Genomic DNA, 72,089 nt, shown 5'->3' on the forward strand with positions numbered 1-72,089 from the left:
TCATACCTACTTCTTATAAGGTTGGTACTTCTTCTAACTGGATTCCTTATAGAGCCATTATAGAATATGGTTGTTGCATTATCTCTCTTACACCTCTGATATTAAGAGTGATTTTGCCATGTTCTCAAGCGCAATTTCTATAATTTTCTAGGTCCAATAATCAGACTCCTGATTTACTTCGTTGTTGTAACTCTTTAGTTTCCTCTTACTTTTGATCAACCTTTATGTAGGCTTAAGCTATCTTCCGATCTGCGGCTCATGGCAGTAGTTATTACTTTAGCCCTTCATGGACGCTATGGAATATCTATGATACAATCTTATAACAATTCAATCTTTTGTCTATGACCTGGGCTCAATTCTTTCTTTTAACCTATACTGAAATCTTATACGGCTGTATGATTATCAACATATATGCCGCATGGATAATACTCTGAAATCTTAGGTACATTAATTATGTAATTATCTCTGGATCATTGATCGAATAATTCCTTTCATTCCTTCTCAACTTTCTTTAAATGCAAGCAATTGCTTTTCCTGGTCGTTCTGTCTCCTTGTTGCGTGCATACTTAGCTTATTTTAGTGCCCACACATATTGGAATTCCATACAACCCATATGATCTTGAATATCACCTTTTGATTTTGATATATATATTTTTTTCTTCTTCCCATTCATTAGCCACGATAGGTGCCACCACCTGATGGAGTGCATACAATGTTGTTGTGAGACTGTTGTTACATGACCATTTCCTCTTTAGGTGATTGTGCTTGGTTAAAGCCTTCTTCCATATTTTCTCTGCTAGTCTTTCATTGTAGTACTTAGGGAGGACCCTCTGATTCTTGCAAGGCTGCGAGCTTATTACATCGTATACTCGACGGAATTTTTGATGTTCGTACTCACATATAAAATTCCTTAGTTACTTACCTCCATACTTATATGCTTGTACGGTTGCTCCCGAACTGAAGTTTTGACTGTCTTCCCTTAACACTCATACGGTATCTTTAACTACCCCAACTCCTATCCGAATATTTCTCAAGGTCACGATGTCATATCTGCAAGACTGAATTCTCCATGTTGGGGTTCACTCCGTTTATCTTGCACGATCTATTGATTTTTCTGTATTCTCTTGTCTAGCCATAACTAGGCTCTTCCTGAATCAACTACTAACTACTCATTGGCTCATTCTCATATCAATATTTTGCGTAATCTTTCATGGGTCATTTCCTTTATCTTAACTTACGTCCTGCACTGGCTCCTTATCTATCAATAACATCTCAGGCAGGAACCCTTACCTCATCTCCTTGACATCGTGTTTGCATAATGTTCTGGAATCGTAGCGTATCTGCAGGACTTGAATAAGTGCAATCTTATCCCTTTCTCATTCTTATCATATTCTTCCTTTACCATTTCCATAGTTACTAGAACCACTTAATTCTGACCTAATGCCACATCACACCATATTCCCTCCTTTAGGGGGAGCACTAAGATTTAGTGCTACGATGATCTACATATAGATATTTTACCCTCTCATCTTTTGCATCTTTTCACATCATCGATGATCCTTACTCGCCTCGCGGTAATCCTTCAGTACCAAGGATAACGAAATTCCTCACTCGCGAGGGTGACACTTAGTGTAACTGGCACATACAGTCCCTTAAGCTTAACTTTACTCACCTTGCTTGCTTTAGGGAAGCATCTTCTTGTCTGTTGTCCACTCTATTTTTGCCGGAACGAAATATGAAATTCTCATGATGCTGACTATTATCCAATCACCCAGTCCCTAATTCATGTTTAGTTTATCTTGTTCACTAGCCCATACTGATTTTTATTATTCTGGAGTCTAACTTTTCCTTCCGGTAGTCTCGTTAGAGTTATGAACTTATTTCTTGAAATGAGGATATGACTTTATGGCCTATACTCTTTTGTTGTCTCAAGGCATGTCACCTCTCATCTTTTCCTTCAATTGACTATAGACTCTGTAATACTGTTATCTTTTTTATCCACCGTTGTCATCCATGTATCATATCTTACTCATAATGCTTCATTAACTCTTTTCTTGTTTCCCGCTAACATTTATGTCTATCACTTTATTCTGAAAACTTGAACAAGTCATTCTTTTGCTTTTAGCTCCCCTTGCTCCATCCAGTGGCTCTTGGGGTTACTTAACGTTCTCGCTCTACTAGGGACGCGAGCCACACTAAGGTAATATTTATCCCTTCCAAGCTTTCCGTACCACATCTAATTGTAATATTCTAGAGTGCACCATCTGGGTGCCTCACAAGGAGATCTATTAGCACCTTTGTAATATCCTTCAGAAATGCCAACTAACACAAACAATCCATTTACCATTTTGGGTTACTCTAACCCCAGTCGGATCCTAATATCCTGTCCTTTTCTTAAACTACACATGTTAGCCCCTAATAAGGTATAATTGAGATGGGTGTGGCCAATTCTACATACGTCTGTTACTGTTGAAGGTAAGTCACAATGCTTATACTTTTCTGCCGGAGTTGAAAATACCGGTAATCTTCATTAACTGGTACCTCGTATGCTTCTCATCTTACTCCTTTTACTTGTTGAAGCTTCTATCTATCTTCTGAACCTCTCATTGCCTTTCACCATAGATGTGGATAGATATTCTTGCCTTAAGGCTCCTTATCAAGAAGCTTACACGTAAGGTACACACATGTTCTGCTGAAGACCTCACATTTATCCATCATAGGAATGATACAAACTTGAGTTTCTCTAACTCAACTCTTCCACAGTATATCTCTACCAACCATCTTTCTGGATGTAGGTATCGTCGTATTATGAATAATATAGAGTTTAGGAAATTTAGTTCTTACAATGGAGCTCTACCACACGATCTAGAGTAAGAAGAAAGAGTGGCAGTCTTAAATGCCCTGTAGCCCCCTGCTTATAAGTGTGGTGCACGACACAACCATAAACAAGACTCTACAAGACACGGCTTGTAGACTCCCTATGACAGAACTACTCTGATGCCACTTTTGTCACGCCCCGAACCTGGGGGCGAGACTGGCACTCGATGCCTCACCTATCCTCGCGTACCAACTTGCGACTAAGGGACTCTGAACATATAATGTCAAACTTTGGCCATGAGCCACATTGCAAGACAATTGTGAATACTGACTAAATATTAATAAAAAAGCTGGGCCGACAAGGCCGTCATAACTATTACAGCTGACAATCCAACCAAATATACATACAAGGCCTACAAGCCTAACATGCTGCACTAACTGACAGGATATGTCTACAAGCCTCTACTGGTGGATATACTGTGATCAGAACAGCTTCCCGACCTACTCATAACATATATACATTTATACACAATATGTACATAAAGCTCTAGACCCGGCAACTCCGAAAGGCATGGAGCTTACCGATCAAGCTGAACTCGGGCAACACTTAATGAGGAGGTATACCCGTCTGTCTGTCTGAACCTGCACGCATGAAATGCAGCGCCCCCAGAAAAGGGACGTCAGTACGAAATAATGTACCGAGTATGTAAGGCACTATACTGAAAGCTGAAACTGAACTGATAATATAATAACTGAAAGCAACTGGAAGTCAATGATAATCTGAAGATATGCTTACCTGCTGATACTGACTCAACTCTCTCAATATAGTAAGTAAAATAGTTGTCCGGCCTTATAAGGCTCGGTATATATATAACTGCTCTGCCGTAGTAGGCTCGCTCATAGGCACTCGGCCATGCTAGGCTCTGTATCTCGACCAACTAGGCTCGCTCATAGGCGCTCGGCCACAGTAGGCTCGGTATATAATTTACCATCTGATTAGAGGTTGCCCAATAGGGGCCTGCCCATCGATTATAGCTCGATGGTAAAGAAAATACTGTCATACTGTATATATAGGCTCTCTGCTCTCTTGACTGGAAGAAGACAATACTTAATTAGATATGAAGTCCCGATATAGACAATACTGTAACTTACAAGACTAGAAAAATATACGTAAATTTCGGGACATGATTTGTTTCTTTATACCTCGTTATCAAACTTGTGTAATTACGAGATCATGCAAAATGAAGGAAGAGCTTAGCCTTAACATACATGGAGTAGGGAAAACTCCGTATGATATTCTTGGAAGAGGGTGCACCGTACTCCTTTAGAATCACAAAAACTCACGTTGCTTAAAATGCTATGAAATATTTGTTGAATTGTTTTATCCGTGAATTGCTTGAATTGCTTGAAATTGCTTAGAATCGCATGAATTGGTTGAATTGCAAAATCTACCGTACTTTAGAGAGTCTGCCATGAATTGCTTGAAAGATATGTATCTCTTAATTGCTAAAAGATATATGGATCTTTGAATTTACAAGGATTATGTTATGACTAAGGACTAAGCCACATATTAATAAATTTGCCACCTATCCACTCAATTGTAAGACTCACAATTTGGACATGGCCTTGCTGCCACGTGACATCTTTGGTCTTTATCCAAAAGACCTTAATTAATCACTAATTAATAATTAACTTTATTAATTCCTCCATTAACCAATAATTAACCAATTACCCACATACTTAAGAATTATCCCAAATTACTTAAAATATTGCTTATTTTTAGCATACCTTATACACCTCACTATCATGGCCATGCGGTACCTTGTATGGTACTAGTCCATAAATATCGGGTATTTTAGCTTGAGCCATATTTTATCCCAAAATATCAAACTTCAACAAATTTCATTTTCTTCGATTTCCTTACCCTCTCACCTTCACCAATTTACTCATCACTTGTTTAAAAGTAGCATAATGCTTATAATCACGAAATAATTTTATTACCGAACTTGCGTCGATTAACTTACGACGAAACTTTATCGTACGAAAATGCGGGATGTAACAGAGATCTACTGGTCCATATTTTGGAGGCAGGGTACAACATGATAGAGGTTTTGTGGGTCAACCAGTTCATTTTGCACTCCAGGCTTCGCACGGTGTCCCGAGTGCCCATGGGTCAGAGTACCCGTACCGCACAGTTTCCACAGCCACGTCAGCAGAGAGGTTGTTTCGAGTATGGAGATACCAGCCACAAGGTGAGAGATTGTCCCAGACTCCTGACAAATATATCACAGCGGGGCATTCGGGTGAGTAGAGGGCACCCAAGAGGGGGAGACCCGGCCCGTTGATATAATTGCTATGAGTTGGTTGAGGCCGCTACACCAAATAGAGTCGTTACAAGTACGATTTCGATTTGTCATAAAAGGATAATTCTTATTAATTTGATTCGGTTCTGGATATCGAGGCAAGTCCTCCTATTATGCTCCACTTATGAGTGAGTTTCGTAATTTTGTGACTCACTTATATGTTTATCCCTGTTGGGAGATTTGAAGATGTTAGCCCTTGTCTATCATTTTTATTTTTGTACACCATTGAGGGCTATAAGTCCAAAAGTGACTCTATTACTCACTATTGTGGGTTTTGAGGTGATTTTGGAATAATTAGTCTCAATTTTATGAAGTTTATGCCCTATTGGTATGGGGATTCATTATGTATTGTAAAACTTGTTTACGGAATTTATTGAAAAGAAGAAAGAAAGGAAATTGAAAAAAAATTCAGTTGGCACAATGTGCAAAATACTTGTGATTCGGAGTTGAGGACGAGATCCTCGCATTTTTATATGAGGTAAAATATTTAAACTGGGCTACGAGCCGCTATGGAAGTTATATAAGGACGAGATCCTTGTGGTGAATAATTTATGAGTGTAAAATTCTCCCTTTGTGAAATTAAAAGTCAACTATATTATTAATGGAGAGTCATGCCTGTTAGGCTTATTTGATAATTCTTTTATATATTTCTATACATATTTAGCAATATTCGTGCTGTAAACATTGTGTTTTAGCCTATAAGGTGAGTGCCCAGGTGGTGTTAAATACGACTCGTTGATTCAGATAAGTAATTATGAGGTCGTCATGCCTCGCGTGTTGCCCTCAGTGTTGTGAAAAATTAGACATGAGAATTTGGTTAATATAAGATTAATTAAGGCTGCTGAAATTAATTATAAACAACTATTATGACCAGAGATGTGATTATGGACATACTTATGATGTGTGCGTAGGCACGATTTGCTACAGCCGGTTGAGACTAATACCGTGTGTTGATGTGAGGAATTTGAAATTTGATTGGAGTGTAAGGAATTGGCTTTAAAGCTTAGAAGTGTGAATAAAAGAAATAATCTTCACTGAGATGATGTTGTCGGGCCCCTGTTAAATTTACGATAACGTAGAATCACCCGTGAGTATGTGTGAAATAATGCACTCAGTAATCTAATGTCATCGGAATAATTCTTGGCACGTTCGAGGACGAACGTATGTTTAAGAGAGGGAGAATGTAACGACCCGACTTGTCGTTTTAAGAGTTAACGCCCCGTTCAGTGACTTAAGGTCTCGAGCAGCTTCGTAATATGTATTATGACCCGCGGGTGTGGTCGAGTTTAATTTTCGGAAGATTCAGAATTTAATTAAAAGAACAGTTCTCATTTTTGTAGCTTAAATAAAAAGAGTTGACCGGAGATTTGACTTATGTGTAAGCAACCTCGGATTCGAATTCTGATGATTCCAATAGCTCCGTATGGTAATTTTGGACGTAGGAGGGTATCCGAAAAATTAATTGAAAGTCCGTAATAGAATTTGGCTTGAAATGGCGAAAATAGAATTTTTAAAAAGTTTGACCGGAAGTTGACTTTATTGATATCGGGGTCGAAATTCGATTCCGAAAATTTGAATAGATCCATTATGTCATTTATGACTTGTGTGCAAAATTTGAAGTCATTCCGGATTGATTTGATACGCTTCGGCGCAAATTATAGAATTTGGAAATTTCATAACTCATAATTCGATTCGAGGCGCGATTGGTTGTTTCGGCATTGTTTGATGTGATTTGAAGCGTCGACTAAGTTTATATCATATTTTTGGACTTGCTGGTATGATTTGACGGGGTCCCGAGGGGTTTGGGTGTATTTTTGGATCATTGGTTGAGAGACCAGTAAAGTTAAGAAATTTGGGAGTTTGACCATGGTCAATATCGGGTCAAGACAACCTCTTTTCAGTGTTTTGAGTCCGCGAGCAGGTCCGTAACATGTTTTATGATTAAAATTCATATATGGTTTGTGTCCGGGAGGTTCCGGATGAGTTTCAGGGTGGTTACGGATCATTTCAGAGAAGTTTGAGTTTGCTGGTTTCTGGTGAGGTACTGTTCATTCGCAATTGCGAACCATTTATCGCAATTGCGAAAATACTGTTCACTCGCAATTACGAACCATTTATCGCAATTACGAAAACACTGTTCACTCGCAATTGCGAACCATTTATCGCAATTGTGAAAACACTATTCATTCGCAATTGCGAACCATTTATCGTAATTGCAAAAATACTGTTTACTCGCAATTGCGAATAATTTTTCCGTAAATGGGAACCTGGGCAGCAACTTAAGGATTGAAAATCTGTCATTTCTTCATTTTCGATTGGGATTTTTGGAGCTCGGTTTTCGAGCGATTTTGAGGCTTTCTTCACGACTTCGACTTGGGTAAGTGTTCTACATCCGAAAGTGATTATATTTCATGAATCTATGGTTATATTCATCATTTATTTCGGATTTAGATGGAAGAAATAGAAATTTTTGTAAAACTTTTCAAAAACTAAAATTTAAGATTTGAAGGTCCATTTGTTATCAGAATTTGATAATTTTTGTATGGTTAGACTCATCTCGGAACGGGTGTTCGTATTTCGTAAGTTTTTCCGAAATTCAAAACGTGGGCTCCACTATTGATTTTTGAAATGAATTTCGGATTTTAATCCGAAAAATTAGTAAATTCATATGAAATTAATTCCTACGATTTGTATTGAGTATATCGAATTAATTGTGACTAGATACGAGACTTTCGGAGGCCAATCCACAAGGCAAAGGCACAGCGGAGTAAAGAATTTTACGGTTTGAGGTAAGTATCTTGCTTAACCTTGAGTGAGGGAAATACCCATTAGGCATTGAGTCTTATGTGCAAATTGTATAATTGAAAACTATATACGCGACATGACGAGTACGTACTTGGTTTATATGTGCAAATTACATTGGTTAAAATTCTTAGACGCCCATATGTATTAAATTGAAAATTATTGGCACTTATTAAATTCTCTATTTGTCATGCCTAGATCCTTGTTTATTAAAATTATTTTTATATGATGATTTGGTGTGAATGCCACCTTGAATTTATGTGAAATATTATTTTGTTGAGTTGTTCACTCCCGGATATTTTTATTAAGATTTTGTGCACATTATGGTCGAGCCATGAGCTCCTTATTGTGGAAAGTAATGTATTGTTGATTTATGTGACAAGTTGTAATATTTGAGCACTTGATATGCAATCTGTGATATGTTGTAATATGTGAGCACTTGATGTGCAATCTGTGATATGTTGTAATATTTGAGCACTTGAAGTGCAATCTATGACATGTTGTAATATTTGAGCACTTGAGGTGCAATTTATGAGATGTTGTGATATTGGCACGTGATATTGTTGGGATGTTTATTCGGGTCTCTCTCTCTCTCTCTCTCTCTCTCTCTCTCTCTCTCTCTCTCTCTCTCTCTCTCTCTCTCTATATATATATATATATATATATATATATATATATATATATATATATATATATATATATATATATATAGAGAGAGAGAGAGTTGCGCATGTGACGAGACAAGGTGAGAATATTGTTATACGCGTGCGGCGAGACAAGACGGGCACTTTACTTTATTATTGCGCACGTGGCGAGACAAGGTGGACTATGTCGGGAATTGAATTGTGATGACTTGTGATGGCCTGGGGGGCATTGTTGTTCTTGCATATTTACTTTGGGACTACGAGGCGGTAACTCCGGAGATCCCCATGTCTTGCATATTTACTTTTGGGACTACGAGGCGGTACCTCGGGAGATCCCCTGTTGAGCATTTACTTTTGGGACTACGAGACGGTATCTCGGGAATGCCCTTTTTTTTACATCTCTCTATGGTTGCACTTATCTTTGGTTATTTTGTATTTTCGTGATAGGTCAATCCTTGTGATCTGTCATAATGTATTATTTAATTTTACTATGTGTTTATATTCTTTGTTGTATTGTGTTAGCTTGGGCTTCTTAGTACGAGACTCTGAAGATTTATATTCCTAGTTTTTACCGATTTTTGATGACTGAGTTGTTTTAAATAAAAGAAGTTACTATTATGTTTTAAACTAATAAGTTTTACATCCGAAGCAATAGATTATCTGGTGTTTTATTTAAATTGAAATGTCATTTTTCTTTACTCAAACTATTTCTAAAATAAGCTCATTTCTTTGTTGAATTCCTACTTGCTTTAAAAAAAATTATACCCTTACTTTATTGAAAATAAATTAATCGTGTGGATCTTATGTATTAAAATATTTGGCACGAGAGTTGTTCGTGCGGTTGTGATTAGAGATATGGACACGAGGTGCCGTGAGAATATGAAAAGGGGTCGAGAACCGTATTTTATGATTATGATATGAGATATTTATTTGAAAGAGTTTTATATTCGAAGGATACTTATTTGAAGAAATATATTTGGAGGGTATTTATTTGAAGAGATTATATGTGAAAGACTTGTTTAATTGGTTGTTCTTATGTTTCTTATTCGTTTGAGTAATAATTATGGTGTTCTTGATGCCTTACTGTTTATAGCACTAGTGGATTATTATTGTTATCACTGCTATTTGTTTTGGATTATTTTTGTATGGCACAGGTTATTTGACTAGTGAGTGTCTTGACTGTACCTCGTCACTACTCCACTGAGGTTAGTCTTGATACTTACTGGGTACCGACTGTGGTGTACTCATACTATACTTCTGTACATTTTTGTGCAGAGCCAGGTAAATGTGGAGTCAGTTGACCGATCGCTAGCAGTACGGATCTTGCTGTGGAGACTCAAGGTAAACCCGTTGATGCGTTCACAGTCTTCGGAGTCACCTTTTGATATTGTACTTGCACTATTTTACCTCTATTTCAAAACAGTTGTATTTATAGGCTTTCTACTCTCTTTAGTAGAGCTTATGACTTGTACTACCGGTTTTGGGAAGTGTATATTTTATAGAGAATTTCATTTCAAAAATTGTTAGATGTTATTTAATTATTGTTGTTATTCAGTAAATGTTAGGCTTACCTAGTCCCTAAGACTATGTGCCATCACGATACCCAACGGAGGAAAAATTGGATCGTGACAAAAATAAAAAAACATTAATGTCCGAAACTTGAAAAAGAGGGTTAAAGTTAGGTTTCTAAAACTATAAAATCAAACACAAAACCGTTTAAGTATATTAGATTTGTAACAAAATACAATGTAAAATATACAAAAATTCTTTTGAATACCAATGCATTTTTAGTTTCGGGTAACATACTCAAAATATTTTAAGAAAACAAAATTAGTTCAACCCTTGTTTTTCACGTCATGGAATTCAAATCGAAAACTAAAAGAAATTCTTCAATTTTGTAAACTAATTATTTTAAATTTAATACTTTGAAAATATCTGACTATATATAATTGAACTAACTTTCTTCAATTCTAACGTATTTGTTCCACGTTTAGCTAGAAGAAAATTTAGAATATTTAGTTTTAGGATTTACTTGTTCTTATTCATTCATAATTCTACTTCTTCCATTATTAAGCCCATGTTCTATTATAACTCTTCATCCTAACGTGTCTATTTTCAGTTGTGTCCTTCCATTATAAGTTCTTGTCAAAATTAATATAAATAGTTAAGGATATAAAAGTCGATTAATATTTTAAGAATATTTTAGTCACTCAACATTTAGCACGAAACATTCGTGTTTTTATAATAAATAAATATATATATATATATATATATATATATATATATATATATATATATAGGGATAAAGAGGAGGAAATTATGAGTAAGGCGACGGTGGAAAAATCTCTGAGCTTGTAAGTTGTTATGATATGTTTCAAAAACTTTTTCATTAGCTAAAATACATTGCATCAAAATATATTTGTACATATTCTTTCATTAAAGCTAATCTAACGTTATAAATTAAGTGTACATGTTACAATAGAACTCTTTAGATTTACAATCCATCTACAATATAAATCAAAAAAGAACTACCAAACATTATTATTGAACTAATTTGGGTGTGAGAATAATATTAATTATTAATAATACAATATATTATGGGGCCGACAAAGTTGCAAAATTCATGCATATGGAGGAGGTATTAGACTTGTGATGTCTACTTCATCTACAAACATATTTTTCAGTGGTCGAACAACATCAAGACTACAATATTAACCAAAAAACAATCTAACACTAACCCAAAATATTACAAAAGAAAGACACATAAAAGTCTCAATAGCATCACTAAAGACCCTCTTCCTACAATATTAACAAAACAAAGTTTTAACACTATCTCAAAATACAAAAGAAACGCATAGATTCATTTATGTCAATACCTCGCAGCAATAGCAGAAATAGCTATAGTCTCCATATGGGTTCCGGTAAACATAAGGAAAATGGATAGTGCCATGGCAACCCAAGTCCTCTAGGAATAGTGATAGTCTCTCAACGAGATACTAAAGGCCAGTGCGCAGAATAGATAAAATGATCTCATGATAAGGGAAAATGAGTCTACCCGTACACAAAGAAATGCCCAATAGATATAATCATCGTCCAGTAAAAGAACAACAAAGATAAATGAAACTGGGCTAACTAGGTTACAATCCTTGGCATACTTCCTATTTTCTAGATCTGGAAGCTCCCCACTCTCAGAAAAGAAAACCGCCACCATAAAAGCAAAGACCGTCATGAGACTAAAGGCAATGATACTGTACTCGAGATAATGTTGCTTAAAAACAACACCATCAATAAGCAATGGAGAGTAATGGGGTTAGGAGTTAGCCTTTCAAGAGTGAATGGAGGTTTTGAGTGAGGAAGAAGAAATGTGTGTACCTACTATCCGTTGGGCCTCTAGCTGCCATGTTCATTGTTGTTTTCCTGCGCTTCAGAGGGCCAAGTGTATGGCTATATGGCTTTTTTTCTAAGTACCCCTCTTAGCGTTTTCTAGTATCTTATGTACCTCAACCCGGTAAGCACAGATTTTTGTTGTTTTCACCTTTATATGGGCTGGCCGTGAGCCTTTTCGTGAGAGATTATGGCTGCTCAGCAAGCACGTGGTTCACTATTGGTCTTTGTGTAACATGCTCGGGGGAGCAAAAATTTATCTTTTTGTCTTTTATGTGAAAACAATATGTAGAGGTTTGGGGGTTAATTTTAAGATTTATTTAGTAAGCTTTTTAGCTCTTTATCAATATTCTTATAACTTGAAAATTTATTTATAATAGAAATTTGGAATGTTAAACTTTTTATTAGAGTATGTAATTTTAAACCAATTTTAAATGTTACCTTTATTTGTAAGTTAACTTCGTTGTACAACAATAGTTTGTTCAATAACTGGGGGTAGATAAAATTTCTCTTTAACCTAGATTTTAAACACTAACGATAATTTTATTTACCAAAATATTTCTGTGAAATAAATTAATATTACAATACATCATTAGTTGATCATTGTTAATGTTAGTCCTTTTAACTCTATCGTAGAGCTCTAGTTATGTAAATTTCAACAATAATAATGTCTTAGTTTCAAACTAGACATATAAACGGTTTCTACTCATATAAACAAGTATTCAGATCTCATGTTAGAACATTCATGTCAGTTCAGTACTCAGGTACTCATGTCAGTCTAATACTCAGATATTCATGCCAGTTTAGTACTCAGATATTGATGTTAGTTCACTACTCAAATACTCATGTCAGTCCAGTGCTCAGATATTCATGCCAGCTTAGTACTCAGATATTGATGTCAGTTCAGTACTCAGATACTCAAGTCAATCCAGTACTCAGATATTCATGCCAGCTTGGTACTCAGATATTGATGTCAGTTTAGTGATCAGATATTCACGTGAGTTCAGTACTCGAATATTCGTGCCAGTTCAGTATTCATATATCCACGTTAGTTCAGAATTCACGTATCCATAACATACCAATATTCATGTATATGTTTCATGTTATGCGTATTATGATGCCCTATGAAGCTAGTGTCATGCTCTATTGCTAGCAGGTGTTTTGGAGAAATATTGAAGGTAACTAACCTTCTCATTCAGACCTTATATTATAATCCCCATGTCTTTTAGTATTCAGTCAGTTCAGTAGCCATTCAGTTTAGTACCTATTAAGTTCAGTATCTCAGCAATTCAATAATCGTGTATTCACTCAGTTTAGTATGCATGTGTTCATGACAATTCAGTGTTCATATATTTCCGTCAATCTTGTTTAACGTCCAGAGTTAGTCGTAGTTACAGTCTGGACAATCATTCGAGGATGAATGATCCCAAGGGGGAGATAATGTAACACTCCGTAAATCTGAATTAGTTATGGATGCATTAAATGAGTATTAATATGACCTTTTAGACATGTAAAGTACTATCAGGATGAGTATGGATGGAAACAATTATTTTAGAATCAAAACTAAGATTAAGGTGTATAAAATTAAATAGAATCGACTAAGTTTATGGGAGGTCCGTCTTATAGCCTTAGTCAGTGCAAGGCCATGAAAACTCACGGCCATAGACAGTTTAGGCCATAAAAAATCAATGGCCCAGATAGTGCAAGGCACTGTCCAGGGCATCAACCTCAGCGCCCCAGACAGTGCAAGGCACTGTCCAGGGCATCAACCTCAACGCCCCAGATAGTGCAAGACATTATCCAGGGCATCAACCTCAGTGTCCCAGACAGTGCAAGGTATTGTAGTTTGGCGCCTCTAATGGCGCCTTGCACAGTTATTTTGGCACCCCAGACGATGCCTCGCGTCGAAGATATTTATCCAAGCTACTTTTATTTTTCTCCTCAATTTTGGGACGTGTTCACTTATTTAAAAATCCTACCTCGTTCCCTACGACCCCAAACACGTAAGTTTGCTCAAGAAAGAGAAGCTCTCAAGAACCCAACTTCCCCAAAGTCCCTCCATCATCCAAGGTAAGTTCTAACGATGATTCTAAGCTAATTTCAATTCTCCAACACCTTATTAATATGGGTAAATCCTTCAAATCATTAGATATTCAACCGAGACACTATTGTTGAAAAAAGAAACCCCCAGAACTCGAATTCAAGAGGATTGAACTTCAAAAAGGTAATTTTTCTACTCCCTAATCATTTATAGTTGTGAATTGATGAGTTTTTGGGAGAATATTAGATGGGTTTGATAAAGAGAACCATAAAAATTATGCTAGGGTTTTGAATTGTTGACTTATGATTGTTGTAAATATTTTGGTGATGAGAAATGGTGTTAGTTATATTTATTTGGGATTGTAGAATCACCTAAAAGTAGTAGAATGAGAATTAGGTGAGGAAAATACCATTAATGAGTTATGAGGCTTTACGCTCGAAAGGTATTTGATAAAATTCCAAAGTTACCAAAACATGAGAATTAGTGCTAACAGTAGCTCCGCTTGATATATATTGACATAGATTATCATTGAAAGAGGTGACGAACATTGTGATACGCTTAAAAAGGTCAGAGTCAAGGTATGTGAGGCTAACTCTCTATTTTTGGGAATGTTAATGATTCTCCCTACACTACGTTTCTTTTACAACGTTATTAATTGCCTCGGAAATATATAGTAACTTCTATTCTCTAGCTTCGTAACTCGTTCATGACTTTCATTCTGAATGATGTGAGATCAGTGCGTAATCAATATAGACTTGGGTTTGATGCCCATGAGTCTCGGTCTAGATTACTCAGCATATCATAAACAGTTAAAGTTCCAGTGTTCATAATCAGTTCAAGAATATATGTCTAAGTCGAGTTCTATTCAGTATTCAAGTATCATGTAACTCAGTATAATTCGGCATTTCAGCATCACGTATTGCAGTATGATTCTCAGTTTCTTATTCTAAATTTCTGAATATTGAACACCTGTATTTGGGCCTGAGGCCACAGTTATGTATACGTATACTTGGGCCCGAGGCCGCAGTTTGTGCATATATATATATATATATATATATTCATATATATTGGGCCTGAGGCCGCAGTTTATTTATTCAGATAAACAGGTTGTTCATCATTCAGAAGAGGGAGTATTCATATCCTTACTTCCTTTGTTCAGTTCAGTTATTAGTTATCAGTTATCAATTATCAATTCTCACTTATCAGCTCAGTTTTAGTTCCAGCATTTACAGTTCTTTCTTTAAGTTGTTTTACATACCAGTACAACTCAAATGTACTGACCTCCCTTTTGCCCGGGCCTGCATCTCACGATGCAGGTAATGATTTACAGGTTAACGATTCAGAGCGCTAGGATTCTCGTACCAGCTATTGGGTGAACCCCAGTTCTTTCGGAGCATTATCAGTATTTTACAGTCTTTTAGTATTTACATACAGTCAATATTTTCAGTACTTCATTAGAGGCTTCATAGACTAGAGTAACAGTTAGAAAGAGTCACATGCTTTTCATGTTAAGCAATGTTGACTACAGATATGTTTCAGACTTGTATTAGTATTTTCGCACTTTATTTATATCATTTACACTTTCAGTATATCAGCATGTGTTAGTTTATCTTCCGCATTCAATATGTTATGATATCACATGTTGAATCAATCATCCAGTTGGTTTGTTCGGTCACATGTAGTCAGGCACCGGGTGCCGTGTTACGTCCAGGCCCAGGTTCGGGGCGTGACAAATCCTGGATGTCTTGGTAGTTTCAACAATATACTAGTTTCTACTCACGTGCGTTGCACGTGTATCCCATGTCAATCAATATAAATATATTAAACATAACATGAATATTATTAAACTTTCTGTTAGGTTTAAATAAAATTTAAAGAAAAAAGTACAAGCTCAAACGATGAAATGTTATCTCATTTTAGTGGCATGGGTGTTGAACCAAAATGAAGGAATATCTTCAAAACCTGCATTAAAAAAACTTGCTCAAAGTTTTCATACATTAATATGTCATAAAAAGAGGTCCGAATTTTAAGATCCAATAATGTCCCGATAATTATTGGAAAATTTTCATATAAGAAAAATTGGGCTCCCTATTTTTTAATTTTATAGCCCATATTTCAATTTATAACCAACTAGCCCAAAAATAATAGGTTAAGATTTAATATCCAACTCCAATAGGTTCTCGAAATTACTATTTACATTTTAAAAAAGATTGTTCAAGCTTTTAAGTTAATATTCGAATCAGTAACTGTGACTCAAATATTAGTTCAACAAACCAAATCCATTTGGGTGGTGAAAATTAGATTTTTAACAAGCATAAATATGTGGGTTTAAATTTCGAACTTAATTTTGTGAGGAATTTGGAGTGAGTGTTATTTAGACTTGTTAGAAATAGTATAAGGGGGTTGTATACAAAATTTGAAGTCATATAATGGAGATTTGGACCGGTTTTGAACAAGAATTGCAATTGAAAATTGTGGAAGAAGTTCGTCTACAGACGCATGTATAAAGGTGTATAAAAGTGTATAATATTGTATAAGATGTGTTTATACACTCAAATACACTATTATACAAGATTATGCATAATTATACAAAAAACTAACTTCGTCTTCTTCCTTGCGTCTTTTCTGAAATTTAACTCAAATCTTACTCAAATCTACTCCAAATCACTTCAAATTTAAATTTTGATCTCCTTGTGATATTTTCAATCAATTGGAACAACACTCAATCCAAACAACTAACAAACTCGAAAAATCCTATTTTCAAAAATAAAGCTTTGAATGGTTGTGATGACCCAAAATATCATCTTTAAATTTAATAAGTAATTATGTATTCTAAGACCTTGAAAAGTACTATTTATTATTCCTCGACTTGCGTGCGCATTCCGTACAATTTTCCGGAAAGCTTTTATGTGAAAAATGGATTAAAATGTGAAATAGAGCTTTAAAACTCAACTGAGTTGACTTTGGTCAATATTTTGAGCAAACGGACTCGGATCAGTGCTTTGATAATTTTGGTAGGTCCGTATCGTGATTTGGGACTTGGGCGTATGTCCGGAATCGAATTCCAAGGTTGTAGCCCGAGATATGGAATTTTGATGAAAGATTAAAAGCTTAATGATTTCTAAGAAATTACTGATATTGGATTTATTGACTTCGGGTCCGTATTTTAGTTTCGGAGCCCGGTATAGGTCCACTATAATATTTATGACTTGTCTGCCAAATTTGGTGAGAATCGGAGTTGATTTGACGTGATTCGGACGTCCGGTTGTAAAAATATAAGTTTTAAAGTTTTCTTGAAAACTTCCTTTCATTTGGTGTCTGATTCGTAGTTCTAGGTATTATTTTGGCGATTTGATCGCGCGAGCAAGTTTGTATGATATTTTAGGACTTGTGTGCACGTTTGGTTTGGAGCCCCGAGGGCTCGGGTGAGTTTCGTATAGTGTACAGGATGTTTTGGACTTTGAAAATCTGGTATTTTGCTGCAGCAAGTGTTTTGGCACGTCCTTCTTCGCGTTCGCGAAGGTACTCTCGCGAACGCAAAGAGTAAACTGGGCAGCTGAAGTTTTCTTCTTCACGAACGCGAAGGCTTGGTCGCGAACGCGAAGCGATGAGGGCATTACCTTTCGCGAACGCGTAGTGTTAGGCACACCTGGGGGAGGGTTGATCCTTCCTTCATCGTGAACGCGAGCAATGCCTCGCGAACGCAAAGGCCAGGGGAGGAAAGCCTTCGCGAACGTGAAGGAGGACTCGCGAACGCGAAAATCACGGGCTTCTACACATCGCGAATGCGATAGGCCCTTCGCGAATGCGAAGAAGGCCTGACCCCTGTGACTTAAAACAGAACCAAAACGGGATTTTTCCCATTTTTCACAAACCCTCAATTATAACTCGGCTTAGGGGCGATTTTAAAGGAGTTTTTTGCGATTTTGAACTGGGTAAGTGTTCTTTATTATATAGTGATTGTATTTCATAAATCTAAGCCTATATTCATCATTTATTTCGGATTTAGATGGAAAAAATTAGAATTTTTGTAAAACTTTCCAAAAAAAAAAATTAAGATTTGAAGGTCCATTTGATATCGGAATTGGACAAATTTTATATGGTTGAACTCGTATTGGAACGGGTATTCGGATTTCGTGAGTTTTTCCGGGATTTGAGATGTGGGTCCCACTGCCGAATATTTTAATGAATTTCGTATTTTTATTCGGAAAATTTATAAATTCATATGAAATTAATTCCTATGATTCGTATTGAATATATCGAATTGTTTGTGAATAGATTTGAAGCTTTCGGAGGCAAATTTAAAAGGAAAAATTGTGGTTGAATAATTGATTGAAATTTACAAAGCGAGGTAAGTGTCGGGGTTAACCTTGACTTGAGGGAATAGAACCCTTAAATTATTTGTTATGTGAATTGCATGTGAACAACGTATAGGCGAGGTGACGAGTGTCTATATGTCGTCAAATTAATTGTTTGCCTGCTTACTTGAAAAATCATAAATTATTTTTAATCATAAATTAATTATTATAATAATTATTTTTCTCTTATTCTTTGTCACATATTAATTCTTGAATTCCCACATTAATTGTTACATGCTATTTGAATTATGTGTTTTAATTGTTATTTGACATTTAGCATATTAAATATTAAACTGCCTATTTTCTCCCTGATTTCTATAATAATTTGCTATTTGTCAATGTTTGTTTCATAATTAAATCATAATTATTGTATGCTTGTTGTCTTATAGTTTTATATTAATTGTTGCATTTATGGGAAAAATTTCTTCTATAGGAATTGGTAAATGAATATGTTGGAGGAACTAGTTGCACGCCGCAACAGAATTGATTGAAATGAATATATATTGGAGGATCGGGTTGCACGCCGCAACAGACTTATTAAAAAGTCAATATTGGAGGATCGGGTTGCACGCCGCAACAGACTTATTAAAAAGTCAATATTGGAGGATCGGATTGCACAGTCAACATTGGAGGATCGGGTTGCACGCCGCAACAGACTTATTAAAAAGTCAATATTGGAGGATCGGATTGCACGCCGTAACAGACTTATTTAAAAGTCTATATATATATATAATTGATTGAAATAAATACATGACAGACTTGATTAAAAGGAATATATTGGGAGAGCGGGTTGCACGCTGTAACATAATTGAATGTGAATACATTGTAAGAGCGGGTTGCACGCTGCAACAGCATTGGTTGAAATAATAATGGATTATGATTGCTGAGTTGGCTTCAATTATTATAAATGAGTTACCTGATTTATTTCTATTATTTGTTGTTGTTATCAATATTGCGTACAGGTTAATGTAAGTGAACTGCCTTAGCCTCGTCACTACTTCATCGAGGTTAGGCTCAGCACTTACCAGTACATGGGGTCGGTTGTACTGATACTACACTTTGCACTTCTTGTGCAGATTTTGGAGTTGGTCCCAGCGGCGTACCATAGACTTCCTCGGATTTCAGCTACCAGAGGAGACTTGAGGTATAACTGCATGGCGTCCGCAGTTCTGAAATCCCCGTCTATTTTATTTTAGCTGTGTGTTTATTTCCAGATAGCTTTATTTATTCAGACCTTTATTTGTATTTATTCTAGAAGCTCGTGCACTTGTGACACCAATTCTGGGATGGCATTTAGACACCGTTATTTTTTTGGATTATTTCACTATATTTCAAACTTTGCTTCCGCTTTTGTTTCTTTGATTATTAATAATGCATGGATTGTTTAAAAATTGATTAATATTATTCTAACGTTGGTTTGCCTAGCAAGTGAAATATTAGGCGCCATCACGGTCCGAAGGTGGGAATTTCGAGTCGTGACAATGGCCTTTAATGGTTGACTTTTACTCTTCAATTTTCTTACATTGCAACCAGGTGACACAGAAGCAGAAAATACACGGCCCCTTGAAGCAATGTAGAAGATGTGAGAAGAAGAGAGAGTGAAAGCAATGATTGTGAGAATAGAGATTTAACTCCATAACTTTTGGAAGCTATGATTGTAAGAACACGAATTTTGAATTTGCTAGTGCTTTCAAAATATGTACAATATAGGCCAGGCCAGGTAAAACTTAAAAATATGGGCCATTTTTTGTTATGGTGTGAAGTCACGTGTATTTTCTTGTAATTCTTTCATAATTTTTATTCTAAGCAATATGTGTGTTAAATCCATATTTCAACGGAGTACCCCGACCAATTCCACATGTTGTTAAGGAAATAAAAAATTACTTCTTTTAGTTGGTTTGATAAACAACCATACATAAACTATAAAAGAATAAAAATTAAGAGACCAATAATTATTTTTCTTATTACAATTTTATTTTATTTTAAAATTAAAATACATGAAGAGATATGGAGTTTATGAAAGATAAATCGCAGATGAAAGAGATCTGGCTCTATAAATATATAATGCAAGTAAATTAAATTGAGTAGTACACTTTATATCCCTTTTTTAATTAAAAAAATAAGTACACATATAATCAATAATTAAATAGTAAATTAAAATAGCAGCAAATAATAATGAAGAACAATAATAATATGTAGCATAACTGCTACAACATTCCAAGTGACAGAATCACCGAAAGATCATAAAGGGCCAAATGTGTTTTTACATGACAACCCAAAAAAGTATTCCATAGACTCTGATAACCAATCATTAGGTTCCGAAGAGTAAGAAAATATAATTAGATAAAGATAAATAAAAAGTCTGAGTTCAAACATACAATGGTGAAAATTGACATTTAATAACAGTTATAGTTGGAATATGTTTTTACAACTATAATGCTTTTAATTATAGGGAGGAACATAACTTTATAATTTGGAAACGTAACTTTATTTCTATGATGAGTGAACCATATGAGTTCTTCGGGATGAGAATCTTTATAACTATAAGGAGGAACATCAAGGTCTAATTAGAAGAGTATTAGCAGTAGGATGTTTTACCCGAAAGCACATCAAAAGCTCAATAAATTAAGCCTCTCCGTGAAATTATATATAATATCATTGTTGTAGAAGCACTACCAGTGCAAAGTGAAGTATTGCATGACCATATATACCAATTTTTCGTTGTCGTAAAATGTTTGACACTACAGACAAATACAAATAGATTATCAGAACAATTAAATATGACTAATTTGCTCTTCACATTAGAAAAAAGTCATAGCTACGCAAATAAAAATCTTTTACATGATACCGATACGAAGCAAACATACTATATAGCATTCCAGTGTATACAGGTCCAGGCATCCAGCAATTCCCTGGAGAATAAAATATCATTCGAAAAGTGATACTACGTACATGACTTCAGATTTGTAAAAAAAATTACAGTAATAAAATAACAAAAAATAATCCTCATACCTGGATCACTTTTCAAGAAGTAACAGTATTGTAGGTAACCAAGAGGACATTCTCGTGCTACTTCACCACCATAAAAATATTTAAAATTTATGCGGGTGCGGGTTTAAAAAGGATACGTGGGTTTAAGAACTTTTATTGTAGATATTATGACGCTTTGGTTGGTTTGTCATAATAAGAACTTTTATTGTAGATATTAATATTCCTCTTGAAAGAGTAACATATAATTGTCTGTGCTAGAAAACATGTTACGGCAGATACAATTTTAAAATAAATATCGAATGGCCTTCCACCGTACATGTTTATTGTCAAGTTTAGGTTAATGTGCATATAACAAACACAAAAATTCTTTCACATCTATTATGTCTAATTTGTAATGGGTTAGATTCTAACTATCTAAATGCTTAAAGAGTTCTTGTTCAATTAGAAACAATTGTAGATTTTAATTTGTATAAATTTCATTATATGCCTTCTTCCTCTTCCACTCAGCCATAATTCGTAAGTCTTTAAAAGCCAACAAGTCAAAACACATACTTTAGTAAATTTTTAATTCGTTTTGACAGCTAAATCTCTTTAGTTTTCTTTTACGTTATTTTGGTTTACTTTGAGGCTTCATGATGCATTAGTATTTTTTTTTTTCAAATTGCTAGCTGATTTTAATCAGAGATTTGAAGATATTCTTATTAATTTAAAAGTAATCTTCCATTGTATGCATGTCGATTTTAGAAAGAAAAAAATACACTCATCATGTTACTGAGAAACTTAGATCCATCAAATGATATATGTAATGATACAAGGACGGTATATTGAGGTTTTGACAATAACGTCATACATGCAAAAATCATGATAGGTCAATGTTCTTCGAAGCATGTGTTCATCCCTAGAATTCAATTTTTGCCTTTGAAAATAAAGAGTATTCTTTAAATTTGTACAAAAGTAATTTTCTTTACGTTTGTGTTTTACAATGATAATAAACAAAGCACAATGGCAAACAATTTCAAATGTATCTGCCATAACATGTTTCTCTCTTTGACAATTATATATTGCATTTTGAAGAGGAAAATTAATGTCCATAATAAAAGTTCTTATCATGACGGAGCAACCAAAGTGTTAGAAGATTTTTTATTTTTTTTTAAATGAGGCCTTAGTTTTAAATAGAATGATTACATAATTAAATTTAATCATGAAACTTAAGTAAGATGTGTTAGATAGGATTCGTAGTTACCAAATCTCCTCGTAATTAAATCTCAATAGTAAGGATAATTCAAAAACAAACAAAAAGCAAAAAAGCTAAGTGAAAATAAGAAGTGATATTATCTGGGGCAATGCATCCACTAAAACACATGCCACCGAAAATTGATGTAAAGTCAAAGGACATACAAAAGACCTCATAATTTTGGAGCTTTCAGAAGCATCCAAACTACGATAGTGATTTCAATTATCACAAACTACACTATTATCTCCGGTTTCAAAATAAAAAATTTAGTTGTCTTTGAAATTATAAATATTAAGAAAATAATTAAATGACTATTCACTAATATTAGCAAAATAATTAATAACTCTTTGTTCAGTATTTATTTTTGTAGTAGCTGAAACTTTACACTTCAAAACGAAAGCTATCCAAATTTTCGGTGATGAAGACCGTATAATAAGGCTTCTTATATAAATGTGTTTGCCTATATAATTCGGGAAAAAAAATTAAATAAGGTAAAATTGTATAATTGAAATAGAAAAAAAGTAACACTCCTAACTCGAAAATAATAAAAAAAGAACTCGAACTAAAGGAATATAAAGTTCTCGAAATAAGAAACACTCCTAAACCTTAAAGTTGTACAAGTTAAAAGACTCCTAAAAACCGGAAAAAATTGTAATTTTTACGTTTGCCTTTTGTGTAGTTTAAATAGGAAAAGAATTTCAACCTTAAGTGATTTACAATTAAGGGCATAAAAGTCGATTAATATTCTAGGGATATTTTAGTCGTTCAACATTTAACATAAATTATTCATACTTTTATAATAATATATACTAGCTTCTATACTCATGCGCAACAATATATATATATATATATATATATATATATATAAAATCGAGGGAATTGATCCGGTGTGACGTGGCTGGCCTCGATCAATAGGGATTGTCTTTATCTTTTTCCACAATTTTTTGGACTTTTCTCTAATATTTTCTCATTTACCTAAGACAAAAGCCACGGTTAAATTATTAAAGAAACCCAAACGTTTCCTCTTCTTTTCACCGATAGTCGTAGCCCTACAATTTCTAACAAACTCTTTCTATTAGAATTTCTAACAAACTCTTTCTATTAGAATTTCTAACAAACTCTTCCTGGCGATAATTCCAAACGCTGCTCCCTCCTCTCTCTACTATGGAAAAAAAAGGTTGTTTCTCTTTTCTTTCATGTATTTCTTTCTTCTGAGTTCGGATGAACCTTTTCTTTTGAGTCGAATCACTGGAAATCCATCTACCCCACTGTCAGAATTGCACCACACATCATGTGAATCTGAATTCAATTAGTTCCCATCGAAGTTGGTAACTTAAGAAGAAAGAAGAATTGTAACACTTAGTTCCAAGGTTTAAAGTTTAAGTTGAAAGGTTGACCGGATATTGATTATTGTGTAAACGACCTCGAAATAGAATTTTGATGGTTTCAACAGTTCCGTATGGTGATTTTGGACCTAGGGGTGTACCCGAAATTTTATTTGGAAGTCCGTAATTAAATTAGGCTTGAAATGGCTAAAATAGAAATTTAAGTTTGGAAATTTGACCGGGGAGTTGACTTTTTAATATCGGGGTCGGAATTTAGTTCTAAAAGTTTTCATAACTCTGTTATGTCATTTATGACTTGTGTAAAAATTTTGAGGTCAATCGGACTTGATTTGATAGGTTTCGGCGTTGAATGTAGAAGTTGAAAGTTCTTAGTTTCATTAGGCTTGAATTGGAGTGTGATTCGTGGTTTTAGCCTTGTTTGATGTGATTTGAGGTTTCGACTAAGTTCGTATGATATTTTAGGACTTGTTGGTGTATTTGGTTGAGGTCCCGAGGGTCTCGGGTGGGTTTCAGATGGCTAACGGATCGAAATTTGGACTTAAACAGCTGCTGGAAATTTTAGCCTTCTGGTGCAATCGCACCTGCAGAATTTAACTCGCAGGTTCGGGTTGAGCCGAGGTCGCGACTAGGCATGGGTCGAGGTCGGAGAAGCGAGCAGATGGTCCGAAGAAGTGACCAGGCATGGGTCGAGGTCGAGGTCGCAGAAGCGAGCAGATGGTCCGAAGAAGCGACCACACATGGGTCGAGGTCGAGGTCGACCGCAGAAATGGCTAAGTTAGTCGCGGGTGCGACAGAACATATAAATTTGGGGGTTGGCCATTTTTACCCATTTTTGGATTTTAAGAGCTCAGGTGAAGCGATTTTCAGGAGAGTTTTTAAGGAAAAATATCGGGGTAAGTGATTCTAACTCGGATTTGATCAATATAAACGAATATATCATTGTTTTCATCATTTAATTAGTGTTTTGAGATGAAAATTTGGAGGAAATTGTAAAAATCTCATAAAATAAATTTTTGAGATTTTGATGTCGATTCGGAGTCGGATTTGAGTAAAACTAGTATGGTTGGACTCGTAATTGAATGAGTTGTCGGATTTTGTGAGTTTCGTCGGATTCCGAGACGTGGGCCCTACCGGCGATTTTTGGGTTAAATTTCGAATTTTGTTAGAAAATTTGTATTTTCTTATGGAATTTATTTCCTATAATTTGTATTGATTGAATCGAATTAATTATGATTAGATTCGAGATGATCGGAGTCGAAAAATTGAGGAAAAGGCATACTACTTGACTGATTGAGCGTGGTTTGAGGTAAGTGACTTGTCTAATCTTGTGTGAGGGAAATTCCCCTTAGGATTGGTATTGATATGAAAATGTTGATGTGTTGAAAGTCGTGTACACGAGGTGACGAGTGTGTACACGAGCTAAATGTGAAAGATTATGTCTTTAAATTGTGTAGAGCACTGTTGCATATTAATTAAATTATTTTATTCTGTTATATTCATCATCATTAATATATTTTCATATTTTAAATTTGTCTGACCTGTTCCTGCTAAGTGTTTTACCTGTTTAGTTGAAACTCTGTTTCTTTTGTTCCTTGCATTATTTGAAGGTTGGATTTCTTAATTTAAATATTATTAAAAATGAAGTATTTTATATTTTTTAAAAAAAATTGATGTTAAGTCAAGATGTTAAATTTGTGAAATATTATTTTTGCTGAATATTTTGTGAAGATTTTTGTATTCATTGTAATTGAGTCGTGAGCTCCGTATTGTAGAAATAATGGACATTATTTTGCTAAATATTTTGTGAGACTTTGTACTCATTGTGATTGAGTCGTGAGCTCCTTATTGTAAAAAAATATTGTTATTAATTTATTTTGGCATGAGCCGTGAGCTCCTTATTGCGGAAAATATTTATTTTGGTAAGTTGATATATTTGGGCATTTGAGGTGCAAATTGTGATATTGATACGCATGCGGTGGTATAAGATCTGGGTGTTGAAACGCATGCGGTGAGATAAGGGTGGCTTGATACGCGTGGCTAGTAGGGAAACTACTAGAAGTCATGTGGTGTGATAAGGGTGGCTAAAACGCGGGATGCTATTTCGGGAAAGATGTTTTCTTTAAAATTAAATGTGAAGGCTCCCGCGGTGATATAAGGAAAATGAGATATTGTGAATTTATTTATGATTTGGACTACGAGACGGTACCTCGGGAGTGCCCTTGTTGATATTTCTTTATGGCTGCATTTGCTTTTGGTTATTTTGGTGATTTCCTTAAAGTGGTAAATTTCTATTTTTCCTTCCGTGAGGTATTGTTTTCCCTTATTCTGTGTAGTTAAATTGTGACATACTACTTACTTGATTTATTCTCATTGTCATTTTTATTATTATGTTGTTATACTTTCCATCCTGTCTTTTACTATTCCAGTAGGGCCTGACGTGACCTCGTCACTACTCTACCTAGGTTAGGCTTGACACTTATTGGGTACCGCTGTGGTATACTCATACTACGCTTCTGCACATCTTGTTGTGCAGACCCAGGTACTTCCTATCAGACCAGACATCAGTGAACAAGCCATACAAGGAGACTTCAAGGTATATCTGCCAGTGTCCGCAGACCTCGGAGTCCCCTTCTTTCCTTATTATGTCGTTTTTCTTACTCTTTTTAGACTCTGATGTATAGAGACACTTAGAATAAATTCTTAGAAACTTGTGACTTGTTTTTATCGGGTTTTGGGAGTTGTAATTTGCTAAATGTTGCAATACTTATTTATTTCAGATTTATATTTAGTTATTCCGCAAATTGATAGGCTTACCTAGTATTAAAGATTAGGTGTCATCACGACATACTACAGTGAAAAATTGGGATCGTGACAAGTTGATAATAATTTTCTCTTTTTAAATTGATCAAATACAAAAAGTTAATTTCAACTGAGATTTCTGACCGGAAATGACTGTTTCAAATCTGATATTCTTTTACTTTCTGCTCTCTTGATATTGCATTGTGTTTCCGGTACATGTCGTCACCAAAGGTTCAAACTTTTGGTCACTTGCTTCACTTTCTTGCTAATTCGACCACAAAGTGAAAGAGAATCGTCCTATTCCGGGAAAAGATCAACCACTGTTATCATTAGTTGATAATTTCTTCCTTCTCCCTTTCTCTTCTAAGTTTCTTTTTTATATCAAGATCTACTTCTACTCAATTACTGTGCCTACTATCTGAATCTTTTCACTGAGACACTAACATAAACTTACGAATTTGGTAGATTTCTACACCAATATTAGTTATATTAATGATAAATTTTTTATTGTTAAAATGTATTCACAACCGATGTTTGTACCAACTCATTGAATTTATAATATGTTTATTTACATAATCGCTAGCACTTAATTATAATCAATCAATACGGATTTTTAGATGGAAAGTAGACAAACACATTAATTTGCTCATATTCTTTTTTTTTTCTTTAGTGGTAATTGAGAAATGATATTTTTTTGTGTCAACGTTTAACAGCGAAAGCAACAAGGTAGGCTGGTGCCCCTGCTCTTTCCATTGAGGTTTGTCCTTCCAATTCCATAAAAGTTGATATATCTGTAGTTTTGACTTTTTCTGAATTTACTAGCTGATATAATTTTTTTTGGTTTGGATTATATTAGGATCATGTAACTAATTTTATCATACGTATTAGCTATTTAGGATACCTGGAATAAGCCTTCAGGGGTGTTTTAACTTTTTTCGCCGCAGAATTTTGACAATTGTGATTGAAAAGCTTGAAACTTTACTCAAAGTGCAGCAAATTTGATAACTTTTTCTTACGGTTGATAGGTTGTTTATATATACAACTTTATGTGCTACTCAAACGAAAATACATTATGTGCTTATTTTCCAACTTTTGAGGTCTTTCCAATCTGACTTTCTCTCTCTCTTGTCACGACCAAAAATCCAATTAGTAGTGATGGCACCTAATCCAACCCGCTAGGTAAGTCAATTAGCAACTAATCAATTTCAATAATATTTAATAAGACAATTAAGTAAAAGAAATTATCCAAATCCTATATATTTTCCAAGGACTGGTAGTACAAATCATGAGTTTCTAAGATTTTGAATTTACAAAGCTGGTATGAAATAAATACGTCATCTGTTCGAAATATATATAAACAAATTTTTATAAATCTAAGGCTACCATGAACAAGAGGCAACAATGACTGGAATACAGGCACGTCTTCAGATCCAGCTTCCGCTATGTGTAGCAGCATCAACATCCAAAATCTGCACGCAATGTGCAGAAGTATAGTACGAGTACAACCGATCCCATGTACTCAAAAAGTAACAAACCTAACCTTAGGTTGAAAGTAGTGACTAGCTGGAACAAAGGGCAGGGTCCACACCAATATCCAGTAACATCTCATAACAAAACAATTAAGGCAACACAAAGAATAACTCAATAATAAAATACTCAGCTCGTTCACAGTTTCCGAAAAAATAAACATTTTCTTTTCAAGTATAATAGTAAAACTCAATTCTTTTCACTGAAATCACCAAAATATGAGTAAGTCTGAAAACTGTGATTTTTTCCAAAAGCTTTCTTCCACAATAGGAAATTTCATTTTCAAATGGCATGAGGAAAGTACATCTCTATGCATACATGTCAATGTGCATGCCAATGCAATGCAACATAGTGATAAAACCATATGCATACTATCAGAGTATCAATTCACTCAGTCCTCCGAGTCACTCAGTTCTCCCAATCACTCAATCCTCACAGTCACTCATGCCTCACAGTCACTCAATCCTCCCAAATCACTCGGCACTCGCACTCAGTAGGTACCTGCGCTCACTTGGGGTGTGTACAGATTCCGGAGGGGCTCATTCAGCCCAAACGTTATAATCTGCACGGACAACTCACGTGCTATAGTATCAATATCTGTATCCGCACGGACAACTCACGTGCTATAATAAGCCAATCTGGCTTGCTGCGGCGTGCAGCTCGATCTCATAATAATAAAGTATATAAAGCCAATATACCCTGCTGCGGCGTGCAGCTCGATCCCATAATTATTCTCACAATCAGGCCCTCGGCCTCCCTCAGTCATCAATCTCTCCAGTCTCTCTCTCATGGGCTCACAATGTCATGAAAATAGCCCGAAAATGATGATATGATGTATCAATAAATAACAACAGAGACTGAGATATGATATGTAATTTTATGAAGATGACTGAGTATGAATTTTCAATTTAAAACAAATAATTTATAGCAATATGACCTCTGTGGGTCCCAATAATACTGACACATAGCCTCAACATGATTTTTAATATGATTCTCAGCTCAATTTCTTTAGCACATAAAACTACATATAAAATGCCAAGATTATTTGAGTACAAAATTCCACAGAAACAATTATGTCACAATTTCCATGGTGCACGCCGACACGTCTGTCACCTAGCATATGCGTCACCTCCCAATAATTCACATAATACATATATTCAGGGTCCATACCCTCAGATCCAAGATTAGAAGAGTTACTTACCTCAACAAGATGAACCCGATGTTGAGCAAGTTAATCAATACTCAGGAAATCCCCTTCCGCGCGTATCCGCCTCTGAATGCCTTCTTGTCTCCTCAATTCAATGCCAACTTTCCGAAACTGAAATTCACCCCTTAATGATACTACGACGATCTATTATACTAAGCAACTCCAATCTACAATATCAACATCCAATGGGACCAACATTAGTAACCAATTCCATAGTTTAGGTCATTTAGACAATTTATCAAACACCTAGTAGGCATACATTTATACATTTCTTAACCATAGAATTAGTTCTTCCAACTACTATCATTTACCAACAATTCATCCCACCATTATTCTTTAATAACTTATAATCCTAACATCACATGTGTGACCAACCATTCTCACCCAACCAACAAAATTCCATCAAATAATCACCTTTCAATCTCTACAATGGTTATGTATTTAAATTGAGAATTTATGGCTTCCAATCACTATACCATAAGTTTCAATACTTGATTCATACTCATATTTCCATAATAAATCCATACATGTATACATAATACTCTCACACCCAAGAATCATACTTCTTATGGCCTACTTTTAATCCAAATCCCGAAATTAAAAACTAAGGTATGGAACCTTACCTCTTTGATGAAGATCTTGTGATTAGCTTCCTTGATTCTTGGAGATTGGTGCAAGATTGGATGATTAGAATGTTAGGTTTACTCCTTCTCTCTCTAAAAAGCTCTTACATCTCTCTAAAATATCAGGTTTTACCTCAAAAAATGACTTAACCCTTCTCTCTACCCGGCTTTGGGGTTATTTAATGGGTTCCTACGTGCGCGGCCGCGCACCTGGGCAAGTGGCCGTGCATCTGGCCACGCACCTGAGGCAGAAACTGCCGCGCATCTGGGCGCGCATATGACACAGGTCCAGTAAAATGGCCATAACTTTCTGTATACATATTCAAATGACAAACGGTTTGATGCGTTGGAAACTAGACTCAAAGGGATTTAATTTGATAGGTTATACATCACATAACTCTTCATATCTTAAGAGTTATGCTCGTTTGAAGTTAGGTCTTGTGCGAACTCACTTGAAACTTTAGCCCATCATATAATTTTCAACTTGACTTAGCCTTAGGGCTCTTCTTAGATCATAAACCATTATTAATGCACCTCATACATATATTATCATGATCAATTAATATCATTCAAATTATCAGTCTTGTTCATACCCGAATTAATATAATTAGCACCCGCCAATCTTCTTAATGGTCTTAAAATACTTTAAAATTTTTCGGGGTGTTACATCTATGTATATACATATTATATATATAGAGAGAGGGGTGAGAGATGATGTGACACCTCTCTTAGGCCAAGATCTATATTTATCCTTTATTCTCACATATTTGCCTTTGTTCCATTTTTTGGATGTATTAATTTATTATTTAAAAGAAGAAAAACTAATTTGATATGACTTCTCTAAATAGTTGTGTCCAATTTAAATTAGTAATATATATCTACGTTCTTTCCTCCCTTTAAACACATTACTTCATAACGTAATTACTTTATATTCATTCGTTTTTATTGCCTATTATTTTGATTAGCTTTTAATGTGTTCTTTTGTAGTTCAAATCTATTGCTTGACTTTTGAGGTTTTTGTTGTCATATATAGGGATTTTAGAAGTTTCAGTTTTTCATCACTTTCCAACATGATCAAAGGGGCATGAGAGTCTAGTAAAGGGCACTTGATAATAGCTTTTTTTGTTTTTGTTGCTTCCTCAATTTCATTGTTAGTATTAAAATATTTACACCTGTCAATCAGCACAGATTTGTGAATGGATCTCTCCTAAGATCTCTATATAGAGTTTCTTGCTCTTTAGGTATCCTATTTACAAGTTTTTGTTTTGAAAAAGAACAATACTCTAGCTTCCATCTTTGGTATGATTCTGCATTTTTCGGACTTTCTCTGGTCTCTGGTCTACCTGTCTAGTGTCACTCTAATATTTATTTTTTCTCTTTGGTTATTTATTCTTTGTATTTATAGTTCAAGTTGTGTTACTATATAGGAATGTGTGTTTTATGCGCTTAAGAATTCGACATGATCATTATTATGCAATTCAGATTTGGTACAACTTTTTCATACTTGATTGGTGTTTTTTCTCTTTTGTCTCTGTATTAAATTTTTTTTAATACTTTTTGAATCAGGTTTTGGCAGAGTATGACGGGGACTCTGGTGAAAAATTTTACGCTTCGTATTTTCCTATTCCATTTGAATTTCACAGTGTTTATCTTGAAAGTGGAATTAGGTTTTGGCACAGTATGAGTCCAACCATATGGATTCAGGTGAAACTTTTATATCTTCTTTCTTCCTTTCCATTTGGTTTTTCAATATTTTCTTGACAGTGTGATTTGTAAGAGACAAACTGAAAAAAGAAAACTGAGATAATCATATTACTGTATCTTATAGCTTCATGATTCCTTGCTTGCTTTTATTTTTTATCCAATATTTGTGCAGTACTTGATAAGTAATATTATTCAAGTACAAAAGGTAAACCTTTAATATTTTGATAAGATTTTTCCTAAATTGGATATGTTGATTGAGAACTCCTTCATGCTACTTTCTCCATGTTTTTTTAATCTCGGAGTTGAATGTTCTGCACTCAATATTAAAGTATAGAAGATCTTTTGGTTTTTAGCTTGATACTACGAAGATGGATATAAAGCATGTCTATATTGCAGCCTTGCATGTATGATGTTACTGCAACTTAATAATGATACAACTTTTATTTTTATGCAGGGTTACAGCTGAACATTCAAATAATAACCCTCCAAAGCAACAATAAACTGTTGATGTGAGACATTGGCGAAATGGGGAATAGTCTTGCAGACTATAAAAAATTTATAAAGAGTCTGACAAGAAACAATGAGAGCCTTATAACTTTTGTTAAAAGAAAATTCATATATATTTTAATTGAAACAAACTCAAATTAGTACTGAAGTGAGGAAGGTATTGTGAGAAAAGCTTATAATCATCATATAATCCAAACATATGTGTATCATCCTTTTTTTTTTAAATCAGTGAATGTATACCATTTTTTAATTAACACTCCCAAAAAGAATATGCAATTTTCATGATTTCTATTTGTGATGAACATTCAACTCATTGGGCAAGAGGAAATTTTTTGGCGCTCTTATATTCGTTGCATATGTATTATCTCCTTTAGTCACTTTTATTAGAAAGATGTTAAGAGATCATACCATTTAGCGGACCGCCTAATGCACTAAGATCTCATTTATGTTATACTTGATTCGTCAACGTATACTTCCTCAACTTTTATGTTCTATCTCCACTTTATTAACAAAATGATTATTTCATAAATTTAAAATGTCTGTTACAATCGCGCGAAGCGCGAGTAAATTAACTTGTTTGCTTAATTAAATATGGAGTATTTTTCAGTAACATTTTCTACTTGTAATTTTGTTTAATTTGGTCGTAAGCTTATATTATTAGTACATAACTAATTGAGAAGGATTATAAGTAAAGAGTTAACAACTAGCAAAATAATCTAACTATGACACCAATAACTACTGCTCAGTTCTGCTTTATAAATCGGCATTGTTGTGACTTGTGTCTCCATTTAAATCCGTTCTTAGTTCAATATTGTCAAAAAAATAAAAAATTCTAGCACTAGAAGTTTTTCGCATTAAATTGACATTTAAATCTCTATCAAGAGTAAAAAAATACTTCTAGTAAGTATTCAATACAGAAATAAGATTTTCAATGATAGAGATTTCGTGGCAACCACTTTAGTTACTACAAATATTAGTATAGATTGCCGTTTTAAATAGCAACGTACCTTACCATTTGTGGACTAGATTAGTCGCCACAGCCCACAAAGGATAATTTATTTTTGTGGCAACTAAGATCGTCACAGAAAGTAAACAAGCGAGCCACTAAATATATTTAAGGCAGTCGCTAATTAAAACAGCAACCTATACCTACTTTGGTGGCGGCTAAAGAGGTGTAACGACCCGACCGGTCGTTTTGAGAGTTGTAGCCCCTTTTCCCTATTTACTGTTCAATTTATGCTTTACATTTGTTATGTGACTTGCTGGGGTAATTAGTTTGGGTCCGGTGAGGTTTTGGAATAAGTTGGAATATTTAGTTTCAAGATTTAAAGCTTAAGTTCAAATAGCGACCGGATGTCGACTTATGTGTAAACGACCCCGGAATGGAGTTTTGATGATTCCAATAGTTCCGTATGGTGATTTTTGATTTAGGAGCGTGTTCGAATTTTTTTTTTGGAAGTCCGTAGTGAAATTTGGCTTGAAATAGCGAAAGTTGAATTTTTGGAAAGTTTGACCGGGGAGTTGGCTTTTTGATATCGGGGCCGGAATCCAGTTCTGAAAATTTTCATACATCCATTATGTTATTTATGACTTGTGTGCAAAATTGGAGGTCAATCGAAATTGATTTTATAGATTTCGGTATCGAATGTAGAAGTTGGAAATTCTTAAGTTCCTTAAACTTGAATTGGGGTATAATTCGTGATTTTAGCTTTGTTTTATGGGATTTGAGGTTTCAACTAAGTTCGTATGATGTTTTAGGACTTGTTGGTATATTTGGTTGAGGTCCCGAGGGCCTTAGATGAGTTTCAGATGATTAACGGATCAAGAATTGAAGTTGGGAGACTGCTGAAGTTGAGTTTGCTAGTTTTTGGCTGATCTGGTTTCCTTCATCTGTCAAAATCGAGGTAAAAAAAATCGAGGTCAAAATATAGGTCAAAAATCGAGATAAAAAAAATCGAGGTCAAAATCGAGGCTGAAAATAGGCTGTAAATCGAGGTTGGAAATTGAGGCTGTAAATCGAGGATGGAAATCGAGGTTAGGAAATCGAGGGCAGCGCCTAGACAAAGACTTTAAGTTATAAAATGGGGGTTTCGTCCCATTTTTTATTTTTGTCAATTTGGAGCTCGGGGAGAGGAGATTTTTGAGAGAATTTCAAGAAAAAATATGGGGTAAGTAATTCTAACTCGGATTTGGTCAACATACACGAATATATCATTAGTTTCATCATTTAATTAGTGTTTTGAGATGAAAATTTGGAGAAAATGGTAGAAATCTCATAAAACGAAATTTTGAGATTTCGATGTCGATTTGTAGTCGGATTTGAGTGAAGCTAGTATGGTTAGACTCGTAATTGACTGGGTTGTCGGATTTTGTGAGTTTCGTCGGATTCCGAGACGTGCGACTTTTGGGTTAAAATTTGAATTTTGTTATAAAATTTGTATTTTCTTATGGAATTTATTTCTATAATTTGTATTGATTGAATCGAATTAATTATGATTAGATTCGAGCCGATCAGAGTCGGAAAATCGAGAAAAAGGCATACTACTTGACTGATTGGGCGTGGTTTGAGGTAAGTGGCTTGTCTAACCTTGTGTGGGGAAAATTACCATTAGGATTGGTATTGATATGAAAACGTTGATGTGTTGAAAGTCGTGTACACGAGGTGACGAGTTTGTACACGGGCTAAATGTGAAAGATTATGTCTTTAAATTGCGTAGAGCACTGTAGCATATTAATTAAATTATTTTATTCTGTTATATTCATCATCATTAATACATTTTCGTATTTTAAATTTGCCTGACCTGTTCCTGCTAAGTGTTTTACCTGTTTAGTTGAAACTCTGTTTCTTTTATTCCGTGCATTATTTGAAGGTTGGATTTCTTAATTTAAATATATATTTTTTTAAATGAAGTATTTTACATTTAAAAATTTGATGTTAATTCAAGATGTTAAGTTTGTGAAATATTATTATTTTTGCTGAATATTTTATGAAGATTGTTTTTTGTATTCATTGTGATTGAGCTGTGAGCTCCGTATTGTGGAAATAATGGATATTATTCTGCTGAATATTGTAACGATCCGACCGGTTGTTTTACTTTCTAGAACCCCGTTCTCCTAAATAAGACTTTCCGTACGTGCTTTTACTGTTTTATGACTTGCGGGGATGGTTGGTTCGGGATTTGGAAGGGTTCGGGTTGATATCGGAATACTTGGTTCCTTAAATTGGCCTTAAAAGGCTAAGTTTGACTTCGGTCAACATTTTGAGTAAACGACCCCGGACTTGGGATTTGACGATTCCAATAGGTTCGTATGATGATTTCGGATATGGACGTAGGTTCGGATCGGGTTTTGGATGACCCGGGAGCGTCTTGGCGCCTAATAGTGGAAGTTGGTTCTTTGAAGATCTTAGAAGTTCTTTAAATTAGAATAGGTTTTGGTGATATCGAGGTCCAAATGGAATTTCGAGATTGGGACTAGTTCCGTAATGTCATTTAAGACTTGCACGCAAAATTTGGTGTCGTTCCGATTAGTTTAAATACATACCGGCGCATTGGGAGTAAATTGAAGAATTTAAAGTTCATAAGTTTGATTCAATTGGTTTTGGGGTGTGACTCTTAGTTTTAATGTTGTTTCGGGTATTCCGAGAGTTCGAACAAGTCCGTTTTATGATTCCAAACTTGTTGGTATGTTGGTGCCCCGGGGACCCCGAGTGTCAATCGGACGAGGCTCGGACCAAGTTGAAAATTGGAAGCCAAAGCTGAAGCTTCCAGTTGCTGTCATAATCGCACCTGCACTTGGCCAACCGCAGGTGCGAGCTCGCAAGTGCGAGCCCCATGATCGCAGAAGCGTCCAAGCATAGGCTGCCCGGCCATCGCAGAAGCGGAAGAAGGACCGCACCTGCAAAAGCGCAGGTGCGAAGGCAGGCATCGCAGGAGCGGGCAGTGTCGTAAGTGCGCTTAGTTTGTCGTTGATGCATGGCTGCAGGTGCGATCACCTGGGCGCAGAAGCGAGATGAGGCAGCCTGGTCTTGGTCCGCACTTGCGCGAGTTTGTCCGCAGAAGTGGAATCGCAGGTGCGCCAATTGAATCGCATATGCAGAAATCGCTGAATGCAGTGATGTTTTAAATCGGGGTTTGAGCATTTTGCTCATTACTTACACTTCTTGGGGGCAATTTTGGAGCTGGTTAGAGAGAGAATTTTCATCAACTAATTGAGGTAAGTAATTCCTATCAAACGTGAGTTAAATACATAGTTTATGGGTAGATTATAACATGTAAATTAGTGCAAATCTTGGGGTTTAGGTGAAAAACTAGGTTTTGATAAAGAGGAGATTTAACCACGAAATTTGTTATGGAACCTAGTAAAAATCATATATTTGAGTTCATAATATTATGGGTAACAACTTTCTCCGAAAACTTTCGGAATCCGGGCAAGTGGGCCCGGGAGAGAATTTTAGAGATTTTCAAATAGGTTTGGGAAAACACTTTGTTAGTTAAGATATGAACTTTTGAACATGTATTGATCATTTTATATAATACTTGACTAGTTTCGAGTCGTTTGGCACCAAATTGAGGGTTTGAGCACAATCTTGGACTGCAAAGTAGGCTTTGAGACGAGGTAAGTCTCTTTTCTAATCTTGTAAGAAGGAATTATGCCCATAGGGAATTGATTAGCACGTGTTTCTATTTGTGGGGGGCTACGTACGTATGAGGTGACGAGAGTCCATATGTAGTTACTAATTATGCTAATGTCTGGGTAGTCTAGGACTCATACCATGCTATACTTGAAATGTTGCACTCCTACTTGTTGATTTAATTGCTTAAGTCATATTGAAAGTTGATAAAAGAATTGTAAAAGGGTGAATCCACTTACTTAAAGTTGTGAATGGAACACTTGACTATAAATGAGAACTTGTGTGTTATTTGAAATATTTTCTATTTGTGGAGCGGGCCGAACGCCTCGGTGACAGATAGATGCATCTATGGTTCGTACCGTTCGACCCTCGGCAATGCACAATTTAAATATTATATTGGATCGGGCAATACAACCTCGGCATAATATGCGCATGCAAATTTTTGGAACTATCCATGATTGATATTGCTTAAAATGCCTTGAAATACAAGTTGTTAAATAATGAAACTAAACTTGGGATTTAATATTTGCGAAAGAAGAATTTACTATTTCCTTATACCGAGCTTTCAATGTTGTTCATGAAATTCATGCTTAGTATAAAATTTGATATATCATTGTTAGCCCATAGTAAGTGTCAAAGTCGACCCCTCGTCACTACTTCTTCGAGTTTAGACTGGATACTTACTGGGTACATATTGTTTATATACTCACGCTACACTTCTACACTTGATTGTGCAGGATCTGAGGCAGGTACATCTGGTTACCAGTCCGGTGCGCATATTTGATCCCCGCCACGAGGCTACACGGTGAGCTGCCCTTCCGAGCCATTCTGCAGCAGCCAGAGTCTTTCTTTTGTTTATTCGTTCTGTCTATTCCATTTCAAACAATATATTAGAATTTTTTTTGTATATTCTACTAGTAGCCCATATACTTATGATACCGGGTCTTGGCACACACACTAGTAGAATTATGATTTTGGGTTGTATTTCTACGGTTATGATTTCATTTAGCTACTTTCGTTTTGCTCACTTTAAATTCTGTTATTTGTTAAAATCCTTAGATTTAAGGAAAGTTAGTTGTTCAAAAAACTTATTAAAAATGGAAATCACTAGATTGTTCACTATCGGCTTGCCTAGCAACAATGCTAGGCGCCATCACGGCCTAAACCAAAATTAGGTCGTGACAAATATTTTGCGAGACTTTGTACTCATTGTGATTGAGTCGTGAGCTCCTTATTGTGAAAAATATTCTTGTTGTTAATTTATTTTGGCAAGTCGAAATATTTGGGCACTTGAGGTGCAAATTGTGATATATTGTGATATTGATACACATGCGGTGGTATAAGGTATGGGTGTTGAAACGAATGCGGTGAGATAAGGGTGGCTTGATACGCGTGGCTAGTAGGGGAGTTATTAGAAGTCATGTTGTGTGATAAGGGTGGCTAAAACATGGGATGTTATTTCGGAAAAAAAATATTTTCTTTAAAATTAAATGTGAAGGCTCCCGCGGTGATATAAGAAAATAAAATATTGTGAATTTATTTATGATTTGGGACTACGAGACGGTATCTCGGGAGTGCCCTTGTTGATATTTCTTTATGGTTGCATTACCTTTGGTTATTTTTGGTGTTTTTCTTAAAGTTGTAAATTTCTGTTTTCCTTCCGCGAGGTGTTAATTGCCTTTATTCTGTGTAGTTAATCGCGACATACTACTTACTTGATTTATCCCCATTGTCATTATTGTTATTATATTGTTAATCTTTTCTCCTTGTCTTTTATTATTCCAGTAGGGCCTGACCTAACCTCGTCACTACTCTACCGAGGTTAGGCTTGGCACTTACTGGGTACCGTTGTGGTGTACTCATACTACACTTTTACATATCTTTTTGTGCAGATTCAGGTACATCTTCTCAGACCAGGCATTAGTGAATTATCCATACGAGAAGACTTCGAGGTATATCTGCCAGCGTCCGCAGACTCCGGAGTCCTCTTCTATCTTATTATGTTGTCTTCCTTATTTTCTTTAGACTCTGATGTATAGAGACACTTATAATAAATTCTTAGAAGCTTGTGACTTATTTCTACCGGATTTTGGGAGTTGTGACTATTTGAATCGTGGTTTGATTTATTTTATATGTTGAGATTTGAGTTTCAGTTTTGTATTCCGCATAATTAATAGGTTTACCTAGTTTTAGATACTAGGTGCCATCACGACATCCTACAGAGGGAAATTGGGATCGTGACAAGAGGCCGCCGCAAAATTTCTTCACTGAAATTTTCGACTAAATCTTTGCTAATTAGTATCATTTGTATAGATGTTTTTCTATTATTTTACCTTATTTTTTGCTAGATCAATAGGGGATTTCCAAATATTATGTCCGAATAACTTATTTCCATATGATATTTGGTCTATTTCATCACCTTTTAACATATTTATCACCATAATATCATACTTACCAATCGGTGCATCTGGAGGTCGGCGTGTGACTAGACCATCTTAAGTGATATTCTCTTAGTTTGTATTTTATCTAATTTTGCATGATTATACATTCATATTAATATTCTCACTAATATTACACTCATACTGTGGATATATAGAATTTTAGAGGTCCTAACATCTACTTTCATATAATAATATCGATCTTATAATTATTCCATAGAACTTATCAGTTTCTTTTATTGTCTATCTCTCTAATTGATCTCTAGATCTCAACCATCCTAATTTGGTTTTATGCCATCTTTACTTTCTTTTGCACTTCTTTTCTTAGCCTCGCTTATAGTGCTTTACGCCATCCACGATAATAAAATCTTATTCCTCACTTCCCATTAGGGACATATGCACCTTATATCATGTATTTGTCACGGAATATCGCATCGTCAAAATTTGTTGACTAGATATTTATAAAATAAAAAAATAATAATGAGGATACATATAGAAAATGATACCGCTTAGCATTATAGTAAATTATTTGATCAATTTATTTAGATTATGATATTGTTTATAAAAATCTTACATACGCTACTGCTTCCCACCACTTCTATACACCTTCATCTATTAAATTCACATACACAACACGCATCTAGGAGTAAGATCTGAAACTAGAAATATTTTTGGATTTGGGGGAGAATGATTGCAAATAAAGGGGAAAATGGCAAAGGAATCGGGTTGGGGGAAAAGATGCGCAAGAGATAGGTGATCAATCAAAGGCGTGACAATTGGTGAAATAATATAATAATAGGGAGTTATCAGGTTGAAGATTAGAATTGTGGTTGGGATAAGAATCAGGCTAATAGCAAAAGACAAGAAAGCTATCATTTGTCAAAAGACATAATGGAGAGTTAACACCGATTCAAATGTCAAAAGAAAATCAATATTAGGTAATAATTAAAGATTAATCATGCAATTTGCTAGTATAATATTTTATCACGTCTTGTCATATATGATGTTGTCTAGCATTACCAAAAGACCACAAAATATAAGAGATTAACAACAAGAAAAAGATAAAAGGGAACACAACAATGACTCGAATGCGCATTTCGTTCCACAAGACCCAACCACCAAGGCTGATTGTGTTATGGTACAGGTATGTGATTTGAGTTCCACGTCCATTTTTATGTGTTGATGTGTAGTCTACCTTAATTGCATACGATATATACGAGGTGGGGTGGTTTGTTATCAAAAATAGATTTACGATTTAAACTTTGTTGGTTCAATCCTATCATATTTTTATAGTTATGAGTTCAGATCTATTATGTGTTGGACCTCAGCCCGAAGAGCACTTCCCTGGCGAAGAGATTGAAAGAACGGAACTCCAGCGCCGTCAGACGTCCGAGGCTTCCTCTTTCCCTTTAAAATAAAATCGGTGAAGTTCATCCTAAAGTTCAAAATCTACATCCAACACCAGAAGTTTCTGATGAGAACAAATTGTAAGGCAATTTTAGTAATTTTTTATACTAAATTTATGCTCTATATCAGAAGTATCAGTTTCATATGCACCCGATACTATATAGTCTTGAGTGATATGTACCCGGTACTATATAGTCTTTGGTTCTCCCACCTTAAAAAATTTAGCATTAACAATAAATTTATGATCACAATGAAAGTAAGCTAATCACAAACACTTAACAGGGAAAGAAATTTCTCTTTAAGTACCGGACCTATTAAGCTACACTACACATGATTTAATTAATTGGGGATGTAGTTTGTATGGACTAATAAATACATAGAAAAATACCACGAAGCAAATTCAGGCCCACATCCCAATACTGTTTCAATCTCCGAGGACAGAATAAGAAATCATTGTCAATAATTCCATGTTTAATCAGACAAAATAAAACAAGGAAATGATCAAAATGGTCCTTAATGTATGGGGTTGGACCATCTTGGTCCTTAATGTATACTCCTTGATAGAAATAGTCCTTCGTGTATAGAAAAGGTGGGCATTTTTAGCCCCCAAGACTCCAGTTAAATTTTACAGAACCTGTCACGAGCATCTCACGTGAGATGCCATAAACACAAAATAGAGAAAACAAACCTTCCTGCTCGATCGCACTGATAATTCATTTGCCAAATCTCACGAGTCACGTGCTTCTTTATTTTTTTGTGTTCATCAAAACAGTTCGGACAAAACTATCATCATCAGAGTCACCCCGCGGGTCGTGGCATGCAACTTCCCGCTTTTAATCACCGCTTACTCCAGTACATAATAAGTGATTATTTTACTTTTGACACATCCATTAAAGAAATACAAACTCTTAGAGAAAAAAAGATGTATTCACTAAATTAACCTTAATTAATTGTTACCTTGACACATTGAAATATGTAAATAAGGGCAAATTTGAAAAAATAAAATTAATTCCTTCTTGATTATGTAAATTAACACTTATTTTGGATTAAAAAAAAGACAAAATGGTCACTTATTACGGATCAGGGAATATATCACTTCACCGCCCCCTATTAAATTTTCCCACTTCCCCATAAAACTACCTCAACTTAATTCTCTGTCAGATACAAAATATAGTACTCCCTCAAATATCATACTACGGGTTAGGGGTGTCAATGGTTCGGTTCGACCGATTATTTTATAAAATTTATATCATACCAATTTTTCGGTTATTCTATTATGTATAATCAAAATTAAACTTTTTGAAACCGTCCCAATCATGTCAGTTTCTCTTCGGTATCGGTACGGTTCGGTTAATTTTCGGTATTTTTTTAAATCTCGTGTAAAAGTGTAACGACCTAGCCGGCCGTTTTGAGAGTTGTAGCCTCGTTTTCCCATTTACTGCTCATTTTGTACTCTATAGCTGTTATGTGACTTGTCGGGGTAGTCGGTTCGGGTCCAGTGTGATTTCAGAATGAAATGAGACACTTAGTCTCAAGGTTGAAAGTTTAAGTTAAAATGATTGACCGGATGTTGATCTTTGAGTAAACGACTCTGGAATGAAGTTTTGATATTTCTGTTAGCTCCGTTAGGTGATTTTGGACTTAGGAGCGTGTCCGGGTTATGATTTGGAAGTCCGTAGTGGAATTAGGTTTGAAATGGCGAAAGTTGGAATTTTTAGAAAGTTTGACCGGGAGTGAACTTTTTGATATCGGGGTCGGATTCCAATTCCGGAAGTTGGAGTAGGTCTGTAATGTCATTTGTGACGTGTGTGCAAAATTTAGGGTCAATCGGATGTGATTTGATAGGTTTCGATATCGTTTGTAGAAATTGCGAGTTTAAAGTTCATTAGGCTTGAATCTATGTGCGATTCGTGTTTTTGATGTTGTTTGAGGTGGTTTGAAGGCTCGACTATGTTCGTATGAGGTGTTAAGACTTGTTGGTATATTTGGTTGAGGTCCCGGGGCACTCAGGGTGATTTTCGGAAGGTTTTCAGATCAAAGTTTGAGTTGGAGGATTGCTGAAGTGTGCTAGTGTAATCACACCTGCGGAGCTTTGATCGCAGGTACGAGCTAAGAAGCGCAGATGCGGCCAGACGTGGGGGAGGACAGTGGTCGCATGTGCGAAGATATTTCTGCACCTGCATGGTCGCAGGAGCGGAGTGATGGGCGCAGAAGCGGAAGTTTGCGCAGGTGCGATGGGCAATTCTGCACCTGTGATGGCGCAGATGTGGGGGAAAGGACCGCAGAAGCGGAGGTCCAGCTCCAGTGGTTCACTGCAGAAGCCGAATTTTGGTCGCTTCTGCGACGCCGCAGATGCGGTTAAGTGTCTGCAGAAGCGGAAGTGCTAGACATAATATTTAAAAGCAAGGGTTCACGATTTTGGCTTCACTTTTAACATTTCAAGCACGGTTTAGGCGATTTATGAGAGGGTTTTCGAGGGGATTCTTGAGGTAAGTTCCTTGTGCCTTTTTTTTATCAATAATATTGCTTCCCCATTGATTTTTCTACCTAGTTGGTGTGTATTTAAAGTGTAGATTGGGAGTTTGAGACTAGGAATTTGGAGAGTTTGATTTGGGGATTTGGGTGACGATTTGGTGTCGGATTTTGATAAATTTGGTATGGTTGGACTCATGATTGAGTGGGCTTTTGGGTTTTGTGACTTTTATTGAATTTTGAGACGTGGGCCCGGGGCCCGGCTTTTGAGCCGAATTTTTATTTTGATTAATAACTTAGCATTTTCTTATGGAGTTGATTCCTTTAGCCCGTATTGATTATATCGCATTGTTTATGGTTAGATTCGAGGTATTCGGAGGCCGTTTCGCGAGGTAAGGGTATATTGGAGTAGAGATTTGCTCGAATTGAGGGAAGTAACAGTTCTAAATTTGGTTCCGAGGGTACGAAACCCCGTATTACGTGTCATATATTTGGTTTTGAGGTGACACACATGTTAGGTGACGGACGTGTGAGCGTGCACCGTATGAATTATAACTTGGTCAAATTCTATGGGACTGTGTAGTGAATAATCTGTTATTTGTTTATTCTCCATGTATTAGAGAAATTGAACCACAAATCATGTTTAGACTACGTGTGTGCATTGTAGGGACCCACAGAGGTCGTGTACATGTTGAATTATCTGCTAAATTGCTGTCTTGTACTCAGTCACAGTTTATTTGTATATTACATCTTGGTCTCTATTGTTCATTTTGATGCATCATATCATTGCCGTATGGGCTGCTTATTATTATTTCTGAGAGCCCGAGAGACTGGAGAGATTGATGACTGAGTGAGGCCGAGGGCCTGATTGTAAGGTATTATACTATAACACGTGAGTTGTCTGTGCGGATCCAGATATTATACTATAGCACGTGAGTTGTCCGCGCAACACGTGAGTTATCCGTGCAGATCCAGATATTATATTATAGCACGTAAGTTGTCCGTGCAGATTATAGCGCTTGGGCTGAAGGAGCCCCTCCGGAGTCTGCACACACACACAATGAGCGCAGGTACCTACTGAGTGCGAGTGTTGAGTGCTGAGTGAATGAGATGGCTGAGTGATTGTGGCCCTGAGAGGATGCATTTGATTTTATATTTGTTGCACTTAGCTGCCATGTATCACTGTCTCAGTAAATTTTTGAAAGATATTGCACTCTGTTTCAGTTGAACTTGTCATGAAATTACTGTTTTGGCCTTAATTGTCGAAAGCATGCCTACCTTCCATGTTAAAATCACTGTAATTGGACTATAACTGTAAAGCTCGTCATTACTTTCAGTTCCTTATTTAGTATTGTTACTTGTTGAGTTGGTTGTACTCATACTACCCCTTGCACTTCGTGTGCAGATCTAGGTGTTCCCCGACATAGTGGGTGTTGATTTCCGCGTACCATTGATCTTATGGAGATTTCGAGGTAGCTGCCGACGTTTTCGCATACCTTGTTTCTCTTCCCTATCTTTTCACTTATTGTATTTAGTTTCAGACTATATTAGACAGTGTTTTTCAGACTGGTGATGTATAGATGCTCATGTACTAAGTGACACCCCGATGTTGGGAATTTACGTGTTGTATTTTGGATTTCTATCGTGTTTATGAGAAGTTATTATTATTTAAACTATTTTAAATCCGTTTTCTGTTAAGTGTTGGAGTTATTTCATAAATGTCGGCTTGCCTAGTACCACGATAGGCGCCATCATGACAGGTTATGATTTTGGGTCGTGACAAAAAGACACTAGTAAAAGTAGAATGCAATAACGTACATACTTTTATAAGACTTAACAAAACTGTCCAGACAGTTTTACTATTTAAATGGTGATGAATTATGAAAACATAAAAGATGGCGAGAGTATTAGATCCATCAACTACTCTACCGCTGCGTAGAAGAAGATACGCAAAGACAAAAAAAAGATAAATCACACAAGTAGAAAGATATTAACTAAGTCGGGACTCAAAAATAAAGTGTATAGAACATTAAATACTCAAAAAGATAAATCTAAATCATACAAAAGGAAACATATTCAATACATTGTGATTTGTTACTCATAATCGTTAGAATACTTTGTGCCTTGCTAGTGAATATGATGGAAATGATTTAGTTTCAGTTAGAATAACATAATAAGTTTGGGAATTAGGATTTTGATCTTAATTACTTGTTGGCTTGTAACATTTTTTATATTTTCGTGACCCAAGGAAAAATTTAGTACTTTATTAGTTTTAACTTAATATATAAATATATTTTTTATATATAAATTTATTCGGTACGGTTCGGTATTTTTTCAGTTTATTTTCATAAAATAAAGAACCTACCTTAATTATCGGTACGATTGTATATTTATATAAAAAACATACAATTTTATTAAAAAAAAATCTCAAAATCGATTCGGTGCGGTATGGTTCGGTCAGTTTTTAAATATTCATTGACAGCCATTGAGGGTACTATAATTTATTAATTTGCCATTGAGGGTACTATAATTTATTAATTTTCCACTCTTATAACGATTTTCTGATCTTAATTTAGTCCATTTTTCTCCAAAATTTAGATTTTCAAGCTAGTCTCCGTTTCGAGCCACATTACATGACATTGGACTGATCTAGGAGAGCTTCTGCATGTTCACAATAACTGTTTTTGGATCGAATCTTATATATTTTCCGAAGCACATTCTCAATTGAAACCTATTAAGTTTTTAATTCTGAATCCGTCGTTGATTTGGATTAGAGGTTCAATCAATGGCCGCAGCTTTAGAGTGCTGGTCAAGTCGAGCAAGCATTGAAGAGGAAATGGTAGAACAAGTTCTAATGAGAAACAATCACAGATCGGAGGAGCCACCGGGAAGCGGTTGCTCAACCGGTACTGGTTCTGCCGGCGGGATCGGAGGTTTAAAGGAGTCTTCTTCTGCAATGCAGAAACGACTACAGAGACTGAGCAGGAATGTGTCGGAGGTGATTGCGTCGCTTAAGAACTCACTAAACCTCGAAACGGTTCGTGACTCGCCTTCCCCTCGGACCGAGTTGAGACCGGTCGGAAGCACGTTTGGGGCAGTGTTGTACGGGGATTGACTCAGCTTTATCCTGGTAGTCAACTTCCAGAGAAGCTTGTCTCCAACATTCGCAAGCATTACGACTCTTTCCCACTCAGGTGATTGCACTGTCCTTGAGATTTTTAGATTGAACTGGTACTAACTGTGTTCAACAAAAAAAAAATGTAAAGGCAGAAAACTGGAAAAACATAATAACAAGAAAAGTTAAATAATTTCTAGCCGACGGAATTCACTGTCCTTAACTAATTTAATCCCCTTAATGTTTGCCCAACGATTGGATTAATTTCTTCTAGGATAGAACGGAATACACTGTAATAGCGGCACTTCTAATTATAGAACTTCGGCGAACTCTAAGAACGGAGCAAATCACACTTGACAAGGAGAGAGACTTCAGAATTTTTGGTGGATAAAATATGAGGTCGAGCCTCTTAATTTATAGGCAATGAAAGGGCAAGAAGGAGAGAGGCACAATCCAAAAGATGCATTTTCCTATCCACGCTCATCAACAGTAAAATCAGGAATTTCACTAAAGGAGTACAAGATTTAATATACTCCATATGTATACAAAATAATTTATAACCTATGTATGCAGTATAATTTTTCTATATGCACAATATTATTTTTTGATGAAGTCCTTCAGTTGATGTCGCTCCACTGTGCACAATGAGGGATCTAAGGTTTAGACATCCTGGGTTATGAGTTAAGATTGTGACTTCTAACTGTGTGTCTAACTCTAGCTATAATTAATTTTATGTATGTATAGTGTTCTACCTGTGTAGGTTCTGCAAGTTCTGCAGAACTAGCACTGTCTCGTCTACAGTATGTAAATGATGATCATGAGGATCAAAATGAAAATGGCTCAAATGCAGTGGGATAAAACCCGACTAGTTTTTGATTGGGACATACTAGTAATTGTTGTTATGTGTATGTAGTTCGGACCAAGAGCATGTTCGGTTGAACTGCCTTAAGCTAGATCTGCCTATTATTGTGTCACCATCTAATTCTTTGGCTTTGCTTTATTGCTGCTAGTTGTTTTGGTGTTGTCATTTTCTTATATATTTGGCTTGTTTTTGGATAGCTACGGGCAAGCTGGATTTGAAATGAAGGATGTCTTTCTACATATTAGATTGATAGAGCAGGCATCCGCAGAGGACCACCCAGCCCTTATGATACAAGAGGTATCTGATGATGAAGTTCAAGGATCAATTTTTAAGTTAACATTTGCATGTAACTCTTCTATTTCGTGGTCTGCAATGTCCGGGGCGCTCGACAGCGCCTCGATTTGTTGTAAAAAGATACAGATCTTTGAAAAGAAAGGTTTTACATTGGGGATTGTGATGCTTTTGGTTCAATCTGGGAAAGAAAAAATGTTTAAAGCTCGTATCGAGAATGTTCTTAAATCAGCCCTTAAGAAGCCAAAATCTACTGCAATGAAGAAGCTACCGTTTGGGATTTGTGGGAGTCAAGAGGAGAACACAAGGAGCAGAGAATATGGGGAGATTGAAGAGGACTCTGGGCAGCCAAATTACAAAAATGGGTTCGATAATTTGATCCCAAAGGTCCAGTTGCAAATGCCATTACCTACTTCTTTGTTTACAGTCTCGGTGGATGAATGGCAGACTGTGTTATCTGGTGTAGAAGAGATTGGAAAATGGCTGTTGAGCTCTGATAATCTTGAGTTCATCGATCAGATTGGACCGAATACATTTAAAGGGGTATACAAGGGAAAAAGAGTTGCGGTTGAGAAGCTCAAGGGGTGTGACAAAGGAATTGCATACGAGTTTGTGCTTCGACAAGATTTGTTGGAGCTGATGACGTGCGGTCACAAGAGTATATTGCAATTTTTTGGTGTTTGCATCAGTGAAAATCATGGCTTGTGTGTTCTGACTAAGTTGATGGAAGCTGGGTCAGTTTATGACTTACTGTTGAAGAAAAAGAAACTCCAGACTAAAGAAATAATAAGGATTGCCACCGATGTAGCTGAGGGAATCAAGTTTATAAATGATCATGGAGCTGCATATAGAGATCTCAATACACAGAGGATCTTGTTAGACAAAAATGGGAATGCTTGCTTAGGTGATATGGGCATAGTAGCTGCTTGCAGGAGTATTGACGAAGCCATGGAGTATGAGACTGATGGTTATAGATGGCTAGCTCCTGAGGTCTGTTCCCTTCTACATCTAATTTGATTCATATATATACATTCATATGCCTCTTTATTCTGGAATATTGAGTAAAGTTTTTGGAAATATTTAGAAAAAGGCAATTCTAGGGATGGTGAGCTCTAAGATTGCCTTACAGTTTGAAGGCAGGGCTAGATTGAGGGAGAAAAGTGTTGGGATTTTTTTTCCGTTTCTGGCAGAGCACTTCGGATGAAATTTTATATACCGATTAAAAGTTAAACATAACTTGGAGGAACTTATGTCGTCATTGGAAGTATAAGAAAGTGATTTTGCATATCTTGTGAAGTTGATCTTTAGGTGATGGTTTCAAGATTCCATATTGATGGATCATCAGAAAAATATAGGACCTTACATAACAATGTGATCCACTTTCACTGTAGTATACTTTTCAATTGGCGGCATCTTGACAGAATGGAAAAGTAGATTTGTCAGAAAGATGTTAACTGAAATTTTACTGGTATAATTATTTTTAGGCTGTGAGACTGGGGTTTGCTGGTGTCAGAGATAATTTTCTTACATGAGTTCTTAGCTAACTTGATCGAATCTTTCCAAATATGCTGCGGTAACCCTAGTAAACAGTTTTCCATGCCAAACTGTGTGCCAGCTTAGGTAGGGGAAGCTGAGACTTGAGAGCTCTTATAAGACTATACCTGGCTACTAGCTAATTCCCCTTTTTTCCCGTTAGGGATGAGAGGAAGGACAATGAGTAGACAGGGAGGGTTTTTCTCCCCATCAGATGTACTAACCCAACTGAAATTGAGGGGCAAGCCAACAATCAATTCAACAAAAACTACGGCTTATTTTCAAACTAGTCGGGTAATGTTAAATGAATCCTCTGAATCTATTCCGCACCATTTGGACCCATCTCAGTCTACTAAATAATTTTTTACGGAAAATTAAGGGTTCTCCAAAACTAGGATTCTCTGAACCATGCCACCGACAGTTTCTATACTAATAAAATTTCAAGTTAGTGCTCAATGAGTGGCATGCGATATTCTATCGTCCTTTGAGTATCTCATCTTAGAATGGCCACAAAGTATCATCTACGATTTTCTTGAGAAGCATATTTTCTGTGTTGTTGATACTATTGCCCTTCTATTGCCACAAGATGAGTAGTGTAGTTGTTGTTAAGAGGAGAAAACTTTTGATTTTAAGTTACCATTATGAAGCATAAAAATGTCTTCACTGTATTAAATATATTTAAGTAGGCTTTTTCATGACTATCTACTTAAGAGAACATTTTCACTTATCCTGGCATGACTTTTTAGCATGCGCATCATGTTATCATATTTGTTTTTGCTTTATTTGCTTTATGGTCTTAGCACTTATGCCCTGCTACATGATTACGTACTTTTGGTTTTAATTCTAGCAAATATTTCTGAGTTGATATTTCTTAGCGGAGCCCACTTTTAGATGAAGATGGAAATCCATAGAACGTTTGCTATACTTTCATTTCTGGTGCTACAATTTTTCCTTTTTTTTCTCCTTCCTCCTCTCTTTTTCTGAGGATAATTTTCAAATGAATTCTGATACAATCTTTGTAGAGAAAATTACGATATTGGCTAGTTTCAGTTTTATTCTTTGCAATATATGACTAAGCATGTAACCTTCATTTGGCTCATTTGCTAACAAGAAAACCACGTGACTGCTTCTTTTACGGGACGAGATTATTTTGATATTTTCACTTATTTAAAGTTAATAATCTACAAAAATTTTGAAAATTTGTTAGTGAAGAGTCCAAAAGTGCATAAAATTTTATGCTTAGTTGGACGAAGCTGAAACTTGTCAATGTAGTTGAGGAGCCTAAACAGCAATTATCATTTTTTTTAAAGCTATGATTGACAGTCGCAGAACATGAAAGTCTTTTAAAGTAATCCTGTTTTATGATTGATGTAATGGAGTCTAATAACTGCCTGCCTCAGACTTTGATTTTAATGTATGCTAATTGCTAAGAGCTGGTTGTTGTTTATCAAAGAAGTATATATGCACCATGAGCTGGCTGCTTTTATGCAGAAGCAACTTTTTTTTATGTTAAGTGGCCCGTACTCCTCTTATGCTGTCAATTGTATGCAATGAACGATAAAAAGGAATATTATTCATATTTTAACCATATTTTTGGTTGTAACAGATAATTGCAGGTGACCCTGAAAGTGTTAGAGAGACTTGGATGAGTAATGTGTATAGTTTCGGAATGCTTATATGGGAATTGGTTGCTGGAGAGGTAGCATATTCTGCTTACTCACCAGTACAGGCTGCTGTTGGAATTGCTGCTTGTGGGCTTAGACCTGAAATTCCAAAAGATTGCCCCCAAGTTTTGAGGTCTCTTATGATCAAGTGTTGGGACAATTGCCCTTCAAAACGTCCTCAGTTCAGTGAAATTCTGTCAACATTGGTACGTTCCAGCAGTAACAGCTACAGTAATACTAGGTAATAGAAATTCTTTCCATCTCATAAAAATGTAAAAGAGGCTGTTTAATCTAGTAGATGTTGCAATCAGTCATATAGATCCTTTATTGCAATGCAAATTAAATCCCTACTCTCCTATCATCATATAATGAAAGGAAAAACAAAGAAAAGGCTCCCAGCTTATAGTTTATGTTTTGTGCTAGAGACAGTCGAGAGACATGACTGGTTTAGTCACATGTTGTCTCTCCTATTCCTATTATGGTTGTTATTATTAATGACTACTCCTTTTCATGTTGTCTGTACTGTGAGTTGATAAACTAGCATAAAGCAGAAAAAAGATAGAGAAATCAGGATTGCGGCATGAGAGTAATTTAGGCCTTCTGTGTTTAGCTTTTACTTTATGTTTTTATGGTGGCTAGCTAGGGGTCCAGTTAGGGTCCCTTCAGTTTTTCCTTCTCACTAGAAAAAAGAATTTAGGACATGAACCATTTCTCTGGAATGTTAACTCAACGAATCAAAGTAGAGGATCAGTCTTTATAAGTATGATCTGAGAGTAAAAGTATGTCCAGTTAGGGTATTTCTTATAATTGCCATATGCAAATTCCATTTTTTTGGTGTATCTTTTCTCATTTCCTCTTTGGCAATAAACTCTTTTAATGGAGAAGCTTTTCAAAAAAACATTTTTGAGAATTATTTTGCTCTATGCGATTTAACATAAAACTGGTAAAAAATTGGGTGATAACAATGAGTATTTGAAAATATGTACCCCTTTTACTAGGAACAAGTATTATGGTGTAGTGAGTGCACAAAGTTGTTGTGAAAAATGTCTCACTCTTTCTAAGAACAGGTCATTTTTCTCATTTTTCTCGAGGAGCATATGCTCAACTGGTTTTAGACAATCAAACAAACAAAATATGAATAGAACTCAAAGATAAGTGCTTTTGTATCTTTTATTTTATTTTTAATTTCAATTAATAAATATTTGGTATCGTTAAAAGGATGAATAGATAAAATAGATTTCTTATATTCTGGAAAATGTTAGAAGTAGGAGCTAAATTCAAGATTTCTGCGCATTACCTATAGCCCGGGGTGAAGTACACAAATAGTTCTCAAAGTAGATGGTCTTGAAATTTTGTCCCTGCTTGCCTCGGGCAGAACTTCAAGTTTAAAAAGTATGGCACCTCCTCTCTTGCCCCACGGGTAATAAACACTTTTAACTTTTGACCAGTGGGTACATTATGAAATTCCAGCATGTTGTGCTGGAAATTCACATATAAAAAATTCGAACTCCAATATATTATGCTGGAATATTTTCGGATTTTGAACAGTATTTTTGTTCAGATTTATCTTTTACATGAAAAGTGACTAAATTTCAATTACTTTTGAAACTGTGATTATTTTTCAATTACCATTTATAAATTTGAATATTTTTGAATTTCTCCCGATTAAAACATGTGAAATCAAGTGCATTTACATCATTTTCCAGATAATTTAGCAGAAACATCTGTCTTCCTCAATTGCAGTTAGAGATTAAAAAGATATCCGTAATGTGTAATATTAGCAGAGGATAAACTACTCTTTTTTCGTTTAACTTCATAACTTCTATCGCCATCAATTTGGAAAGAAAAAGCTTTCATGTTTCCAGACTCATGAGTCATGGGTGGCTCGACTATAAGGCCAGTAACTCAATCGCTTGGGGCCTCAATTTTTTTGGGGCTCAATTTTTTCCTTAAAGATGTATTGTATATGTATTATTAAAAAAATATCTGTACATCTAAATTTTAAAAAAAATTGGAGCGAAAGTATAATAACTTTAATGTGAGAATTGTTGTAATAATTAGATAAGTGTTTCCTTACATGGGTAAGGTAGCTTATTTCCCCCCCCCCCCCCCATTTATATCCTAACAACTAATATAATTACCTTTTTTATTCTCTCTTTTACTATTCTTATTCTCATTATTGAAAAGTCTCTCAATCGACAACTTACCGCGGCTTACAAGTTGTCTTCTTCAAAATATCAAGCATTACAACAAGCAACCATTATATTGAAGCAATGCAACACTTTTAAATATCATTATATTAACCTATCTTGCTGTATAGTTTCTTACCCTTTGAATTCTGGTACTATCTACTGTTTCTTGTATTTCGATTATCTTATTTATCTGTGATAGCTACTGCTCCTTTTTAGACTGCTTTACCATGACTTATTCGCCTTCGTTACTTTCATTTTCATACTGCATTGAATTGATTGTCCTTATTTGACTTTTTTTTTGCCATGCTTTCTCTTGAGCCAAGGGTCTTTCGGAAACCTCTCTGCAGTGGCAGAGCCAGAATTTTTGTTAAGGAAGGTTAAAATATATAAAAGTAAACATATCAGGAAATTAAGGGAAGTCAATACATAATATATATACATATAATTTTATTTACTTATCCGTGTAATTTTTCTGACAAAAGGATATCATTTGACGCCCATTCCTATAAGGTGGCTCCGCCACTGCCTCTCTGCCTCCCAAGGTAGAGGTAAAGTTTGGGTACACTCTACCTCCCCAAATCCACTTTGTGGGTTTTCACTAGGTATATTGTTGTCTATATCTACTTATCAAATTCTTGAGCTGATTTTATTGTTCTACCTTTATTTTATACTTTTTCATTGAAAATTTGTCCTTGATATTCTTACTTAGGGCCTCTATGTGAAATTTGGCTATAGGCCCCTAATCTTGTTGAGAAGGCCGGTTTCCAGTTGATCGTGACTTATGAATATTGTTGTTACAACTGTGAAGGTAAGGGTGGCAAGTGGGCGGGCCCGGGCCCGCGGGCTAAATAGGCCGGGACCGATAGGACCGCTAGAGGTGGGCTTGGATCGGTCTCGTGGGCCGGTTCTTGCCTAGGAACCCAAGGGACCGGGACCGGACCGGTCCCTTAGCAGGCCAAATGGGCCCAACTGATATTTTTTAAAAAAACTAGCCATTTGGCTATTTAAAAAAGAGCTGTTGGGCTTTAAAAAATAGTCGTTGGCTATTTAAAAAATAGCTATTAAACCTCCCCAACTTAGTTTTAACCCCAAACGTCTTATAATTACACTTTTCCTCTATTTTCAACTATAAAGACCCCCCTCATTCTTTCATTTTCTTACAAAATAATATCAATCTATCACAATCTCTTTTTAATTTTCTTCTATACTTGCTACTATTGCCTACTTTATTCCAAAAAATAGCCAAAAAATATTGAGGTTGTTACAATTTGTGAAAAATTTGTGAAGTTGGTGAATTGAAATCTTCAAGTCTGTAACGATAATCAATTCTCAACAAGTTGTTCTTCAATTCGGTAAACTCATCCCAACTCTTAAATCTTAATATTATAGTTTTGTTTGTTTTATTTATTTGCTATTACTTGATTAATTAAGATGTCTTCCTTAAGAAATATTTTTGGTAAAAATAAGAATAAGGAAAAATCCAAGACTGGCGAATCTAGTGGTACTGTTGTTCCTCCTCCCCTGCCCCTGTCTCCCCGAACCAAACCCCATACTCGTCCTACACCTGCTATTCGTGATACCGATAATAGTTTATTATAATTTACCGAGACTGAATTTTGCCATAATATTGTATCCGATGAACATTTAGACCATGAATTAATGAATGCTCTCTATTCTAATAATTATAATATTATAGATGAAAATGATGATGAGGAAATTTGTCATGACCCAAAATTCCCATCTTCGGGACCGTGATGGCGCCTAATATTTCACTTGCTAGGCAAGCCAACGTTAGAATAATCTTAACCATTTTTAAACAAATTAAATTAAACAGAAGTCAATTACTGAAATAAAATGTGGAAGACCGTAACTACCGAATCATCAAAATTCATCACCGAATCTGATGTCACAAGTGCATGAACTACTAGAATAACAAATAAAGGTCCGAATAAAATTCAAGCTGTTTGAAGGATAATACACAACTAAGATAAGATAGAAGGGGACTTCAGAACTGCGGACGATGTGCAGTTATACCTCAAGTCTCCTATCGATAGCTAAATCCGAGCAAATCTATGGTACGCCGCTGGGACCAACTCCAAAATCTGCACAAGAAGTGCAAAGTGTAGTATGAGTACAACCAACCCCATGTACTCCGTAAGTATCGAGCCTAACCTCGACGAAGTAGTGACGAGGCTATGACAAGACACGTACGTAAATAACCTATACAAGCATATACAAATACGAAGCAACAATAACACAATAATTAACAATTATAAATTTGGGAGGGAACATGCGAAGGGGGATGATATAATAATTTCAGCAGGAGAAGTGTCACGTAGCAGCCAATTAATTCATCAACAATAAAATGAGCAGATGATAATATGAAAATGGCACGGTACCACCCTTCGTGATTTTACTCTCATTCTTCCCATAAATTAATAAATAAATAATAATAATTGGCACGACATCACCCTTCGTGCTTTAGCTCTCTTTCTTGTCATGAATTGATAAATAAATAATAATAATTGCTACAACATCACCCTTTGTGCTTTAACTCTCTTCTGCCACGGCATCACCCTTAGAGTTTTAACTCTCTTCTGGCACGGCATCACCCTTCGTGCTTTTACTGTCACGACCCAAAATCCATTAAAGGTCGTGATGGCGCCTAACACCACTGTCAGGCAAGCCAACCTTGACTAATTGATTTAATTACTCATTTTAATATTTTTGAATCGAAATTTTCTTAAATAGTAAATGTAGAAGTCATAGAGTAAGTAATAATTATTTTAGCAACTAAACTACTAAACAACCCATAATCACTCCAAAAATCCGGTGTCACAAGTGCATAAGCATTAACTAGAGAGTAAAATAAAATACAGCATCTGTCCGGAATACAAATTAAATAGAAAAATATAAATAACTCTGAAGGAGACTCTGTTGGCTACGGATCGTAATATAGAATGCAGTTCACCTAAATCCCCGTATTTTAACCACATCTCTACGCCCACAAGGCCGCTAGATATAGCATGAGTATGTAAACAACGTGTACCCAATAAGTATCAAGTCTAATCTCGAAGAAGTAGTGACGAGAGGTCGACTTTGACACTCACTAAGGGTCAATAATATTAAAAATGGAAATATTTAAATCAACATGATTTATAGAAATGACAATAATGTTCCTTAACCAGCAGAAATAATTAATTCATTCAATTCCAATAATTTCCAATTTATTCAATTCCAATAATTAATTCATTCAAAGGAGGATATTTTCTTATAAACCTCCGGAATGAGAATACATATATACATTTTTGAGATTAATGCAGGAGGATGTACAAATTTCTACAACAGTTAAATATTCTGAACAAAATTTCAAGTATGTGAGATTTCAATCTTTTACCATTTTCTCTAACAATTTACAACATAATTCTATTGCTTTAATTATATAAAGATACAATTATCACAAGTAATTCATGATTTGAGTCCTAAACTACCCGAACTTTAGCAATATTAATAGCCACGCATAGACTCTCGTCACCTCGTGCGTACGTAACCCCCACAATTAGCAACAATTATTAATTTAAATCACCTATGGGATAAATTTCCTCTTACAAAGTTAGAGAAGAAACTTACTCGTCTCAAAGCCCACTTCCCGATCACAACATCATGTAAAAATCCCAATTCGGTGCCGAAAAATTCGAAACTATCCAAATGTTATATAAAATAATTAATACATGTTCGAAAATTCAAAATTAGACTATTAAATAAATTACCTATCCAAAATGGTAAATTCTTAAAATTTATCTCGGGCCAACTTGCCCGGATTCCGAAAATATTTGGAGAAAAACGTTACCCATAATCTCAAGAACTCAAATATATAATTTTCATCCAATTCCATAACCATTTTCGTGGTAAAAATCTCATTTTTATCAAAATCTAAGTTTTTTTTATCTAAACCCTTGATTTCCAAGATTTAGAGGTTATAATCTACCCATAATCTATGTATTTAACTCAAAGTGTGTAGAATTAACTTACCTTCAAGTTGCTAGTTGAAATCCCCTCTCAAAAGCTCCAAAATCGCCCAAAAATGGTGGAAATACGGACTAAAAACGACTGAGCCTCGCCCCTTTTTAACATTTTGTCCAACAGCCTTTTTCGCTCATGCGGAGGTGTGACCGCACCTGCGGTTCCACTTCTGCGGCGATGCCTTTCGCACATGCGCCTTTTCTGCTTCTGCGGTCACTGTCTTCACACCTGCGGGCTCGCAGGTGCGCTTTCTGGATCGCTTTTATGGTTCGTGCTAGCCTCCCATTTTCTCGCATCTGCGGCTTGGGCTCGCTTCTGCGAGCTCGCACCTGTGGCTGCCCAAGCGTAGGTGCGGTTGCAGCAGAAGCTGGAAGCTTCAGCTGCTGCTCCAACTTCTAAAATGGATCCGAGTCTCGTCCGGTTAACCCTCGAGACCCCCGGGGCCCCGCCCGAACATACCAACAAGTTTGAAATCATAATATGGACTCGCTCGAACCCTCAGAACGTGTAAAACAACATCAAAACTAAGAATCATACCTCAAACCAAATTGATTCAACTTAGAATTTTTAAATTCTTCAAACTTACTCGGAATACGCCGAAACATACTTAAACTACTCGGAATGACACCAAATTTTGCGTGCAAGTCTTAAATAACCATACAGAGCTATTCCCAAGCTCAGAATTCCACTACTCTCACCGAATTCACACCATGCACCACATTATTCACATGACCACAATAACATCCTCTAACAACAATAGTCGAAATCCCATGAATCGGATGCTCACAACACACCTCATGACACATATAAGTCTTGTTCCAACTCTTGCAATACTGCCACGGCAGAAGAGATGTGTAGAAATTCATAACCAACTGCGTAGTCAACAAATCATTTAGTCCCTCCTCCTGACAGGAACCATTACCTCATTATGAACCAAATAACGATATTTTCTCTTTAATATGCCTTATATAAATCCGATCGCACTGATCCCAGGTCCAAGAATCTCGCCTCACCCAGTACAAGCCGTTCCGGTAATAAGCCACCACAATCACTACCAAAAGTCTCATATGATGCCACCATGTGCCAACAAGCCACAAACTCGAATGTGATACATAAGGAAAACGAACTCTGGAAAGAACTACTCAACCTACGTAACGGATTAAACAACCGAAAAGGTGCTATGAACCTTCCTCATAACATGAGAAACAAGATACGCAAGAATAGATATGGGGAACTGTACTCAACATCATACTTTTACGGCGTGCACCCCAATCCACACATGATACCGTTGCGGCGTGCAACCCGATCCCAACAACATACCCGTGGCGGCGTGCCACCCGATCCACACAAGATAATAAATAGGGAAGTGCCCATCAAGCCAAAATGCTTATACCTATGAAATACCAGAATGTCAACCACAAGCACGCCAAGTGCACAATACCATCAAATAACGCCATACGCTACAAAACTCAAGCACGACTAAGGTGCAATTAGAGGTGTTCATGATTCGGTTTGGGTCGGTTTTTTCCGAAAAAGAAACCAAACCAAGTAAATCGATTTTTTAAATATTGGAATCAAACCAAACTAATTAAGTCAGTTTTTTATCAATTCGGTTTGATTCGATTTTTGTCGGTTTTTCGGTTTTTTTGGTTATTCATCGATTTTTTTCTTAAATATGAGACATACACTACCAAACACATATTTCGGCGACTATATTTTCAACATAACACTATCAAATCAATTGCTCTTTGAGAAATCTATCAGTTACCAAGATATATTGATGATAATTGAATCAAATAGTGATGAATAACTAAAGTTCTCAATTAAAAATCGATTATTTTTAACATGAAATAAATTCTTGTACTTAGCAAAACAAAACTATCAATTAAATTAGAATGTTAATGCAAAGAATTAGATTATTATAATAGCAAATAACTAGACTAAAAATATAAATGACTAGTATGTATAATAATAAATTTAAATAGCTACTTTTATATTCGGTTTGGTTTGGTTTTTTTCGGTTATTTTTTTATTAAAACTAAAACCAAACCAAATTTGATCGGTATTTAAAATTCAAAACCAAAACCAAACTAAACCAAACCTAAAAAGTATCATTTATTTTTGGTCGGTTTGGTTCGATTTTTCGATTTTTTATGAACACCCCTAGGTGCAATAAATGACATGCATCTCGAGAGCCATCCTAGTCATATAACACAACAAACTATACGGGATCTCAATACGAGTGCGAATAATCAAACCGCCTCACAACCCACATGGCACAATAGAGACTACACGGAAGGGCCGACAACAGAAATAACATCCAAGGCCCGAAGACCCCTCCGAAAACAACGTTATGCTGAAATGAACACATCCAGCCTGATATAGAGCCCACATTCACATTTAGATCCATCCACGGACCTCAAACCGATTTTGATCGTACCGCACTGGGCTAATAACCTTTCAAGGATCCACAATAACCCTTTTTCCCATGACACACAAGAACAACCATTAAATCCGAAACAAACTTCCACATGCCACAACCAAATGAACCGAGCGCTCTTCAGGCATAAATTCTCACATTAGCGATAGTACCACAATCTCCATACTTGGTTCTAAAACTTTACTCAATTAAGTGACTACATGTCACACTTATACAATCTTCCCGTGGGATACACTCCCACGACCTTTCGCACCAAGTAACAAGTCTACACGTCCATACCACCGGCCACACTAATGCTGTAAGGCAAATGAGGAATCCGCGATCAGTACTTAAAGCCTCTTACACATGATTCCGATCTCAGGTGACGCTGAAGACAGTATCAGTTTACCCTAAACATCTGAATTCTTTCCTGCTCATCCGACCTCGTGACATTCTTGTCGACACCAAACTGTAACCTTGATCCTCGACTTCCAATTTCCTATGTCGCTCTCTGCACCTAACTTACCAATACGTGAGAGTGCGAGAATTCCATCATGACTCCTGATCCACTAATAAGACAAACACTCCATAACATAGCAACCTTTTACTTAACTCATTTTAGGAGAACCATTTCAACACGCGACTGAATTTCCATAACCGCAGAAAATACAATACTCAAGTAGTGGTCTAAACCACCATAACTCTTCCGGAATCCATCTACACATAACAGACCATAATACTCGAATGCCTCCAAATAAAATCAATTACGGCGGCTGTCAAACCTCGCACGTACTGCCACCAACCCCATATATAACTTAACATGCTGAAGGAACTGATCCTTGCCACCATCATGCCAATTCAACCATTGCTAACCGATCCGACTGCTTGTAATTTTACCCTAGACTTTCCTTAGAAATAACAATATCTCCATTTAAATTATATCAAACTCAATCCGCACTCGCCCCGAGTGACTTCATTTCATGAGCTCACATTGCCTCAAAACCCACGTACCATCTCATACCCTCTTTGTGCTCACGTTTACATCCTCAACTGGTACAACAATTGTGATAATTCCTCTATGAATCTGAAGTCATTTTCTTCCATTCCTCCAATGCTACATTGCAGCCCGAAGATAACGTAGAACACTCCAAGCCCTTTTCATAATCTACTACAAAAGCTCGATACTTAACCATACTACGAACTCGAAATCCTTAGGCATCATACTTATATTTTTGAATCCATTAAGACCCTTGTTAAGAGTCACCCACTCTTACTTGTTCCTAAATATGATCAAACTCTAAGGCCCTGCTAGCATATGAACGCCTTCTCAAAGAAGCACCCGACTGACTCACTTCCTTGTACATCATATCTATACGAAGCATAGAATCTGAGTCTTCCCAAAGCCTGAACGTGAATCGATAAGGCCAAATATAGCACACATTCCTCAAATCCTTTGCTCAAATTACCATTGATGTTTTCTTTCCTTAGTCGTAATAACCCACCAATATGCCGATAACCAGAAACCTCATAAGTAAACAACTATGCACTCCAATCGTAGGCGGCGGGCTCTCCCACTTAGCTTGAAGCTACCATTACATGACCCTGGAACCTACCAAGATTCCTTCTTCCTCCCGGATATGACCTCGTGCAATCGACCCACTAAATTCCTCAAAATTCTTATGTTAAACATTTCATGAACATTCTGAATCACTAGCCACATTCACATACTCCACCTCTTACTGGGTAGCCAGTAAAATTCTTCGTAGAAGCTCCTTCAACACCACGCAACCGCTAACCTGCACACAGGAGATATCCCACCTGTGAAAATTCTATGCCGACATCCTCCAACAACGCTGCACCGAGTACAATTACCACGAAAGCAATAAACCATCCTGAGCCCGTGCTCGTTCACCAACTGTACAAGTCCGTTCACTCCTCATGGACATCAACTAAAGGTGAGACAATACATTCCAATCCAAAGTCATGTTGTATCCTGCTTCATATTAAGCAACTCCCTCCTATCACGCCTAATCTTCCTCAATATAGCAGCCAATATTCCAAATTAAGCCCGTAGACCTAGTCACTGTCCACCATGAATCCCAAATCACTCTAATTTCCCCCAAGGCGTATGGCTATCCTACCACAGAACCTGTATACCACTCTGCCACTCTCCCACTTTAGTCAAACCCTCTGTTTTAAGCAGTTAATCGACATTCTGTTTCCTTACACTCGGCCTTCTAAAAGTTTAACCACCGCAAGATACCTCCTACATGTGCTTCCTCATCCTTCGCAGCCCAGTTGTTGCCTTAAATCAAAATCTATCTCTATAGCATTTGAACCAATCGATCGCTACCAACTTTAAACCTTTCCGAGGATCATCTTTCTCGAGCCATCAATACTAGGAACACCGCTTCGATCCTGAACCACTGCACACCTCGAACTCTGACAGCCGCTTCCCCGGCATCATTTCACAATACCCTACTCCAAAGGCGAATTGAAGAAGACCATAACATCGGCGGGCTTAACACATACTATCAAGGACGACGTCACCACATCACAGATGAAAATTCCACCACGCTCGAAAATACCAAGGCTCGCTACCCCATCGACCCAAACCTGAGCATTTGTAGTCCGATTGCCTGTCCTCCGCCTAAAATAAAATACTGAATCTCCTAATCATGCACTGAGTAAAACATACTTTCAAGTCATTCACTGCCTCGACGCATAGACAAACATCCCACCAATACACGAACACTGTGCGATGGCAACGCACGAATCGTCATAGCAATCAATGCCAAATCTCAAACCTTAGGTAATACTGATACTGAGCTGAAACGACAGAGCGACCTTCCGCAAGGCGACGACAATAGCCCAATCAAATATGCAGTAAGAAACATCCTGCACCACATCTGTAGTACTATTAAACTTCCTCGATTCCCAATTTATAACAAGCGTTTCACGTCACATAAGATTGAATAGGAAGGAAACAAAGGCATAAGCCTCAAAGGAAATCGAATCACATGATGAGGAATCAAGAAGGGAAGTGCTCCTAACAGCCCTGTAGCCTCTCGAAGATAAGTACGGACGTCTCCGTAATCCACAAGACTCTACTAGACTTGCTCATGACTCGTGAGACCTAAGTGAACCTAGTGCTCTAATACCATGTTGTCACGACCCAAAATTCATTAAAGGTTGTGATGGCGCCTAACACCACTGTCAGGCAAGCCAACCTTGATTAATTAATTTAATTACTCATTTTAGTATTTTTGAATCGAAATTTTCTTCAATTAAATAGTAAAGATAGAACTCATAGAGTAAGTGATAATTATTTTAGCAACTAAATTACTAAACAACTCATAACCACTCCTAAAACCCGGTGTCACAAGTGCATGAGCATTAACTAGAGAGTAAAATAAAATACAACATCTGTCCGGAATACAAATTAGACAGGAAAATATAAATAACTCTGAAGGAGACTCTATTGGTTGTGGATTGTAATATAGAATGTAGCTCACCTAAGTCCCCTCATTTTAACCACACCTCTGCGCCCACAAGGCCACTAGACATATCTGTACCTGCACAAAAATATATAGCAAGTGTAGCATGAGTACGTAAACAACGTGTACCCAGTAAGTGTCAAGCCTAATCTCGAAAAAGTAGTGACGAGAGGTCGACTTTGACACTCACTAAGGGTCAATAATATTAAAAAGGGAAATATTTAAATCAATATAATTTATAGAAATGACAATAATGTTCCTTAACCAGCAGGAATAATTAATTCATTCAATTCCAATAATTTTTAATTTATCAATTAACTTCACAAGCTGCAATAAAATATCAAGGTATCGTGTAATTATTATTCTTAGGCATGATTTCCGTTGTGGTCATACGGCCCGATCCAGAGTGTCATGTACACTGCCGAGGGACGTGCGACACGATCCATAGATGCATCTATACTGCTGAGGCATTCGGCCCGCTCCACAAGAAAAGATGACATTTTCTTATGAACCTCCGGAATGAGAATACATATATACATTTTTGAGATTAACGCAGGAGGATGTACAAATTTCTACAACAAATAAATATTCTGAACAAAATTTCAAGTATGTGAGATTTCAATCTTTTACCATTTCTTCTAACAATTTGCAACATAATTCTATTGTTTTAATTAAATAAGGATACAATTATCACAAGTAATTCATGATTTGAGTCCTAAACTACCCGGACTTTAGCAATATTAGTAGCTACGCACGGACTCTCGTCACCTCGTGCGTACGTAACCCCCACAATTAGTAACAATTATTAATTTAAATCACCTATGGGGTAAATTTCCTCTTACAAGGTTAGACAAGAAACTTACCTCATCTCAAAGCCCACTTCCCGATCAAAACGTCGTGTAAAAATCCCAATTCGGTGCCGAAAAATTTGAAACTATCCAAATGTTATATAAAATAATTAGTACATGTTCAAAAATTTGAAATTACACTATTAAATAAATTACCCTATCCAAAATGGTAAATTTCTAAAATTTACCCCGGGCCCACGTACCCGGATTCCGAAAATATTTGGAGGAAAACGTTACCCATAATTTCAAGAACTCAAATATACAATTTGCATCCAATTCTATAACCATTTTCGTGATAAAAATCTCATTTTTATCAAAACCTAGGTTTTTCATCTTAACCCTTGATTTTCAAGATTTATAGGTTATAATCTACCCATAATCTATGTATTTAACTCAAAGTGTGTAGAATTAACTTACCTTCAAGTTGCTAGTTGAAATCTCCTCTCAAAAGCTCCAAAATCGCCCAAAAATGGAGAAAATACGAACTAAAAACGACTGAGCCTTGCCCCTTTTTAACATTTTGTCCAACAGCCGTTTTCGCACATGCGGAGGTGTGACCGCACCTGCGGTTCCGCTTCAGCGGTGATTCCCTTCGCACCTGCGACTCTTTCGCTTTTGTGGTCACTGTCTTCGCACCTGCGGGCTCGCAGGTGCGCTTTCTGGATCGCTTCTGCGGTTCGTGCCAGCCTCCCCTTTTCTCGCATCTGCGGCTTGGGGCTCGCTTCTGCGAGCTCGCACCTGCGGCTGCCCAAGCGCAAGTGCGGTTGCAGCAGAAGCTGGAAGCTTTAGCTGCTGCTCCATCTTCCAAAATGGATCCGAGCCTCATCCGGTTAACTCCCGAGGCCCCCGGGGGCCCGCCCGAACATACCACCAAGTTTGAAATCATAATACGAACTCACTCGAAACCTTGTAACGTGTAAAATCACATCAAAACTAAGAATCATACCTCAAACCAAATTGATTCAACTTAGAATTTTTAAATTCTTCAAACTTACTTGGAACGCGCCGAAACATACTTAAACTACTCGGAATGACACCAAATTTTGCGTGCAAGTCTTAAATCACCATACAGAGCTATTCCCAGGCTCGGAATTTCAAACGGACCTCAATTACTCAAAAACCTACTCCAAATCAAATTTAAAGAACCTTAAAACTTTAAATAGTTGATTTTTACTATTAAACGTCGAAACGCTCCCGGGTCGTCCAAAACCCGATTCGAACATACGCCCAAGTCCGAAATCATCATACGAACCTATTGGAACTATAAACCCCAATTCCGAGGTCATTTTCTAAAAAGGTTGACTGAAGTCAAACTTGCCCCTTTTAAAGCCAACTAAGGAACCAAGTGCTCCGATTTCAACCCGAATACTTCTAAATCCCGAACCAACCATCCCCCCAAGTCATAAATTAGTAAAAGCACATACAAAAAGTTTTATTTAGGGGAAGGAGTTCTAACAGTCAAAACGACCGGTTGGGTCGTTACATTTACACTCTTTCTCACCATGACAAGGATAATATAAATAATATAAATGACACAGCATCAACCTTCGTGCTTTTACACTCTTCCTTACCATGAAAATAATAATATAAATTCGGAAGAGTATTAAAATGTGAGGATATATACTTATCAATCAATTCAATACCAGAATACCGACCTTACCTTCCAAAATATTCAACAATAATTAAATTAGCAATAGTTTCATGGATAAAAATGATCAAATAAACAATAATAACTTAAGTAGGAATATCCTAATTAAATAAGTAATTATTCACAATAAACGAATTCCACCCATATGTTTTGACTCAACCACAACGCATAAGTACTCGTGACCTCACATATACGTTATACCCGCACATTAAATCAAGTAGCAAATAGACAAAAAAGTCCTACTTCCTCAAGTCAAGGTTAACCACGATACTTACCTCGATTTGCAACCAACTCAAGATTTCAATACACCTTTGCCTTGTGAATTAGTGTATGAATGCCTCGAATCTAGTCACAAACAATTCAATATACTCAACACGAATTATAGAAATCAATTCTATATGAAAATACTAAATTTTTCAATTAAAATCCGAAATTTAACTCAAAGATCTCCCGTGGGGCCCATGTCTCAGAACCTGAAACTCACTCGAGGCCCCCGGGACCTCAACCAAATAAATCAACAAGTCCTAAAATATCATACGAACTTAGTCGAAACCTCAAATCACATCAAGCAACGCTAAAACCACGAATCATACCCCAATTCAAGCTTAAGGAACTTAAGAATTTTTAACTTCTACATTCGATACCGAAACCTATCAAATCAAGTCCGATTGACCTCAAATTTTGCACACAAGTCATAAATGACATAACAGACCTATTCAAATTTCCAGAATCGGATTCCGGCCCCTATATCAAAAAGTCAACTCCCCGGTCAAACTTCAAAGCTTAAATTTATATTTTAGCCATTTCAAGCTTAATTTAACTACGGACCTCCAAATAATTTTTCGGACACGCTCCTAAGTCCAAAATCACCACACGGACCTATCGGGACCATTAAAACACTGATCTGGGTCCGTCTGTTCAAAATATTGACCGAAGTCAACTTAAGTGAGTTTCAAAGTACAAATTCTCATTTTTATTATTTTTTCACATAAAAGTTTCTCAAAAACTTATACGGACTGCGCACGCAAATCGAGAAAATCCTGAATGGTGCTATTTGAGGTCTTCGAACACAGAAATGGATATAAATTTAAAGATAACCTTTCGGGTCATCACATTCTCCATCTCTAAAACAAACGTTCGTCCTTGAACAAAATTAGAAAAAGTACCTGGGCTGGAGAAAAGGTGTGGATATCTAATCCGCATGTCCAACTCGGACTCCCAGGTAGATGCTTCAACTGGCTGACCTATCCATTGTACTCGAACTGATGGATAACTCTTAGACCTCAACTGTTGGACCTGCCGGGCTAGAATAACTACCGGCTCCTCTTCATAAGTCAAATCCTTGTCCAATTGGACTGATCTAAAATCTAACACTTGGGACGGATCACCATGATATTTTTGGAGCATGGACACATGGAACACTGAACGAACTGCTGATAAACTAGGCGGTAGTGCAAGTCTATAGGCTACTTCACCTACCCCATCAAGAATTTCAAAGGGTCCTGTATACCTAGGGCTCAACTTGCCCTTCCTTCCGAATCTCATTACATCTTTCATAGGTGAAACCCGGAGCAATATTCTTTCTCTAACCATGAATGCAATATCACGAACTTTACGGTCGGCATAACTCTTTTTCCTAGACTGAGTTGTGCGAAGTCGATCCTGAATAATCTTGATCTTATCCAAGGCATCCTGTACCAAATCGGTACCCAACAACCGAGCCTCTCCCGGTTCAAACCAGCTAACAGGCGAACGACATCACCTTTCATATAATACCTCATATGGAGCCATCTGAATGCTCGACTAGTACTTGTTATTATACGCAAACTCTGTAAGTGGCAAGAACTTATCCCAAGTACCTCCAAAGTCTATAACACAAGCGCGAAGCATATCTTCCAATATCTGAATAGTGCGCTCGGACTGTCCATCTATGTGAGGATGAAATGCTGTACTCAACTCAACCCACGTGCCTAACTCACACTGTACAACCCTTCAGAAGTGCGAGGTGAACTGCGTACCCCGGTCAGAAATGATAGACACGGGCACACCGTAAAGGCGTATAATCTCGCGAATGTAAATCTCTCCTAACCGCTCTGAAGAATAGGTAACTGCTACTGGAATGAAATATGCTGACTTGGTCAACCTGTCCATAATGACCCATACTGCCTCGAACTTTCTCTGAGTCCGTGGAAGCCCAACAACAAAATCCATAGTGATACGCTCCCACTTCCACTCAGGAATTTCTAATTTCTAAAGCAAACCACCAGGTCTCTGATGCTCGTACTTGACTTGCTGACAATTTAAACACCGAGCTACATATGCAACTATATCCTTCTTCATTCTCCTCCACCAATAATGTTGCCGCAAATCTTGATACATTTTGGCGGCACTGGATGAATGGAATACCGGGAATTGTGGACCTCTTCCAGAATTAATTCACGAATCACATACACATTAGGCACACAAATATGACCCTACATTTGCAGAACTTCATCTCCCATCACAGAAACCTGTTTGGCACCACCATGTTGTACCGTGTCCATAAGGACAAGCAAATGAGGATCGTCATATTGTCGCTCTATGATACGCTCACATAAAGAAGACCAAGCAATTGTGCAAGCTAGAACCTGACTGGACTCTGAAATATCTAACCTCACAAACTGATTGGCCAAAGTCTGAACATCTGCAGCTAACGACCTCTCACAAATCGGAATATACGCAAGGTTGCCCATACTTGCAGCCTTTCTACTCAAAGCATCGGCCACCATATTGGCCTTTCCGGGGTGATACAAAATGCTGATATCATAGTCTTTCAACAGATCCAACCATCTTTTTTGCCTCAAATTGAGATCTTTTTGTTTGAACAGATACTCTAGGCTACGATGATCAGTAAATACCTCACACGAGACACCGTAAAGGTAATGCCTCCAAATCTTCAGCGCATGAACAATGGCTGCCAATTTTAAGTCATGAACATGATAATTCTTCTCGTGAACTTTCAACTGCCGCGACGCATATGCAATTACCCTGCCATCTTGCAGCAATACTGCACCAAGCCCAATGCGAGATGCATCACAATACATCGTATAAGATCCTGAACCTGTGGGCAATACCAACACTGGCGTCGTAGTCAAAGCAGTCTTGAGCTTCTGAAATCTCAACTCACACTCGTCTGACCATCTGAATGGGGCACCCTTCTGGGTCAATTTGGTCAGTGGGAATGCTATGGATGAAAATCCCTCCACAAACTGGCGATAATAACCTGCCAAACCCAGAAAACTCCGGATCTCTGTAGCTGAAGTAGGTCTAGGCCAATTCTGAACTGTCTCAATCTTCTTAGGATCCACTTTTATACCTTTAGTCGATACTACATGCCCCAAAAAGGCAACTGAGTCTAACCAAAATTCACATTTTGAGAATTTGGCATATAACAGATTATTTTTCAAAGGCTGAAGCATAATTCGAAGATATTGCTCATGCTCCTCTCGACTGCTGGAGTAAATCAAGATATCATCAATGAATACAACCATAAAAGAATCCAAATAGGGTTTGAATACCCGACTCATTAAATCCATAAATGTTGTTGGGGCATTTGTTAGCCCAAATGACATCATTAGGAATTCGTAATGCCCATATCGAGTCCGAAAAGCTATCTTAGGGACATCAGATGCCCTAATCTTCAACTGATGATAACCAGACCTCAAATCGATCTTTGAAAACACCTTGGCACCCTGAAGCTGATCGAATAAGTCCTCAATTCTCGGCAACGGATACTTGTTCTTGATAGTGACCTTGTTCCACTGCCGATAATCTATATACTTTCTCATCGACCTATCTTTCTTCTTCACGAATAACACTGGCGTACCCCAGGCCGAGACACTAGGTCTAACAAAGCCTTTATCAAGAAATTCTTGTAATTGTTCTTTTACTTCCTTCAACTCCGGCGGGGCCATACGGTATGGTGGAATAGAAATAGGTTGGGTGCCCGGAGCCAAATCAATACAGAAGTCAATATCTCTGTAGGGTGGCATCCCCGGTAAATCTGCAGAAAATACATTTGGAAACTCACGGACGACTGGGACCGAATCCATAGAAGGAACATCCACACTAGAATCGCGAATATGAGCCAAATAAGCTAGACATCCCTTCTCGACCATATGTCGTGCCTTCATATAAGAGATGACCCTGTTGGTAGAATGGCCAGGAATCCCTTTCCACTCTTATTGAGGTAACTCCAGTATGGCTAATGTTATCATTTTGGCATGACAATCCAATATAGCATGATAAGGTGACAGCCAATCCATTCCCAATATAACATCAAAATCTACATATCAAGAAGTAGCAGATCCACACTGGTCTCAAGACTTCCAATAGTAACCACACACGAACGATAGACATGATCTACCATAACAGAATCTCCAACTGTGTGGACACACACACAGAAGCACTCAGAGAATCACGAGGCACAACCAGATATGAAGCAAAATAGGAGGACACATGGAATAAGTAAATCCTGGATCAAATAGAACTTAAGCATCTCTATGGAAAACTGGAACAATACCTGTGATCACGACATTAGATGACTCGGCCTCAGGCTTAGTTAGAAAAGCATAAAATTGGGGCTGGGCCCCACCACTCTGAACCGCATCCTTGGGAGGGCCTCTAACTAGCTGACCTCCACCTCTAACGACCTGACCTCCACCTTTAGCTGTCTGACCCTTGCCCCTAGCTGGCCGGGCGGGTGGCGGAATAGCTGGTGCTGGAATCATAGCACAAGAACCCTGCTGCTGCATGCTGACCTAAGACCTGGGGCAAAATCTAGCAATGTGCCTCAGATCACCACAAGTATAACAGGATCTCGGCTGTTGTGACTGCTGACCCTGGAACTGGCCATGTCGACCTGGATAACCACTCTGATGACTCCGAATCGGAGGTACACTAATATGAGCTGGTGGTGCACTGTAAGCTAGCTGGTCGGAATCTGACATATGAGGGTCGCGACCACCTGAAGCACTGTGGGATGCTTGGAGCGCTGAATGAAATGGCCTGGGAGAATGGCCTATACCAAAATTACCCCTGCCTCCAGAGGAGGCACCACTGAACCTACCGAACTGACGAGGCCAATTATCAGACCCCTGCCCTCTCTCCTGTGCAAGAACCATCTCGATCCTCCTAGCAACATTAACAACCGCCTGAAAGGGAATCTCACTTCTGGTCTCCTTGGCCATCTGAAGCATGATAGGGTGAGTGAGTCTATCAATAAACCTCCTCACTCACTCTCCCTCAGTAGGAAGTAAAAGGAGAGCATGACGGGCTAGATCCACAAAACGGGTCTCGTACTGAGTAACAGTCATACTGCCCTGCTGGAGAAGCTCAAATTGCCTGCAGTAATCCTCTCTCAATGTGATAGGGAGGAGCTTCTCTAGAAATAGCTGTGAGAACTGCTCCCAAGTCGGTGCAGGCGACCTAGTTGGTCTGGTCAACATAAAATCTTTCCACCACCTCTTGGCTGAACCCGCCATCTGAAATACAGCAAAATCGACCTCATTGGTCTCAACTACACCTGTGTTCCACAACACCTCATGGCAGCGGTCAAGATAATCCCGTGGGTCCTCAGAAGGTGTACCACTGAAGTGAACTGGAAAGAGCTTAGTAAACTTGTCCAACCTCAATAAAGCCTCAGAAGACATGGCGGGCCTATCACCGGCCTGTGCCAGAACAACTGGCTGAACTACCCCAACTGGCGGGGCTGCTGGAGCCTGATACTGGGGAGCCATCTATTTCGGAGCGAGAGTAGTGGGAGTCTATCTTCTCCCCCAGCCTGTGATACAGCTGGTGCCACTGAAAATGTACCATTCTGGGCCACGCCCTCCATAAGAATAACCAAATGGACTAGAGCGTCCTGAAGCACTGAAGTAGCTATGAATCCTTTTGGGACCTGAACTGGTCCAACGAGTACAGTCTGAACTGGAACCTCCTCATGAAGATCCACCTGAGGCTCCACTATGGGTGCTGCTGCTCGAGCTCTAGCTTGAGCTCTACCTCTGCCTCGGCCTCTAGTGAGACCTCGGCCTCGGCCTCTACCGCTAGTCATAGTTGCCACCGGGGGCTCTGGTCCCTGTCCGTCGGTAGATGTATTATGTGTTCTCACCATCTACGAGAGAATAAGAATACAATGGTTCAATCATTGGTGATAGAATAGAATCGCACGACAGAATAAGAAAGAATTGATATTGTTCCTAAACTTCATAGCCTCTGGAAGATAAGTACAGACGTCTCTGTACCGATCCTTCAGACTCTACTAAGCTTGCCCGTGACTCATGAGACCTAAGTAACCTAGTGCTCTGATACCAACTTGTCACGACCCAAAATTCCTACCTTCGGGATCATGATGGATGTAACATTTTACTTGCTAGGCAAGCAAACGTTAGAATTAAATCAAATAGAAGTCAATTACTGAAATAAAGTGCGAAAGACCGTAACTACCGAATCATCAAAATACATCCTCTGTAATGACCCGATCGGTCATTTTGAGCTCTAGCGCGTCATTCAGCGATTTGAGACCCTGAGCAACTTCACTTTGGGTATTATGACTTGTTCGTATGGTCGGAATTTAATTTTGGGAAGTTCGGACTTGATTTGAAAAGAAAATTCTAATTTCGGAAGCCTTAAGTTGAAGGAATTGACTAAAGTGTGATTT

At 36.9% G+C, this 72,089-nt stretch overlaps 2 long non-coding RNA genes and 1 pseudogene across 3 annotated transcripts; all 3 read left to right on the forward strand.

The window, feature by feature from the left end:
* Positions 1–27,408: 27,408 nt before the first annotated feature.
* On the forward strand, positions 27,409–32,571 carry LOC142176358 (uncharacterized). The gene is made up of 3 exons (XR_012704870.1): positions 27,409–27,536; positions 31,703–31,840; positions 32,295–32,571. It is a non-coding gene; the product is annotated as an uncharacterized LOC142176358 (long non-coding RNA).
* Positions 32,572–40,456: 7,885 nt separating this feature from the next.
* Positions 40,457–44,949, forward strand: LOC142176599 (uncharacterized). 2 transcript variants are annotated; one of them, XR_012705285.1, is made up of 3 exons: positions 40,457–40,562; positions 40,724–40,905; positions 44,703–44,949. It is a non-coding gene; the product is annotated as an uncharacterized LOC142176599 (long non-coding RNA). The 2 variants fall into 2 exon arrangements; XR_012705284.1 differs by having other exon boundaries at positions 40,472–40,562; positions 40,747–40,905.
* A 738-nt stretch (positions 44,950–45,687) lies between these two features.
* LOC142176758 (uncharacterized) lies at positions 45,688–51,276 on the forward strand (annotated as a pseudogene).
* The last annotated feature ends 20,813 nt before the right edge of the window (positions 51,277–72,089 follow it).

Source organism: Nicotiana tabacum, chromosome 22 (genome assembly GCF_000715075.1).
Source record: "Nicotiana tabacum cultivar K326 chromosome 22, ASM71507v2, whole genome shotgun sequence".
Classification (NCBI taxonomy): domain Eukaryota; kingdom Viridiplantae; phylum Streptophyta; class Magnoliopsida; order Solanales; family Solanaceae; genus Nicotiana; species Nicotiana tabacum.